Consider the following 61,192-nt stretch of genomic DNA (forward strand, 5'->3'; position numbering starts at 1 on the left):
GTAACAAAAAGATGTTTGTATTCTTACTGTAGACCAGGGGTGGTCAATCTTACTGTATCTGCAAAGGGCCGGTGTGTGTGCAGGTTTTTGGGATAACCTCTAGGTCAGCTGTTCAAACCCAGGTGTGAGGACTCTTCAGCCAATCAGTCCTCTAATTAGTAATCTAATTAGGGAGTTGCAGTGAAAACCCACATACACACCGGCCCTTTGCAGATAAGATTGGCCACCCCTGCTGTAGACTCACTGTAAAACAAAATGTTGCTGGTTCATGTTTGAGATTGGGGTTATGCTGTTGTACTCCAGGGAAATGTATACAAGTGGGTGGAGGAGTCACTTTGAGTGAAAGACTCAATTAAAAAAATGCATCTTGTAAGCCAATCAGTTTTGCTCCAGCTTTGGTTTAATGGAAAAAAGGGAAATAAGTTTATCCATCCATCCATCTTCCAGTCTCTTATCCAATACAGGATTGCAGGCAGAAATAAATTCATACACTAAAAATTTAGTGTGTTAAACCTGGAAGACAGAATACAGTAAAGTCCGAGGAGCATCTCAGAAATCTGCAGTCAGAATGGCTGTAAAAAGATGGGTAGCAGGACAATCAAATGGAGAAAAAAGAAATGCAATTCAAAATGGAGACTGATTAACATCTGCAGCCTGTATGATCTTCTCTACAGTCATTATGGATCGTCATAAGAAGGCACTGACTTTACACCTCGACAGAAGGACACCAGTCCCCCTAAGTTCTAGGCTGGCCTGTATTGTGTAAGATAATAGTAGCATTCACAGTGGAGACAGGAATAAGGTGGAATTATAGCTGTTCGCTATATGAATTGATAAGTGGTTTTAGGGTCAGGGAGGATGTTATTAAGGTAAGTCAGGGTTACACTCATTTGATGTCCCCTAAATTACCTGCAGTACTTTAGAACTGGTCTTTTGTTTCAAAGGAGTCCAAAAAGGTGATTCTTTAACAGGCGTCATATGGCTATATTTTCCGTTTTTAATCATCGTCCCGTCACACATGAAATAATTTAAGCACTAATCCTGATGACATTAAGCTTTATCCTTCAAATGAAGAAAATGAGATTTATGGTGTCATTGACACAAAGTTTATAGATCATTAGGAAATAAATAAAGATATCTAAAAATATATCCAATATTTTTTTTCAGGTGGAGTAGAAACCAAAGAGGATCAGGGTATTCTTTTGTTTAACGAAAAAAAGTAAATTGATTTTTATCTTTGTGATATAAACCAGCATTGCATTGACAGTACCCTAGGGTAAGCACAGTATTTATTGCATACAGTATCTATATAATAATTAGTACAACCTGGAAAAGTAAATCCAGATATGGATGATAAGAGGAATATATGTGATAAAATGCTTATTGTTTATACAGAATTAAAATTTGAGATGTTGAGTCTGCAAGCAATTATGTCAGTTAAGCGCTGAAATAGCAGGCAATACTGTAAATAATTAGCACCTGTTGCCCAATAAACAGGGATTTTGGGGGAAATTAAACAATAAAAATATAAGTTGCTTAGTTTCTTTGTTTTATTCACATATTTAAAAGATAAAATGTACTGCATTCAATACATTTATAGTGATTAATATTAACATCATAATGAATGTGAGCCTTTTGATTTATATGGCTTCACTTAGTATTTGAAATTGCAATAAATATTCTACATTTTTCTATCATAGCATGGGGTTAAAGGAGGAAATAAACATCTCACCTGTTGAATAATTTACATTTGATTCATTTAAAGGGTTGCTACCAACAGACTAGCAAGGCAAAGACGATAATTTGAAATGAAAATGGGAGATAACAAAAGTTGGGGGAGGGGCTCTCCTTTTGACCTTGATTTCTCACTGCATTCTCCCTGGGAATCACTTGGCAGATGGTTACAGAGCGAAAAGGCAAAAAGGGGAAAAACAGGGAAACAGAAGAGGCACGAAAATCAGAGTTTAAAGTGGATGTACATTGCAGGTCACATGGCTTGTGCATTTTTACGTAACAGTTCATCTCTGAGCAATTGTGAGGAGAATCCAGGCAAACAACGGACAGTCATAATCTGATACTTGTATCTGGGGTTGGGGAATTGGGGGGGGGATGCATGGGTTGAGTCATAGCATGCACTGATGCGTCCAGTCCTTTATATGGCAAAACATTCATCTTGCCGGGGCATTTATCACCGGGCCAAGAAGATGTTTAGGTGGCGGCTTTGGTGAAACGGTGAACGATTAAAATTGTTTCCCCAAACATTCCTCCTAGGCAATGTAATAGTAAAAATTGAGACATAAATAAGGAAACAATGGAAATGTTAGCATGTACTCTAAGTGAGCTTTGCACCAGCAGGGGGCGAACACCTTCTGATCCCAAAGCCCCATGGTGTCATAAAAGCAAACATTACAGGGGCCTTGAACCCCTGCTGCAAAAGGCTGCCGCCTGCCATTATGTCTCTGCCGCTCTTTACCGCCACTTAAAGACAATGTCCCCTTGCTCTTGTTTCGGGAACATACTTGAAGGACTCCCCATATCCTTCTTACCCCAAGGGTCTAAAAACAACATATCCAGAGCTCACACCGGGCAGCTCATCTCTGCACGTGACAAAGTAGGTGACATTAAGATTCCACACCAGCCCTGACACCCCAAGCGTACCTCATGAGCATTTACAAAGGGTCTGAGTGTCACCCTTCAAGTGCCCCCTATGTCACCAGAAAAGCTCTCTTCTCTGTACAGGTAGAACTTTCGAAGATAAGGACCCCTCATCCAGTGACGACTCAGCAGTTGCTTTGTTTACGGACTGACCGGTTGTTGACATGATGGGCCCTTAGGTGGCCATCGTGCTGCCTGACAATACCTCTCAGGCGTGTGTCTTTATTGCTTTTGTCTATAGTAATTATGTTAAGGTTTTGATGTGTGTATATCGATGTGCCATCCGTCATGTCGATGGTATCCCACTATTCATTTAAGCGCCCACAATGTTGGTTTCAGTCCAGTAAGACGTGGATCTTTCAGTCCTGTCTGTTGTTTAAGTCCCTTTGATCATAGAGCGCTTCGTATCTGAACCCAACTATATTATATTATGAAATAAATCATTTAAATTAAGTCTCAAGAGTCTTTCATGATTTTTCCGAAAAATATATTTGCAGATGATTTACCTGTTTTAAACGCAGTGCATGGTACTGCAGTGAATATTTTCAATGGTAATAACAATCTTAAATGAACACCTGCACATTTAAAGAATTTTAATTTAATAAGGGAATTTGGTTAAATGTCCTATCATTTGTATGACTTCTCTTTTATTCCACAATAGATGCTAATTCAGCATTAACACAAAGTCCAAACTATATATAGAATCCTCTGCAGTTTCATGCATTTTTTTTGTGCCAATTTTAATAAAACTGGACACTTTTGAGCACCAATACCAGTGATTTCTTCAGAAATTCAGCCAACACCTGCAAGCATTAATTATAACGATAGAAGCAATTTTCAAATGAGTCCGGCTGCTCATCTGGCCGGGCGAGTGGTTTTATTGATAATCTCGCTCAATCATTTGAAAGGTCCTTGACTTCTCCAATGACTTCTGACTTCATTTCTCTCGCCCCGTGTCTCTGGGCTCGCATTCCCTTCCTCCCAAACGTATTCCCCTCTCTCCCCTCCGTCATAAATTAAGCCGCTGAGGTGACCAGAGCAGCAGCCAATATAATTAACTGTGTCTTTACACATTTCATAGGCTGCCCCTCTTTGTTCAGATGCACTCTTTGTGATGTAGAAACATCCGAATGCAAATCAGCTGCATTTTAATCATACATGCACAAGCACAAAGGCCACGCAATCCAAGAGTGGATCAGCTCCTCGGACTGCGTTGAAGATAAAGTCTAACGCTTCTACTGACCCAACGGGGGAAGACTCCATCTGCAAAAATTACAGGCACCCAATGTGTTGCACAGTCAAGGAGCTCTTTCAAGTAATAAGAGGAGTCAGAGATACTTCGCTTCATCCGTGCAAGGGGTGATCCTTGTGGTGACTTGACATGGTAATTTTGCCACCGAAATACCAGCCTGCCAAAACGCAATCCAAAACACACTCATATCGTAATACTATTTTATTCAGTGAAACTGTTTGTCAGCATTGAATATTCTCGTTTATAATGCCATGAATCCATGTACAGTACATAAAAACACAAGAACAAAAAACATTAACATTACTATATCTTCATAATATAAATATATTCAGTAAAGAAATATACACAGAAAAGAAAGAAAGGAAGAAAGAAAGAAAACAGATTTATACTATAGATGTGTGGACTAGTTAAAACAATGACAATTTTATTTCTTACAGCTGACATTATTAATAAAACCATCATGCATACAGCTCACTTTCTATTCATTACACATCAGGGCTGAGCCCCCTGTTTAAGAGCAAAAACATACAGGCAGGAGCAGCATAATTTTATGGTCTTCCTGTGCCTCCTATTGGTGTTGTCTCCTCCTGTCGCACAGCATCCGCGACTGACCGCAGAGGCTTCCGCCGCCATTCAGGGGAACGGCGACCTTGCAGACATTGACCATTGGTTTCCTGCATAAATCTGCACATTAGCCACCTTAAACGAGGCCCTCTCAGGCATTTTGTAAAAGGACGGGAAAGCGATGTCTCATATGACCGTTTGTGGCTCACAGCTCCAGTGTACAGTCCAGAGGTGCACAAAAAAACAGTGCATGTATAAAAGAAAAGGACAGACATATCTGTTTGCAGAATTTGGACAGAATTTAAAACAGCACCTCTGTTTCTATTTATTGAAACATTTCTGTATGGTATTTCAGAGTGTGTGATTCTGAAATATATTACAAAAATACATGAAGGCTGTATTTTAATACTACTGAAAAATAGTGTTGACTATTTAATCCTGTTGTTGCAGATGAGGTCACGTCAGTGGGGTCAATGGCAATGAAATTTAACAAAATGTTTAAGAAATTTCAATAATTGAGAAGAGTTAATAATTACAATGTGACACAGAGGCAATGTGTGAAAATATAGCTCTATTGATTATAATGTTATGCATGTTTTATCTGTTATGCTCATTCAAAGATAGACAAACAGATACATTTATAAACACTGTATATTTGTGTCCCTGTACCATTTTTTTCTGAATAATTGGTGTAATCTGTACTTCCACATATTTTTTTGCATAATAATATATAGATACTTACAGCACTAAAAAAAAACAAGAAATCATTATTTAGCATTTTTCAATATGGGTAATCAAAAATAAAAACCTGCAAAACTAAGACCCAGATATTTCAATGTCCTTCAATAAAATGTTTTCGATTAGTCTTAAGCACATAAGCAAAAAGTACCCTGAATACTGTAGTCATTTAATGACCATAAATATACATTTAAAAACCGAGATATTTACACTGCAGAAAAAAGAAAAACCAAAGAAAAAGGTATTTTGTCTAAATGTTATTCAACACCAGCAAAAACAACCGCTACAATGAATACTGTAAATATTGTGGGGATTACTTAACTAACAATTTTATAACTTTATGAAATGAAACATAAAACAACAGGATTCTCAATAATTATTCTCATTTTGTCCCTTTTTCTCAACTGCTTAACTTAAGAGGGAACATCAAAGATGTAGCTGATGGCTTTGAAGAGCATTACGGAAAAATGAACCCTGAATGGTCCTTTTTTTTTTTTTTTACAAAAGCTTGACTCTGGGATCACACTGAGCTCCAAAGCAAATGACCCGACCATTAGAGGCCGCACAATAAGGGTCAGCAACCATTTCGCCTTTACAATATAGCCAACTTTGAAATTCTTCCACAACCTACGGAACATTCATTCGTAATGAGTGTGGTATTTGTTACTTTGTACTTTTGCTGTTTAATTGAGATTCTTTATTCAAGGCCAGTCCATTTAACTCGCGCTTCCCAACCAGAGCTTAAGTCTCTCATAAATGGTGCCCTTTTCTAACATTAATTCCACTTTTGTTGAAACTTAAAAAGAAGGTAGGCGCCAGAGAGGCGAAAAAATGAAAGCAAAACAGAAGGATAAAGGGAAGTGTAGGCAGGCCTAGCAGTCAGCAAAAATCCCAAAGTCATGTGCTGTTGTCCTCTTAAACTTCTGCCATAAATTTGGTGCCGTGTTGACCTGCCTTCAGTTGCCCTTTCGGATCACCAAGCTCTGGTCTACATGGCAACCTCATGTCTGCATCTAACTGTACTTTGTGTCTGATCAACTTATGCGTATTGGACTTGAAACAGTTAGTCAATTGTTTTTGGCCCCAAGTTGCCAGTATATGGTAATGTTTGTATCAATACGAACAAAAGCCAAAAGCTGTGCAAAGGTACATCAAGGAGATAAATGACATGGCTGCCTGTTGTCAGTTCTGCCTACAATAAAGAAAGGATTTAAGGCCAGGCCTAAGGATCATTAAGAAGCAGCAGAATGAATGGACTGCAGGAATGGTGGGGTTGATGTCCTACCGAAGTGGTACAGGGACTAGCTAATGGCTAAGGTTGCACCACGGCAATAAGATATATAACCCGGACACATGTGGGCACGCGAAAGGTCACGAAAGGGTAAAACGGAAGAGGACAGATAATAGTGCCCTGTCATAAAAGCGTGCCAGCGAGAGAATAAGTGACAGCTCCTATACGGCGTTAGATAAAACATTTATGATTAAACACCCATCTTTCCCCATTAGCTCAAGGGTCAAAAAATGCTGTCCAATCAATACACAATTTAGATTGTTAAATCAAAATTAACCAAATGCCTCGATTCTAGAGCATGATGGAAGCCATAGACTGGCTGTGCTGTTGCCTCACTATTGTAGCAAAAGGATTGGCATTTTCAGTATTAATACTATTAATATTCTTAATTTCAAATTTATACATATTTTGGTAACTTTTCATTTTCTTTCTTCCTACAATTTATTTTTCTTGGTTTTTGCAAAGAGAGGGAATTTAGCAGATATAATTTAAATAATTTGAAGGAAATATTTAAACCAATTTGTCTTAGTAATTGAGGCCTGATATTGTGACATTAAATATTAATTGTCTTGCTTAAGATGTCACTCGTTTTGCAACTTTGATTTATAATTTCTCCAGCTCTGTTTTGTGCAGAATTGTGAATAAACGGGACGACATCGTTTCCAGTCACGGAGAAGCATATAAATGAAAGAGGCTAGGAAGCCAGTCTAACTTCAAGACACACTCTCGATGCAAGATGTGAGCATGTCAGAAACAATAAGGGAAAACATCGTGTCATATGCTAAATTGCTTGTTGAAAAGAAATGTTCTCTGCATGTTCCCGATTTGAATCCAACTTGAGAGATTGTTGCAGCTACAAGAACTAATCTCACATTAGTGTGTGAAATAAAGAAAGAATTCTTTGAACACAGGTTCAGCTCTCTTAGCAAAGTGATTTTGTTCCTTACAGTTGCAAAAAAAAAGACATATTATAAAATAAGCATAGATTTGAAATTTAAAAAAATAAGTTGAGATATAAATTATCACTAATATATAATAGTACTATAATTATTATTAAGTAATTGTAAATATACATACAATAAACTTTAAACATACAAAAAATAATTACACATAATTGTTAATTATATTCAATTCAACATTTTAGTTTATTGTGCAATATTTGTATAGCTTTTTGTAAATAAGAAAGTTATTTGTTCTGAGATTTAACTTAAATGCATTTTTTTATTTTATCTCATTTTTACAGTAGATCAGTAGATATCATTAATTCATGTGTCAAGATGATTATTACAAAATGAGTGTTCCTGTATAAAAACAAAAGAAATTTTACATTAAAGGTTAATAATTAGAAACAATAACATAATACTTCTATTGTCAACTTAAAATGCATTGAAATGAATGGACTTATAACCAAACACATTTCAGTGCTTAGAAATGTTTCCATTATTTTGTAATATTCTGTTGGGGGGGAAATATATTAAACGGCACTTATCCTGATTTCTGTTTCGTTTAATTTTGAGAAAATAAGAATCATGCCTAAAAGGAAAATATCATCCAAAAGAGCAGTGGATCCATATTTCTTGAAATTTCGAGGACTTTTGAGCACAAGCTGTCATCATCGCTTGAGTCACTGTTCATTTATTTCCTGACCAGTATATAAAATTCATAGTTGCAAAAGTGACACCAGCAAAGCCTTGGACAGCCATGGAAAGGCATGGTTCCTGATACTGTAACCATGGTAACCCCCGGCTGATTGCCAGCAGGCTTTGACACTGAGGGGATATGTCTGAGGTCCCGGCTTTGTTTGTGGAGATTGATGTATTTACATGTAAACTCATGGGATCTGAATGTTTCTCATTGATTTGAAGCAATAATCGTCTAAATGAGCATTCCTGAATGAACATATCAAATGTGTGGCATTGGGAATCTCATCAAAGTCATATTTTTGTCCTCCCTTCTAAATCTAAGGGAGGACATTGTGGAAAATAAAGCCACATACTGTAATGTGTCAGAACATGAAAATGAATGCATCTGCTGCAATATCCTTATAAAAAGAATTCTGTTGGATATTTAAAGTGTTTAAATAACCAAGCTAAGTATAGTAGATAAATTAGCTTAGTCCAGAACCAATGTAATATTAAACAAAATATGAACATATATGAAATATATATATATATATATATATATATATATATATATATGGATGTTTATCCAGAACCATATTTCTATATTGATTTTTTGTTAATTGCATTTTTAAAATAATTTGTATTATGAAATTGTATTGCGACAAACATTACATTTGAAAATTAACTCATGGTGTTCATAATGCAATTAATCCCACCAGTTAAATATCTGGAATTTGAAGGAAAGAATTTTATTTTGTCAATTGTGAAAGTCAATCCTTTGTATCCCCGACTATCTTTGTAAATTAACAGAAATCCATCTATCCATTTATCCCTTCCATCCAAGAGAATAGTTTATACAATTATAATTACACCAGATATTTGTGATTTTACAACATTGTTACCAAGGGTATTGTTTAACGCTTATGGCTTATGTTAAAATTCACTGTTAATTACTTAGGCGACATAAAATCCTAAGGTAAGTGTATTACGCAAGTGCCTCAGTATGATGAATGAAATGAATTAAATCTATGTGCTTCTTATTTTGTTTAATTTTTACAGCCTGTGTGTTTCATTTCATTCTTGCTGCAATGAAATTCAAATGCTTTTACACATGCCTGCCTTAAATATTCACTTAAAAAAAAACTCACATGTGATCAACTTGCAGCCTGATTTGATTAAAAAAAAGGCACTGTGAGAAAATAAACATCGCTTAAACAGTGCCAACAAAATGTCCTCTCACATGTGGCACATCCATGGACAACCATGTTGCTTTTTATTAATACCATAATTCAAACAGAAATTCATTTAACTCCCATGGTACTCGTATCACCACTGAAAGTTGCAAATTCTAGGTGGCAGATCCTAGACAGTAATTTCAAATTTTAATAACAATTCCTCTCCTGCAGCCACTGCTATATTGAATGAGAGCATAAATTGCTATAGCTGACCACTAGTACTTATAAAAGCAATTTGGCTTCCCCCCTCTCATCTCGGCATCTCAGTTGTGTCCCACAGCAGTATTAACGATGCCAGGAAAGGTCACATGATAAATGAGTGACAAACTAATCAAAACATATTAGCTTATAGCTTTGTTATCAGTATATGCCAGAGATGACAGAAAATTGTATTTTCCCCAGAATAATTCCATGTTATATTTTGCTGGCTAGGCAGGCTAATTTAAGGGGGGAAAAATAAAATAAAATCAGGCTCCCACTGTTTGTCTCTTCTCCTGACACAGTCAGAGTAATAATGCACATTAATAAAGAAGACTGTGCGGGACAGTATTGGGGAAAGTCAAAAGCAGTCAATCTGTTTCCTTTCCCTAAAGTGCTGCGGAGCTTAGATAGGTGTCTGTCTGCCCTCTACCCTCACCCACATTTCCACCTTCCCCCCTACCTTCAGTAAAAGCAAGATAAACCCTTGGACTTCTCATCCCTTTCTCCCAAGTATGGGCAACAATAGGCCCAAGAGCACTCCTTGTGGTAACTATTGGATATGCAGCTACAAACGGCCCGGTAAGCAAATTTGGAAAAGACAATTAAAAGCCTAACAGGGATGGGAACTAGGGGTGCATTAGTCTCAGAACTTATGGATGTGAGGTGATGCCGTCCTGACTTTCCAAGTGCAAGTCATCGTCAAGCCATGGAAATCAATCATTTCTTTCCAAGATGAGTAAGATAATATGAAAACAAGAGCAGTTACAGCTGCCCATGCTGGAAACAAATGCTTTGTGCTGAAAATGGATTGGAAGAGTCTCGGGCCAGTTTCCGGTGTTCTGTCATGTGTATCTGGTTCTTTACATTCAGCAGACACGTCCATTCATACAAAACCCAAGTTTGAAAAAGGGAAAGAGTGAAAAGACCAAAAGGACAACAGAAATAAATAATAGCTCTGCTGTGCTCAGGTGTCCCTAGTCTACCATAATGGAAAATCAGACTGTGAGAAACCTAAACCCTTATATTTTTAAAAAAGAGAACAATCAAGAAAACATATTTCCTATGATATTGGTTCGCACTTAATAAATCCTAGTTGAAGAACAAGAAGGACTGAAACATGGAATCTTGTCATTAGTCATTCATAATATATAAAATTTTGAGTGTCCTTATTGGCTGCATCCCCAAGTGCGAGCACCAACCCGGATGCACGCATAGTATCACCTGACATGTTTCTTGCCAGGTGGAAAAGGAAATGCTAATTGTCTTGCATGTTTTTGAACTCTTAGGATTTAATGGACAAAGGACAGGGCTGCACACTCTCCTGATGTGGCCCATGACCTCAGCAAATTCCAACCCCCCCCATGGGTGAAGCTAACTCGCCGGTGTCAAGAGAGAAATCTATTACAGCGTCTCACCTCGGTGGCCAGGCTTAGGTCCCCCTCCGCCCCCCCACAAATCCTCTGGAGCTGACGTGTGTAGGGAAGCGCGGTTACAGCGGGACAGAAGCTGCTCTGGGTCCTACTTCCCAAAAACAAGCTTTCATTACATGAGCGGCGGTCCGCTGAGGCCAGTGATTCAGCAAGGGGGTTAGCTCTCTGTACTAAACTGCAATGGGTCAGGGCTGTTCCTGTCATAGTCAATAAAGCTGAGGCCCTTAGCACGGATGAATGGGGGGGGGGGGCAAACCCCATTCTTGACTTTTGTGTCATTACGCCCCACTTCCTGTTTTTACAGGAAGTCCCCGGCTCTGGCAACTCCATTGGATAGCCATGCTGAATAGAAATGATCACAGATACTTCTTGTGATGTGTATCCTGTCGCCAGGAAGGGCAGGGGGTCCCGAAGCAGGGATACTAACTGGGCCACTTGTACAGAGCGTTTACTACACAAAATAACAAACTTCACAATCCCTGTGATGAATCACTCAGCTTAAATGACAATCTGGTTTACACACTGCAACAACGTCCTTAAAAACACACGTCGGCTTTGCCCGGAGTCTTATAGCCCAAAAGAAAGGATACAAAGCTGCACCAGGAGGACAAAATAAAGCTTTTTTAACTGAAATAACTGACCAGTACTTAACACTGACTTGGTACAGCTTAACGGTTATGTTATGTTAACTATTAAATTAAATACAAAAAATATATATATCCCTGCATCAGATATCCCTTGTCAACTAGTATTATTAGATAGATAATTGTCACAATTATATTTTATATATATTTTTATGTGTGTGTTGTGTTTTTAGTCCAATGATGAAAATCTGGCAGAATGAGAGAACGGATCCAGAAGGCAGCATTTTGGCCTGCTGTTGGGTAGGGAGAATTAGAAAATATCAGACTGTCATTGGGATTTGATACTGGGATGAAAAATGTCAGAAGCGAAGATGACAAATCTGCCCAGTGAGGAGACGTGACTCCCAGACAGAAGATGTCATTTGTCATGATTGCCATTTGACTGCACTCTCCCCGTTCCCTGCCTCAGATGAATATTACCTTGATAGCCATTAATTCCAAATTATCCAAATCTGCCAAACTGCGTTGGAATAAAATTTATTTACTCCTTTTCCCCCTACTTTTGATACCATTTCTGATGAATGGAAAATTAGCTTGCGACACCACACCGTACGAACGGATACGGAATCAAACCTCAAGCCTGGTGACATTTAAAAATGTGGATTCGACGTCTTTGGTCCTTCATCGTGAGTGAATAATCTAGCTAGTTGGCTTGAAAAAGCTCTAACTAGCCCCTCTCCCCAGAAAAAAAAACCTCCCCACACCCGACATGGATCCAGATCCTTCCCAATACCCTCAAGCCCAACCTTTAGGCAGCGGACAGATTTTCATTGGACAAAACACAGCTGATCACTGCCCCCGCAGCCTCTGAATATTACTGGAGGTAATTAAGCCACAGCATCAAAGTTGCACGGACACAAGACAATTCAGTCTAATGAAGTATCGATCGAGCACAGCCAAGGCAAAACAAGCTGACATTCATTTAGGGGCAATGTTGCGAATATACCACATTGCTGCTAAAGCTACATAAAAGACATGGCAGAAATCCGAATCATAAACACCAGCGAATATATTACTATTTAGTGCATTTAACAATTTGAGCATGCAATAGGCTTTACCGAAATGCATATGCATCAAGCAGAAATTAAAAGTTGCTCTAAATGAATAAATGCATCCATGAGATATAATGGATATATAATGTTAATAAATGATTAGATCAGTAAAAGGTGTTTTATATTTACGGTTCAATACACATCATGAAAGGTAGAATGCTACCTTCTGAGAAGAAACACTCAAGATGTAATATTTGTATTTGGACGCATATTAATTTCAGCTAACAAGGCATGAGACGTCTTTAGCGTCGCATAGTAAATATGTCATTGCTAGGATTCATAATATCCCATTTATTACCTGATGTTAGACGGTGGCAGTGATACCACGTCCTTCAGTCAATGACCAGCTGATATATATGACATTAACGTGTCAGATTACCCACAAAACCATGTCATTATATCTTGATTGGAACAGCACCATTTACATGAAGAATAGGGCACCGAGAAGTCTTTCACCTCATAAATTTCACATAAAGTCCCTGTTTCCATTTTCATATGTATATCTTTGCGTGGGTTGGGGGTGGGGGTGCTGGTTTATGTTTATAAGCTTCCATCAAAACCTCTTTTATTTTCATTATGGGAACATTGAATTCATCATGCTGAGGATAACAAAATGTTCTGTACATGAACTCTATGCTATTCACATTACTGGCGATATTTCAACACAAAAGAAAACGTGGAGTAACTTCTACACTCAGATTTCAAGAGCAGTAAACACAAGAATGAAACTGGTTCGGTTTCCTGTATATAAAAGTGCGTATTTGAGAGCAAGCAGAAGCAATGGCACAGGACTGGTGTGGGTGGGCTTTTCAGCCTTTTCATGGTGATCGATCATGAATCACAGAAATACAGGTAACCTAGTTAATGAAGCCCATTCAGTCCTGTTTGGACTAACTGCTTCATTAGTGTGTTTATAGGGTTAGTTGGGTGTAAAGGGTGCCTGAAGTGGCGCGGGTGGTTTTGAAGGAATTTGAGTTAATTTTTCCTTTGTTTCAGTTTACTTTATTCAATGGAGGCTTGTCACTTTGATCTACTAAAGTTCTGCTGTCTGAGTAATCTGTCGCGTCCAGCACCTTTGCCCTGCCTTGTGGTGGACCTACAGCCTGAAACCTGCCACGGATTAAATTTAAAAGTGAGACGTGCGGCAGGCCATTGGCGGCTCTCTCTCCTGGAAGACGCAATGTGACTTGCAATGTATCACGTATCTAGCGGTTGACAGGACCGTCACTGCCTGCGTGACGATTCCTGACACATTGTAGCGCGTGCTGGAGACAACCGACCGCAGATGATTAGAAACAACTGGGAAAATTTGAGATGGAGAAATTGAAAATGTACCGGATAGCCATATGTAGCTTTTATGTAATACCAATGCAATAAATAACCATGGTATTATTTCATATTTAATTGTTATATTAACAGTTTAATTATATTTACCTAATAAGAGTAGCTTAATAAGACTTTTATTATACTATTTCCTGAAACTGAAAGAACCATGTTTTAGTCAATGTCTGTGTCTTTTTGTGTTTTTAATACAGTATGTATGCCACCTATTTTTTTAAACCAACTACATGTTTTGTGGTTTTTTCCAGTGGTTTCTTCTCATAAGGCAAGTTTACTTGCCTTAATTTAAGACTTGGTCCATTGAATTTGAATCGGTTGTGTTTTTGCTTCATTTCAAAGACTAGTATTGGGTCAGATATATTTACATTTGAATTTAAGAAGCAAATAGATACTTTTCAAGGTTCACTCCGCTGTGTTTTAGCTGATTGTATGCGAAAGTTAAGGGTGCTGACAGGAAATGGTCTTGTAAGAGCAAATGTTTTTTTTTTGTCTTATTCCAACAGATTAAACAACACATTTTAGATGAAAAAAATAGCATTTGAAAGACACAAAGTCAGTTGAATGGAAGATGTTATAATTTTCTCAAGAAACATGCCATTTTGGGGTTTCAAAGTTATAAACTGCACAGGACAGAGGTGTGGATGTAACATCCAGCCATCATGTCCCATCGCTGCTTCAGAGCACTAGGCTGTATTTTCATAGGAAGGCTGCCTGTTTCCCAGTTGCTTGTGTGCAGGAGTTAAGTGTTGTACCATCGTCATGTACATTTTCACTCCAGGGCGAATGGTAACTCGAAAATAGTTGGGCATATAAAGTTGGTTGAATCTGTTTCTCTGTCAGTCGGTACATCAGACCGTGGTTGTGTTATTTCCCATCTGGGTTCGCGATTTGAAAACTTATTATGAATATACTTTGGGGAAGACTGAGAGATTTAACCCCTTACTATATAGCAACAAGAATACCGTACTCAACTTTTCCCTCAAAAAGAAGGCCGTTACATGTAATATATGTCAATGCAGATATCAATTATTGGGGGGCGGATTTAAATAGGTTGGTTATCCTGCTTGAAATTTTCACAGCAATTTGTGAACTACACCCAAAGACAGTGAAGATGTACCTAGTAGGATGTCTGATTATTTAAATATCATTACAAAGAAAACTGAAAAAATCAACCTGTTTGTGAGTTAAGACAGAAAACCAAGACTTTTGGCCAAAAGTTACACGGTTATTGGTGGTTCCTGGTAAAAAGATGTCAGCCACCACTAGAAGCCTGAAAAATACCCTTTTCTTTGTATCGGAACTACCTGCAATGGAAATCAAACTTTTTTCAGCTAATGTTTTTCATTTCCAGATAATAATTTTAAAAATCTTTAATTCTGAACTGATCACAAGACATAATAATTTGCCAGTATGATTCAGGCCTGTTTTGAACAGCTTGCAGTAACCTGGGTCACTGACACGCGATTCTCACACAAAAGGCGTCACATCCACTTTTGGCTATAGATGTGAAATGCAATATACATTCAAGCGTGAAGAAATATGCAGTCGATTTAAATGACCTTAGATGTTTGCTATTGGTAGTCGCACTGCGAGGTCTAGTACTGGGGCGGCACTCCGATAAGCAGTGATTAACCACGGAGACCCGTTCAATGGAGCGACTTTTCCATGTGAGTCGCTAAAGGAGAGACAGGGAGAACGGGTCCCGTCTGAAACAGCGTCTTTTGAAATTGAGGTGCATCGGTGCACTGCTTCACAAATAATGGGAAAGCCAACGCGTCGGTATTAAAGGAAAGCGTTTTCCGTGATTATCGGCTCGCCGGGCAGAAATGCGGAGCATTTGCACCGACAGACAGCGTGTGGACCGCGAAGAAAGCAAGAGTCACTTCGGGACCATGAAAGTGATTCTCAATTTCCCCAAGACTCAGCTTTCGAAGAAGCCAGACGTCCTCACAAAAAAAACAAAACAATAAAATGTGACATCATTTCCCCAAGATAAAAAATTAAAAAATGCGAAACATCTATGCATAAACATCTACTTTTACATTTACTTTTATTTATTTAGCAAACGCTGCTGTCCAAAGCGATGTACAATTGAGGCAAATAGCACATCACAAACATATAAGCTTTTATGTTCATTGTACCAAGCTATGAAAAAAGGTCTTGTAAAAGTGACCTTTTATTTAATTATTGACATCTGGTTACAGGAAATCTTAAATGAAATATTTAAATGTTAAATATGACATTTAAACACTTGGTCTTATAATGAAAAGAATGGACTGCACTGTTCATTTCAGTGAGGTAATTAACCTTAATTACTTCAGTATATCCAGCTGAATAAATGGGCAAAGGTTAAAACTGTAAGCTTTGTAACATATGCTAGATCAAGCTGTCGGGTGACACATGAAAAATGTGGCCTGTCTTTGATTTTCTTAAGTATATGGCTGTACTTTCAGATATTGACTGTTCAGAATACACCTGCTGAACACTAATACACCATCACCTGTCATCCATATACTCAACGGTAAGCCTTGACAAACTACACACGAAGAAAGCAAGAGTCATTGGAAGGTTTATTTTTTATTAAGTTTTTGTCCATTTTTATTTATATGATTTACAGGTCCCTTCTTCCTGGTATTTGAGGAAATTTGAAGAGATCTATTTTCATAAATGGCCCTTGTCACCTTATTTGACCTTTCACCTTTGGCCTGGCTGTTGCATACGGAGATTGTATTTCTGTATGCATGCACATATCAGTAATGCATAAGTGGAGCAAGCTGCAGGGTTTTCTTTGTTTGTCCCAAAGATCTCCACCCAATCCAGTACTCGTCTCTCCGTTAGACCCTCCCCCACCCGACTACAGGAGTGACACGTGCTCCCTTTGCGACCCTGAGGCGATCACGCTGTCTTTCCGTGTAGCGAATTGCTGGCAACCACACAGAGGAATCAAGTGCCACATGGATGAGCAGCAGGGACCTTGCTGCTCGCTCCTGGGGACCCCTAGACCCCAGCTAGGTTAGGAACCCCTAATCCAGGGGTAGGCAACACTGATCCTGGAGTGCCGGTCTCCAGCAGGTTTTCTGTTTTCTATCCTACCTAATGAGGTACTATCTGCCTGAGATCAGGCGTGGTTCATGGATACCGACATTGCAGGATCATGGTTACCTACCCCTGCCCTGATCAATCAAAGCTCAGACAGTAGGAGATCCAGCAATGACGATTGGGTACTTAAAACCTCTTTGGAGTGGATTAAACCTCTTAGTAGCTTGTTGGCTATGACTACTACATGTGATTTATACGTCGAAGTGTGCCTGCTTTTCTAAAATAAACTGCCCGATTACAGTATCCCCTCTATTCGGACTTGAAATTGAATAGTTTGCCCGGTCGTTCAAATGTCTTGTCTTTCCTATACGCCCTAAGCACGTGGCGCTGGTAGAAGGCTGACCATTAATGTGATGGATCCTTAGAGGCTAGCCAGTTCACTTTGTACCTGTTACATCCAGTTACCTATCTTCAGACGGGAGGTGTAAGTGAACCAAATAGTCCTTCTGCTGTTGCTGACCACATAGTAGAGAAGACCGATGACCTTTAGATCTGCTGATTGGAAATGTTTGCATCTCAACAGAAGATTGACCTTTCCGGTGTCTCGTGATTGTAGGTGTAAGATTACCGGTTCTTAAGCTGCTTCTCCACATGCACTCAACCGGCATGTCTGAAGCACGGAGCTCAACAGGAACTTCAATAACGAACCAGTGAGCAGCATAATTGTGGAGATTTTGAAAATAACAGTTTCATTGTCTTGCTTTTTAATGAACTTTACTTATCACACTACTACTAAACTTTAATAGACTTTTATTATCTATATCCCATGAATTGTTTTGTAATGCAAGTCATTTTAATTGGGTCCATTCCTCATTTAAGCTTTTTTTTTAATTGTGCATTTTATAATTAATTTCCTAAGTAATTTCATTATGTGTAAATTCAATTAAAGATTCCAGCAATCTTGGTGTTTTTGTATTTGACGGGAACGAGTAATATCGCAAGCTTTTTTATATCCACTGCTCATTTAATCTCATTAACACAACAAGCGTACCATTAGAGAAAGCGCCTCTCATTCTGGGTAAACAGGCTCTTTAACCTTTTCCATGTGAGAAAACCCTTTTTTAAAGAAGGAATTAACTATGGCATCCATAAGTTACTACTTTGCTAATACTACTTTTCACAAAAACACAAATGCATGTGTTAAATGCAGCTAACATATTAACAAATACTACAAAGCATTTTCAATTTCGATTAATTTGGTTTTTAGATAAGGTTTTAGTTCTTATTACTTTAATATTGCCACTAGTTGCTGTCTATTAAGTAGTCCTGGATTCCTCTTAAATGATCATCCAGTATGGGACCTATCCTTTACCTAAATTAAAATCTAATGTAACCTGGGTAGGTGGCAGCTTTCCAAATAAATTAGTTTGTCAAATCCATTTACATCAGAAACAGATACAGTGCTATGAACAATGAGGGAATATATTAAACCAACCAAACCGCATCATATCAAGTTTACTTTTGAGAAAGTTTAGCATACACTGCAGTATTCCGGCGATAACATGATTTATTATTCATGTAGTAGTGAAGTGTTCAGTCAAGGCTTCCTTGGCAGACAGACAGGACCTGCCTGCCACAGGGTTACTGACGGGCAGTTTCCCCAAAATCGCAACCGAGTTTCTTTAGGCCTTCTTGAAATAGTTCAAAAGAGTCTCTTAAAACGATTAAACAAAATGACGTGCTGTGAAATTAACAAAAAAAAGGGGAGAATTGCATTTATGGCATGAGATGAAATGAAAATGAAAACAAATGTAACCACATCTTCGGCACGTTTCTCAAGGAGTGTAAGTCCAAGTCTGAGCCAATTCCCAGCAGAGAAATAGCTGTTTGCATGGTGATGTATTTTCACAAATGGTTTGAAGTTAATGAATAACATCATTAGTTCTATATATTATGGAGTAAAGCACAAGGGTAAAGAAACAAGGTAAATTACAACCCTGGGATCAGTGACTCAGCTACAGAACATCTTGGCTTGTAGTAGCACTGGATGGAAGCTGACATTAATAAAATGTAGCCATTGTTATGAGGTGTTTCTGGAACATGGAAATGGAAATAACAGGCCTTCCTGTGCCTTGCTCAATTTATTTGTATTCAAGTTGATAGATTAGTTACATAACATTTCACATTTTTACAGTTGCTACAGTTTTTTTACATGCTACAATATTATGGACATACTATTCATATTAGATACAAAATTGTTCAAATTAACTTGCTTTATTGCATATAAATATTACATAATTTTACCAGAGCTGCCCTGCATGCTGATCCACAATCAGATTGATGTACTTTGAGAGGATTTCTCAAAAACAGTCATTTATATGTTTATGGGGTTCAAAATTCAACATGCTAACACTGGCTTGTTTATTGCTGAAATCCTGTAAAAACACAGATGGTTGAATCTGGTCCATAAAAAAGGAATTCTTCTGCGTAAGTGTCAATACAGAGGCATACATGTTTAGTTCAACACATAGTAGAACATCGACCTTATGCAACATTAATTACGCCAAGAACTTGTGAATGTAACATGCATACTTTTAAATGTATACATATATATATATTGTATATGTATTCAGTAAATCCCTTAGTAAACATGTATAAAATCAGAAATTACCTATACTAAACAATTTCAGTCAGCAAATCAGTATCATTAATCAGTAAGTAGCCATTAAGTCCAACGAGGGACTTCTGTATGTCATGAATTTATTGTTCATCATAAGGACAGTGAAAACTTTTTTTTTTTTTTTTATCAGCCAAGTTCTGTGATACATCATAAATCACATAAATTATACAACACAGTTTGTTTTGACACATGGGGAAGAAAAGTGCTGTCCACTTTTTAAAAAGCAGTCAACATAAATAAAAAATGCCCTCCAGAGCAATCATAAATATGGAAAAGCGAGGTGTGAAATTATTATTTACTCTCTATAAACTGTGGTAGCAAACAGAAACTACCGTACAGGGAAGATGTCTACCTGTCTTGGTGCTATATCAGGGGTCTTACCTGTCACAGAATCAGAAGAAAGCTTCCACTGAAGTCCTTCTATGCCTTACACCACCACAGAATCTGCAGTCTAAATGAGAAAGTGCGATTCTGTATAAATAGTCAATTTTATATGTCACAGGCTACACAAACTACCTATCCAACAACTAAAATAGAACCCCATAAAAAGTTCTTGTATTCAACCCTTTGGCAATACTGTAATGTGATTTTATTAACTTAATATTGGAATATGTCCCAAATTCTTTAGATGTTGTTCAGAGTCTCCACCACTTTTAAAAGATTCATGAACAGTTATTTGGCAAAACATACTGTCTGATTATGTTCCCTACAAGCAAGAAGTGTCACAATGTCATTAAAATATTTTTAAATCATCCCTGAAACTGAAAACTATATATCATTCAATAAACCTAAGCACTCAGAACAAAACCTTGATCTGCTGTACTTATTTCTTTTGAAAACAGCAAAAATGTCTTTAAATTATTTCATCCATTGAATGGAATGTATTGACGTTAACTTTTGTTTATAGCTCGAATGCTTAAGTTACATTCAGCTCCAATAGTTAAATTCTTTATAGCACTTTACCGAACTAACGGCGATGTCAATATACAGTGTGTGAAAATGTAGGCCAGTAACTATTAGAGTAATCCTCACCACAACCCCAATCTAGGAGATCTGAATAGTGTGTGATTAATTCTTTGGCATTAATCATGTAATTCTTTCATATAAAATAAAGCTTCAGCTTAATTTGCTAAGATATTTGACCTTGTCAAAGAGGTAAGACATTACAGCTTGGATTTAAAATGCATCTAAAGATTAAAAATGATGGTTCATTCTTAGCAAGGATTATAAACTAAAGAAATTGCTTTTTTGTTTTGAAACAAAACTGATTTGAGAGAAAATAAGGAGCAGGTGGTGAATTATATATTTTTTGATCAAAAATAAGGTTAGATTGAAGGCGTGTCATGTTGTGGTATCATACAGCCACGCACACGGCCCTTTGAACATAAAAATTAAAATAATACCTTGTATGAGCAACAAGATTTGTTCCAAATTTATGCCTCAGAGCTCCAGGCTATGTGGTGACTCAGAAATGTGATAAGCGTTTGATCCTCGCACATTTTAGTGCAAAATAAATAAAAATTCTCCATAACTATCAAGCACGTTTCACTTTTTGAGTGCCTGCGTTTTACCCATGTTACTGAGGTGTGTGTGTGGCATGTCTATGAATGAAAATTAGTCTGTAGAATTCATAAACTTGTTTGCTATTTTCTCTCCTCTCTCTCCCTGCCCCCCCCTCTCCCCACAAACACACACACACACACACACACACACACACACACACACAGGTTTATAATTATATCTTTCTGGGGACTCTACATTCATTTCTATGGGGAAAACTCTAATCCCAACATGACGACCTTAACCCCATACAAGACTTGGTCCCCACAACGTCAAAATAAGAGGTTTTTATAACATTTGGTCCCCCACAATGTAATATAAACATAATCCACACACACAAACTCGTCCAGGGGCGTTGCTCGAGATTTTGGGTTCCATGCAAGCATATCATATTGGACCCCCCAGTCCAAACCAATTCAGTTATTTTCCAAATTTTTTAGAGCTCCTGTCACTCAGGTGGCCTGGGAATTGTCCTAATGCCCCCCCCCCCCCCTTTATGGCACCCCTGACCCTGTCTATTTGTTCATACCACTTTGCTCTTCCTATTTCCAGAATAAACATACCACTATGAGAACAAACTGTATCTTAAAAAGATTTTTTCTTCTTAAACTCCAATAATTCATCTCTACCGAATGCTGCTCAGTATCACAAATGTTCATGTTCATTAACATTAGAGTGTCATGCAGCATATAAACTGACATATTCTTCCAGAATAAAGTAATGGATCAGCTTTGTAATGGTTTTGTGTTCCAGACATGTACCTCACAGCACAATATCATCAGCATTACAGAATCAGTTGTCAATTGCAGTTTATCAGCTAACTTTTGTCTCAGAAAACGTCTCCTTTTCAGGCTCAAATCACAATTTTTCTGTACTTAGGGACATTATGATTTTGTAATGGTGCTATTTGGGCTCTCAAATACTCCATTCAAATTTTCTCTGTACACTTTTAATTGCACAGTTGTAACTTTGTAATGCTATTATGACCTTAATCAGTAAATAAATATAACGGGGAGATCAACCTCCCGATGTTTTCACAAATATTATTCTCTTCGGGCTAAACTCAGCATGTCCATATACTACTACAACTAGAGCAGGGGTGTCAAGCTCCAGTCCTGGGGGGCCGGAGCCCTGTGCAGCTTATTTCTTGCCCTGTTCCACCACAAATGATTCAGCTCAAGAGCCGTGGGGTAATTAGCACAAGGAGTTGATCAGGTGTGTTAAATGAAGGTAAACCAAAACCTGTGCAGGGCTCTGGCCTACAGGACTGGAGTTTGATACCTCTGAACTATAGGATAAACTGGATACTCAAATAATGGTCCCAGCGATAATTGCATAGTAAGATCAAACAGACAAATAAATAAGTATGCATCCAAAAAATCACCAGAAAATGAAACGTGTCTGACTTACTTTCAACATTGTTGATATTGATGTCTATACCTAGATGGCATAAAACGATCATCACCAAGCTATGAGCTACTATGAGCCGTAACTCCCTGTCTTGGTAAGGGACGGGCACCCGTGTCATTTACCCCAAAAGAGGGGCTGTCTTGGGAGGACAGATACCTGTGTACATCCACACAAACTATTCGGGTATCTGGGCAAAGAAGGGGATGACAGTGTTGAGGAGGAAGCCTGATCAAAGGAGACTGCTGTTAGCCAGCTAAACATCAACCTGCGCCTCACCTTCTCCTCTCCACCTTTCCAGTGATGCCTGGTTGACTGAGATTATGTCCCAGTAAGAAATGAGGCAGAATCATTTTGTTTTGTTTTACAGGAAATGCCCCATGATTATAAACTGTTAGATGGATGGATGGATAGATGGATGAATACTCAATAGCAGTATAACAAATGCCAGTAAAAGTTCAGGTAAGTTGTCAGTGGCCAGTCCCTCAAGATTTAGTTTTTTACAACAGTATTTTACAACGGTAAAACTTGTTACATACAGAATATGCAAAGCAGCCCTGCTAAATAGTTCATACCTTTAAGAGAGAAAGCTGTCATTTTATTAAATTTTTACACCCTTCTTCTTTTGAGGGGAGGTGTAGAAGCGGTGGTTATAATCCTTTTTTTCTTTTGTAATAGAGATTTCTTTTGCCGGTGTGGGCAAACAACAAATATTGACCTTGGTCCTCAAGCCAAAAGACCCTAAAGGGTTATGCAGAGTAATGCAGACACCTCAAAAGCAGGCCTGGCTTTTGATGTTACGGGTAATTTTCAAGGGTACAAAGGATACCCATAGGCTCAAATTCTTTCAAGTGCTTTGATTTACTTACTTCACAGTGTTTATAATTACAAACAAGCCGTCATCATGATTAAAACATTGCGCAGAAACAGCAGCTGGGGCTCTCTGAAGACAGCCAGGGAAAGACGCGCTGCGTCATGCCGGCAGGTGCAGGGAAATTACGCACTAACGTTACCCGTGCCTAAGCGTCCTTATGCATAATGAAGCAGAATCATTCATTTGCATCATCAACTTAAGCAGTAACAGATTTGAAATTGTGTTGTTGAACACTTGTAAGCGTACTGGGAAAACATGGAAAACAAAACACACTGCAGTAATGAAAGTGAAAGGAAAAATGATCCCAATGTGAATGTGTATACATGTAATAATAATAATAATAATAAAAACCTGCCAGGTTGATCAGATATTTTATCCCAAAGCCATGTTTTATACAGAAGTGGCCTGGTGTGTCACGTGGTCAAAGGTTGTCATGTGATTAATGAATGACGTCACTTTACCAGGGTGGGTTGGTGCCACGCTTCATCTAGAAACAAGGAGCAAGGAACTGGCACATTTACTCTGAACATAGAACCATAGCATGAGGAGCCTTTGCTGTTTGTTTTAGACATTACTTAAGCCATTAACAGTCAGGCTGTCTGGTGCTTTATGACATTGGGACGGCTAAATCACAACATACATGTAGCACGTTAGTAAGGCGTGTAAATGTTGTGGTACAGGTATGTAACTGGGTTTCACCGACATTATACTACATTCATAATTCAAGCTTCTGCAACTGGCCAAGCAATGTGGGATTTCTCTGGTTTTGCTGACTACGGCTTGTTTTTTTTTTGGTAAACTATTTTGAAAGAGGTTCATAGACATTTCTTAAAACAACATTTTCAAAATTTGAAATTTCTACTTTACATTAACATTATTTCATAAATGTTACATTCCTAAATGCATCATCTTAAGTATTTAAGTAGAAGAATGACTTTAAAGTTGGGTTATACTGTACAATGCAAGTGCTATTTCTGCATTTTAACAAACAGACAAGAATAACTGCCCATGTTAATTGCCCATCCATCCATCCCATTTTCTGAAACTTATCCTTTTCAGAGTTGGGGGGGTTGGAACCTATGGGAGCAAGGCAGGGAACAACCCAGGAAGGGGCACTGACCCATTGCAGAGCACACACACACATTGCAGGGCACACACACACACACCATTCACTTGCACACCTACAGGCAAGTTGGTAACTCCAAAAAGCCCTAGCATGTTTTTGGCCTGGGGGGGGGGAGAACTGGAGTACCTGGAGGAAACTCCATTACGACAGGAGAGGACAGGAGAACATGCAGACTCCACACATGTGGAGCCCAGGCAGAAACTCGAACCCAGGTCCCAGAGGTGTGAGGCATCAGTGCTAGCCACTGCACCACCATGCCGCCCCCTGTTAATTGTCCATGTCATCATTTTACAAAATTCATTTGCATTCAGAGCTTTATTTTACAAGCAGCCTATAAGCCATAATCTAAGAAACACAAAAACATAAAACACAAGTAGTATATGTACATTATGAGTATGTAATAGATACCAACCTTTTAAAACATTTCCTTATGATTAATTATTTTAGGAACACTTAAGGCCAATGTTGTTAGTAATTTATAAACACATTCAGAATGCATTATAATGTATTCATAAAGCATTATAAACATGCCTATAAATATATAGAAAAAGGCATAACACATTATAGACATAATTATTAGGCATTATGAATATAGATACCTGTATAATGCAGTACAAAGCAACCTTAATGCTTAAACTGACAATTATAATGCACTATAAAGGTATCTATAGTTCATTATAGATGAGAGCTTCATAAAGCACCCATAATGCAAAATACACATGGCTATGCCTTTTGATAAATATTTATAGCAATATTTATAATGCTTTATGGATGTATTATTTGTCATGAATGTGCTTAGAAATTACTAAAGACATGTTATTTTAATTGTTATTTGTTCACAAGACTATAAACTCAAATAAAGATTGTGTGGTGTCATCATACATATTCTGTACAAAATACGCTACAGTGTGACATTCTATTGTGCTCCAGTCAACAACAAACATTAATAGACCATGAGAAACAATGATCTCTAATGCATCTGGCTACAAATTTCTGCCATTTATCTTAGTAAGATCAGTGTCACAATCCAACTGCCAGTCCAAATGGTAACAGCCTGTTCAGACAGGGCTTTAATTGCAGTCTTTAATTTGGGGCCGTCACAACGATGAGGCTTCAGAAGGGATCAGATGGAAAATTGCCCCTGTCCCATTGCGAAGCCTGTCACTTTATGTATGTCCCTCACACACAAAACAACAGGACACAATGGGCACTAGAGACTGTTGGATTAATGGGAGAGTGGAGTATCTGTGAGGCTTATATGTAAGATCAGCTAAATAACGTAACTGTTCTCTAAAAAGCTTAATCAAACTCTAATTAGCACAGGCATAATTGCCGTGCCTTGTGGCATCGTGCAGTTGACATCAGACTGATGTTAATTATTGTAATTGTGACAGTATAAATACTTCAAAGTTATGCAAATGATGAATCGATAATCCACCAAGACAGTTTATTGAATGTGTTTGATTTACCCATCATCTGAGTCTTTTTTGTCTGTGCAATTTAGTTCCATATGTTACTTTGTACAGCTGCTGAAGCTTTCAGTCACATCATGCTGGAAATCTCAATAACACTAGAGAGCTTCAAAGGTATACATACTAACATTGCAGTTAATAGAATAATATAATTAGTATGAATACAAAGAAACATAAACGGTACCATTGTACAGTGCATTGGCTGGGAGCCAAGTGCATAAAATTAAAAAAAAAAAATCATGTTGAGCAAAATTATACTGTAACAAGTTGCTTGACAGCTAATCAATCATTAACAATCAACCAATGCCAATACACATACAGTTTACACATTGAAAACTTAGTACACATTATAACAAAAAATACATTATTTTTTAAATGTTTGTTTATGCAGATCCTTTTTATGTTTGCTTCCTTGTTTGTTCTGTTGCTGCTGTTTTCCAAAATCTTGTCAATTTCCGTCTCATAATGTGTATATATATATTTTTTAATTCCCTTGCCTTAAGATTTAACTGAACTAATCAGCCAATTGAATAGCAAGAGAGCAGCGCACATCTGCGGCAAGCATTTTATGCAAGACAAAGCAATTGATTTTCAAGCATCACTTTAATACATCAGCAGGCCCCGGCACAGCTTCTCCCCACAGGGCCCCCAGCGTTGAGTAGGGCCACGGTATGTCTTTAGCAATAATGCAAAATCAATGAGCAGAAACTGAGCCATCATCTCACCAAATCCATCCGGCTCCTTCACTGATTATTCATTAAACCGACACAGCTGAATCTAAATAAAATCACTTTCCTCTTCTACAGACCATAAAAAAATCTTTAAAAATCAAGAATAAAAAATATTTTATAACTAATTGAGAACCTTAGATACACGTCATCATTTTACTGTTCATTCTTTCCCGCTCGCCGTGACTGTTCCGTAATCTAAACTTTTAACGGCCTTTTACGTGGAAAACCATTCTTGTCATAATGGAATTGTTTCTATTATTTACATGAATTCCTGACATCCTGACCACAGTGCTCCCAAACTTCCTGGGACAGGCCCCAAGCTCACTGTACAGGACAGGCAGTTACGGAAAAGGGATGGATGGACCAACAACTTAAAAAAGACTTGTAACACTTTCTATGAATGCCATGTCTATAAAAATCTATGGGCACATTCATAATGCATTATAATGCATTCATAAAGCATTATAAACATGTGTTATAAATATTTATCAAAAGGCATAACTTATTATAGCCGTGTTTATTATACATTATGAATGCTTTATGTTTATCTATAATGCACTGAAGATAACTTTATAATGCAGTACAAAGTATCCTTAATTATTATACTGATCATTATAACGTATTATGAAGGTACCTATAGTGCATTATAAATGACAGCTTTGTTGGAGCTTATGAAGTATTATAATCAACAGTATAATGCCTTATGACTGTCAATATAAGATGCTGTAATGCTTTATTAACTCTCACATCGACCATTATAATGCATCAAGAGGGTATCAATTATGCATTATAAAATGAGAACTTTATTGTAACTTATGAAGTATTATAATCAACACGATAATGCCTTATGACTGTCAATAGAAGGTGCTATAATGCTTTATTAATTCTTATATTGAGCATTATGTAGTATGAAGGTATCAGTAATGTGTTATATATGCATTACATATTGCATTCATAAAGAATTATAAACACTGCTATATTATTTGCCATGAATGTGTTTATAAATGACTAAAAACATGGCCTTAAGTAAAGTGTTACCGATGACAGCTCTAAGTGTTGACAAAATATTTGAAAGCTTTACTATTTAGTGCCATTAGGCTTTCAGAGTTTTTAGAATAAATGACAAGGATCCCACACTAGTGCTTTAAATGAAACATTTACTGCTAAATCACTGTTACTTCCTATGATAGCTTCTGTTTGATATTCTGTAGGACCAACAATAACAACAATAATAATATGTGACAAGAAACAACAAAAACAATGTTTTGCTTATGCAGGAAAGAACTAGAACAGGGATGTATGAAAATTATTAGAACTTCACTCTACATTGTTTATAATAGTTAATTGCTTGATTATTTGTTAATTCCATTTCATTGAACTCAATATATTCCCTTCTCATACACTGATTTTAGCAATACCAATGTTCATAAATATTTTAACATTTATTGTTTTTTAATAATGTACTATATATACATACATATATATATTTGTATCCAGTTTTTTTCATGCAAAGTTTGTATGTGATTTCAAACAAACTTGATACCTTTCCTGTTTCTTTATATTAATTTCGTATTGCATTCATTATGTTTTGCATATACTGTTTAAACAACTGCTCAAATTTGTTCTGTGTTAATTTAATACAAACACACTCAGTGGCCGCTTTATTAGGGACGTCTAGCTTATACTGGGTAAGGCCCACTATTGCCTCCAGAACTGCTTCAAGGGTAGATGAATTGTGTGTTCAGAGACACCATTCTGCACACCACTGTTGTACTGAGCTATTATTTTTGCACTTGTGGCCTTCCTGTTAGCTTTGACGAGTCGGGCCATTCTCCTCTAACCTCTCTCATTAACAAGGTGTTTTCGCCCACAGAAATGCCATTGACTGGATGTTTTTTGTTCATTATACCATTGCCTGTAAACTCTAGACACTAGTGCGTGAAAATCCCAGGAGGGTGGCTATTTCTGAAATGCCGGAACCACCACTTATAGCGTCCACAATCACACCGTGTTTAAAATGGCTTAGATCCAGCATCTTACCCATTTTAATGTTTAGTGGAACAGAAACTGAACCTTTTGACCCAATCTGCGTGCATAAATTCAGTTTCAGCTAAATTATTTGCAGTTTGGAGGAGAGGAATGGTTGCTTTAACAAGCAGGTGCACTGTGGACTGAGTGTGTGTGCTATTTAAGACTTACAAATCCATTTAATTGTAAATTCCAGAGTCTGGAATTTTGTCGAAATTTAAATAAGTGGAAGAAAGAGGTGTCAAGAGCAGGGATAGTTGTCCAGCTATGCTTTTGGTTAATTTAGCACTACACTGAACCTTCAGGGAGGATTGATGGTCAAAGGAGAAGGGGACAAATCCCCCAAGGTAGCAACTACAACTTCCAACACTTTATTACTGGTCAATTTGGAGTCTTCTTTCACTTGGGTGACACGGCATCGGGGATGTCACAGATCGGCCAATCAATAGCTGAAGCTTAGCCGCTGAAGTGTCTGCCACCAGAAGCGGTAAGGGTCACGGCTGAACTCATCGCTGACCTGTTTATCGGATCGTAATCACCTCACGGGTTAGTGGATGTGGCTCAAACTGACGCAGGGACGTTCACGCAAGGCGCCCACGTAATCCCGTATGAATGACCTAAGTCCCAGAGGTGCAAAAGTAAAGTCTGCTATGTTTCGCATGTGCCGAAAGGGGAAACATCGCCACAAAGCTCGGTATATGTGCTGATACAACCACTATGCGCTGCAGCCACAGCTGGAGTAATCAGTACTTATGTTTGTTTAGTTGTTTTTAGTGTTTAGACAAAACTAGGGTTTCAGTTTACAAATACTCTGTCAGACACAGTAATAATCACCCATAGCAATATCTTAGATCCATGACTACAATCGCTCTAGAAAGCCTTAGATATCTCCAGGACATTTAAATGATTTTTTTTTCTTTGCACAAGTTTTATTTATATTAGTGTGTTACTGAGATGAATCGTTAAGTATATTTTAACTGCTGCCTTTCCCATTTCTGTTTCATTCCCAGTACAGCTTTTGCTAGACCCCTTACACCACCTAAGCCAACCAATTTTTACAGTCAACCGCTGATAATGAATTGGACTGAGAATAACAGTCAGTCAGTTACCTAAATCTGTGAGAATAAAAGCATGCCTTGTGCGTTATTCAATCACACAATTAGCAGAAGGTACGTGGCAAAAAAAGAAATTGAGACACAAGCCTTTCCCCCCATTATGGGTAAAGGCCGTTGACAATGGTCACCTCACATCTCGCTGATCGAAAATAGAAGCACAAAACAGCTACTACAAGCTAGGCTGCGACTGCCAGTGGCTCAATGCACTTGACTCGTGATATAACACGCAGCTCAGCATGTAAGCAATCCCAATAGCAGTTAGCCTACAAACATATTGATCCTATAGATTTCCTCCGAAAGTTACGATACTGATATGTCATTGCGAAATTTGCCTGAACAAACAGGCAGGAAGAAGCCAAATTGTGAAACCCCAGTGGAGTTTTCTGATGCCTCAGCTGAGCTTCAAAGGTGTTTAACAATGTTTTATGAGGAAGCCTGACATTATTAATTGCTTAGTGCTCCAGATCTCCACTTAGAGGTGTACATACAGTCCTGAAACTAGACCATTTTGCATCTTTTTTCCTCTTAATGCAATCAAATAGCAGTTAATAGCAGCAAATGTATCATTCATAGCCCAGTACACTTTGGAAATACAACTTGCAACATGAAACAATTTGACCCAATAGCAGTAAAGAATCATGTGTTGAATAAAACATTGTTTTAATCTGCATAGATTATATAGTTCTGAAAGGTAATCTGTATTTTGATATTCACAGACCGATTATTTCTGCGGTATTTCTGGGGAGGCTACAAAAACCAGTGTCACTTGTAGAATGATTAATAAGATTCCCTGCTGGGGAGGGTACCTGTGACTTATTTTTACAGAGGCATCTTCTGTCCAGAAAATAGGGGTGGCGTAAATGCCTTCTCCCTTTCCTCCCCATTTTGACATGCATCCGCTCTGCATGAGTGCTTATTGTAATAATTTTGGCGAGATGCTTCATCCCCGTCTCCCGTCGCGAAGCTGCTCAGGTAGATTATTGACCCCGTTTTCTGCTCATCTGCCGCTTCCCGCTGTGTCCCTGCAGAACGGAGCCTCGGAAGCACCGGCAGGGCGAGAGAGAGACCCCAGTAAGCCGGCAGCAAGGACAGAAATAACGCACTCCATCTTTTTTTTTTTTTTTTCCTCGCCCGTCCATGTAGTTTGCGAACCACAAGGGTGAAGGAAAGATGCGGGGAGAAAAGGAAAAAAAACCTGAGGCATAAATTGCACCTTATAGGTGCATGGGGCTAGATGAAATTTCCCCAATACAAATGCAGCACCGAAATGCTACGGTGCACCAAGGTACAGGCAGAGTGGCTGAAGGCCAAAGGCATCATTACTATATCCTGTAACACAGAGATTTAACTGATAGGCCTCATTTTTCCTGGCTATCCTGTTTAAATACAGCCATTTATGAAGGTCATTACTACATCATAATGAAGGGCATAACATTACCAAAAACATCCTCATGTTGTCACCTATATAAACACAGCCATATTTTAAGCTTCTTAGAGTGCCAAAGTATCAGACTTCAGAACAAACCTCACAATAATAACTTGCATTAATTCATAATTTTTTTCCCTCACTTTTTTGTCTGATTAAAATGCATTAACTATTGTGACCCATCTGCAATCTTTTGACATCAAGGGGAATGTTCCCTTTAATCTCTGCCATATTTTAATAACTTGGTGATTTTAACATTGCAAGGGGAACATCTTCTGTTCCAGTTTCCAAATCATGCTTAAAAAAACAACAAACTAATTGTACATGCTTGCCACATGTGTCTTTAGTTTAACAACAAAAGGTATTATTTAAATAAACACTAAAATTACTTTGTAACTCATTATATCAAAGTGTTGGTCAATAGCCAACTATAAATAAAGATAACTAGACGTTAGTAATGAAAATCCCTTAATGTAAAGAACACATTCTAAATAATGGATTTTACAGTCATTCTACTTGGATTTTACAGCAGTTCTACCATACTATTCTAAATACACAAAAATTGTAAGAACCCTCTTGCCTTTTCATACAGTGTTATATATCTTTTTCTTGACATTTTAAACAGGGCAAAGAAATAAAGGCTACAGATGCTGCATTACTGGCTATCTATTTGGAGTTATGAGTTTGACACATTGCGTAAGAACATTTGTGATTCTGCTGGTTTCACCCCGAGGAGACTGTGGTCTGCTTTTCCACCCTTTAAAAACCCACTGCAGGCCAGTGCACTGTTTTTTTTTTTATCTGCTAAGTTCACAGTCAAATTAAGATAACAACACATCTTCTCAGACAAAATGGCCACAGCATGATTTTACAGCTGACGGTCTACAAATGGGAGAAGTTACAGCATTTTCCGGCTCTTACTTTGTTTGGGCATTTAAATACATAGGGACCTCCCGCTCTCCATGATGCATGTAGTAATTCATCACTTTAACAGATTGTCAGAGCAAAAGCAAAGCACTGAACTTGTAAACAAAAGGGAGTGGGTTGCAGTTTGTACAGAGACAATGTTTTTTTTTTTTGAAGATGGCAACATTTCATTGCCATTATCAAATGAGTGTTCAAAGTTACATTAACCGACAAGTGTGTTTGCTTCAAGCTGTTTCTTGGAAAACACTAACATTTCCCTTCACATCGTGATTCCTTGTGCACAGGAAACAGAGTTTTCACAACCATTTCAACACAAGTAAAGCTACATACATGAATTTAAATGAATATAAATACAAATAAGCAAAATCCAAATGATTATTTCAAGCTTTAGTCAGAATGAGCTCATAAGTTTAGTTTAGTTTGATTTCTTGGTTTTGTGCTTCCACACACAAGCTGCCAAGGCCTCCACTTGCCACAAAAGGCCTGCAGGTGTTTGATTGGAGAACGTCTAAAATGTGACAGTAATACTGATTCTATTTAAAACAGCAATAGGAGCGAATTGATTCTATCAGTATTCAAAGCGGTGCGTTTGTAGTTTAATTGTGGGATTAATAAAGTTTTCACACAAAGATTTTATTTAAATTATTCTGGTGTGTAAGAAACAAAACTAGTTGGAATAATTAAAAATGTTATAAGGCAAAATGTTCCTAAATGAAATTGAAACACTTTAGGTAAAACATCATTTACTACAGGCTACAATAATCAGTGTCATCTGTGCTTTTTGACATTGCCGTTTCCATATTTTTGTAGTATTTCAGCTTTAACAAATTAAAGTACTATAGCTAATGAATCTAACTGCACCCACAATATATAAAAAAATATTCACCTTGATTTAGCATTTTCACTTTCTTTAAAAAAATATGTGTTTGATGATAATTCTTGATTTCTGTTATTATTTATGTTACTGTTTTAGATGTGTTTGCAGAATAAAAACAATATACTTTTAATACACGATTAGAGACAGAAATAGATTCCTTTGTGTTTTCATCATAGCTGCCTTAAAAAAATGTAAATTACACCAACACCACACATTTCCACTTCATATTTCCAGTGACCTTAAAACACGGTGGCTTTGTCAATCAAGAAGCTATCAGACTTTCTAGGTCAGGTCAGAATTCTGTCATGTCGATTAGCTAGAGGTGTTAATGTTGGGGATACTGCTGAATCCAGTTCACTTCCTATCTGATCAATGTCAGACTGGGCTTTGGTAGAAACAGGCCACAGAAGGGTTTCATAAATATATTGACAAGTTCCATGGCTGGAAAAAAGGAAATAGGAAACTACAAAAAGACTCAGGCTTCTTAACTGTTTTCAGTCATTGCTGACCTTTAAAAGAACAAAGGAACCCAACAATCAAAGGCATAATAAATAAAAGCTAAATATATTTACCAAAGGTAAGGCAATATTACCCATTTGATTCTGCGAACCTGTTGGCATTAATATTAACAGAGCAGGTATATTGAAAGCAGAGGATGTGAAATGAAGGTCCAGCCACAATGTGCATCTGTCACTCAGTCTTTTGCCATCATTTTATGCTTCAGACACTTCATTTAAAAAAAAAAGAAAGAAAACAAGCTAGTATAAAGAATGCTTGTAGCAGTATATATTGGATGAAATCATTTGATAATTTCTTAAAGGCTACAAAAATATGATTTTCATTAAATGCACTAATGTTGTAATAAAGGCAAGATTCAGCTAAAAAAGAACCTTTTATGCCAAGCAATTTTTGAATGAAAAAGGCATCTCAACAGAGACACTTGATGTCTCCATTCAGCATGTAACGTAAATAATTACGGTGTATTAGCATTTCATTAATTACGCTGATTCAAAAAGGAATTCTCCTGGCACATTCTGAACTGCAGGAAAACAAAACATTTCTGCTGTTGACAATTGGCCATCTGTCACCAAATCCTTTGTAAAGGACAAGCTTTTGGAGCCAATTTTCTGCTAATATGACATGTTGAAACATTAATCACCCCCTAAGGCCAACATAATTGCATAACCGTGTTAATTACCTAACAATTAGCAGCCATAATTTCCAAGGGGCTATCAATGAATTAGCTTGAGATTTTCCCACATATGAAATGCTTCTCTACAAAATGCACCATGCTCACATTAAACCTACAATTCAGAATTACACTTCTATGCATAAAATAATAATTCATTTGCACTTCTACAGATAAACTGCAGTATTGCTTGGTGTTACATTAAAGCCATTCCCACATCAAGTCTTTGTAGAAATTTGGTGTAACAGGACAATTTTACACAAAATATTGCCTTCTTTTCGCTATTTGTTCTGCTGTTTTGTTATGTTGTATGATTTGCTATGTTGTAGTGTATGTGTTTGAGTATCACTCTTTATAAATAAGTCACAAACCTGATGGTTGGTATATAATCCCATCGGAACAAAAAAATCAAATGGCTACAAATATTAGCTACAAATATTTACGAAGAAAAATATACTTTTACAGGACTGTAGATTGTACAATGCAAGCAATACCTTACAATCATGTTTTTGATAATTTACCTTATTGGTGATATATATGTAGTTTTTAATGAAGACACCTTAATTAACCCTTAAACTTATTTCAGTGGATCACTATTGTCATTTGTTTGGCTTTGTAAATGTTTGAAAGAGCAAGGGAAATAAGGGAAAAAACGATTCTTGGTTGTTTTATTTAATGTTTTATTTCATTTAGTAAATTAGTACGAATAATCCTAAAATGTCTTAGGCTTTTCAGCCCCCATGTAATCGCATATTGGCTTTATTTTACTCCATATTACAAAATATAATTTAATCATACAACCTACTAATCCTTGTTATAGAAATGCTTATTTTATCATTACTCTTAATATTGCGACAGATATTATTGCTGTACAGCTGGCTTTCGTTCCTTTATTACCAAATTCTGAGGCAGGCAAAAAACAATGTGCCATTTATTAAATTTCAATGGAGAAACATACAACCAGGATATATATCATGTATGATGAATTATTTTTTTGCTTACAGTGAGCAATATCCCAGTATCAGTGAAAATATATTGCTTTAATTCACCTGAATAAATAAGAATGTTCTTTCTGAGATGCAGTCAGTGGTCTTAACCAGGCCAGGGCTCTAATTTAAATGTCAACCCCAACATCACCAAAAACCGTAGCGGTGGCAATCACAAGAAGGTTTAATAGGTTTCCTGTCTTGTTCTTAATTTGCTGAAATTACAAAATCAATAGCCGTAGTTGTAGTCGTAGCTACTTGTTTTACTGCTTTAAGATAAAGTCTGCAAGAAAGCAATCTTCAGTTCCAATTTGCTATGTACGACATCAAGGTACTTCTTATCAGTTTACTTAAAGAAACGCAGTGCCAGGCATGTCTAGTATTACCTCTATCAGCATAATAGCCCTATTGACCTTATTTGCCTGATTCCTCAGAAGCGGGAGGGCTGAAGTACATTTTGACTTCACTTTTGTAACTAACTAGCAGCACTGCTAATAGGAGGACAACAACTTCACAAACATAACATGGCGTGTTTGCATTCACCGTGAAAGAATACGTTCTGTATGTGCAAGCAGGTCCACTCCCTCTCTCTCTCTCCCCCCTCTCTCATATATAGTGATTGTTTTATATTTATGTGTGTTTATATATAGAATATGTATGTATGTATGCATGTGTGTGTAATATATATATATATATATACACACACACACACACATATATATAGAATAAGACTTCTAAATCTGAAACTTACTGACTCTAATTCCCAGAAGGTTACAGCTGAGTTACAATTCAGAGAGGTTGTTTATTTCTTTAGTAAAACACATGTATATCTGTATACAGAAAAACTATTAGATAAATAATAATATTATTTAAAATGATCCTTTTAAAAACAACCATGTGTTTGTACGCACGTGTTCCTATGTGAAACATTTTGTTAAATGAGCTTTCATTTTTTTATGCTGTGATTGCTTGTGTTAAGCGCACGTCAGTGAGGTCTGTTACAAAGATAGTTACAAACACACAGTTAAAAACACAGTTGCAAACACAATTACAAACACACCCGGAGAGGCCTGCAAAAACACCTCTTCTGATCCTAGAACAAGCTGTCTGCTTTCAAAATAAGATAACCCAGAATCACAGGTTCTGCTCTTGAAACAAGCAAAAAACAGAAAAATAAATGAGACTGGAGGATTGACATTTTTTTCTTCAACCTTCCTAAAAACTGTACCTAGAGCAATATGGCCATTCCAGGAGTCTAAGTAACTGCATTCATCATCCATACATTGTAATATATTTTATTATGCAAATGGTGACGCGCGTATTTGTATTAATACACTGCCTGTTGAGGACCTTTCAAATCTTTTGTCCCAGCATGTTCACTTTAAATCCATTCTAATATGGCCTGCGTTTAATCTCCCAGCTTCAGTAAGTGCTATGACCATATAAAGGGACCCATTTCTTGCATTTCACTCCCTAATTGCATGTCGATCATAAAAGCGGGGCATCTGTGTGGCTCAGGATTCAGAAACTAAACAGTGATCAGCCTTGAATCAGGACATATCACTTGATTGCAAAAAATAATTTCACATGTCGCAGAACAGATTAAAGAATTTTTAATCTGGATATTAAGAATATTATATATCAAAGTAAGGGGTCAGTCTTGTTACAGCCAAAACTCATAAAATTAGGAATGGATTTCATAGTGCAGAGTGTGTGCTGAATGATTGTAATCAAATGTTATCTTTCTGAGTATTTTTTTTCTTGGAAAATTGTAATTATTTTGCGGCTTCTTGATATTTGGCTGATATAATGCAATAAGCAGATTGGGCGCAGAAATGAACATTTTCTGACTGCCTTGCTTTCATTCTTAGCCCTTACTGTGGAGAGAGGTGACTGAATTTGGTGGACGTTCAGTATAATGAATATTTATGCTATGAAGTCAGAAATGCATTCGACAATAATGCACATTTTTTAAGCAGCACGTCAGGTTGTCACTTTAATGCTCTCTGTAAATGCACCTAAAACATCCTGCCTACAATATGCTCTTTGATAATAATATTCCTGGATTGTACATAATAATTCCAATGCTCATCCTAACTAATTTCTTGGGAAGCATATATGCGGAATGACCTGTATGATAAAGGAAACACTGACACCTATTGGAGGTATGAAGAAATAAGTCAATCAACCTTACGCTTCATAAGCATCAGAGTAAACTGTATGCATTTCAAGCATCTATCCATCTTCCAACCACTTATCCTAGACAGAGAGAGTCACCAGGGAAGCTGGAGTCTATCCCAGGTAGCAGAAGGTATAAATGTACCTCTACCTTGAGCCCTATACTGAACGCATTATTACACATTTGGTCCTCCCTGCATATGTAGAAATTACACAGTATTGACCAAGTATTTGCATAATTTTTTTTATAAATCCACATATAATATCTATGCTATAAAATTATGGAATTAAAAAAGTACTATAGCAAAAAACCAAAAAGCTTTATGTTTATGACCATAAACAGTGGCTGACAATGGAGAGAGAGAGCGCTACAATAGCCACCTAATGAACCTATGGGGTTTCTGCCTTGATGTAATGGAATAATATATAAAAAGCACACTGCTGTCACATTTTCTTATATTAAGACGTAATGTGATTTCATGATGCATTTCAGTCACGATTCAATAGAAATGAAAGGGTTAGCTACTGAAAAAAAAATATCGTAAAGTGTAGAAGTGTCTTGGAATGAAAATAACATTCAAAGCCGTGTTAGAGAAGGCCCCGGAAACATTTGTGGGGATCACAGGAGGGTTTTCAATAATCAGCGGTCATCTAGAGCATTTTCGGCATTTAACTCCGCATGGCTACGTTCCCGTTTTGAGTTTCCACATTCGCACATGGGGGGACCCCAGGGCTGAGTGTAAACTGAGTATAGGGGGTGTGTGCAAGACACGGGTGTGTGTGTGTGTGTGTGTGTGTGTGTGTGGTGGGGGGGTGGCAGCCAAAACGTACACCATGCTGTTATTAAAGTGTACGAAAGTGCACACCGAAGTCCCACACCCTGGTTTCATTAGCTTCGCGTCAGCTGCCCGCAGAAAAAGAAACGTGTTTTTTATTTCTTCTTCTACCTTTGCGTTTTAAATTACAGTGTACAGCTGGTGACCAAACACGAGTTACGTTAAAAAAAATGAAATACTGACAATTTTCCTAGCAGGGGAAAAAAAAACAATAGAAATCATTGACCTTAGAAACCAATTTCAAAGTATACTAGAACATACCATTCATGTTAATTTCATTACAGATTTTTTTAGTAAGTGAATTTAGTACGGATTCCTTTCTGAATCATGTATGTTTTTGTTTACATATACACATGAACAAATGTCTTTACATGCTTCACATATGTAGCCCATAATGTAATTTCAGAGCAAAGACATAGTTTTGCCAAATTTGATATGCGCAGTTGTCCACAATTAACTGTTAAGTTGGATTTTTATATTTTTCTGACATCTGTTTTCAGTTAAAATATTTCCAAATGGGCTTCAAAAAGGATAAAAAAAGACACCTCGTATGGTTGTGTCCTATCAAAAACAAAAGCAGATGTTATTACGGCAGATGTGGAGTCAGGAAAATATTTACATATTTGAAAGGTTTGTATAATTTTGCCTTGTGGGCTCCGCAAAAAAGGAACCATGGTCATATAACTTTACCTATTTGACTTTGTCATGCAAAATATTGGATATTTTTTCACCCCTATATGAACAGCCTGCGTATACATAAAATTAATTCAGTGTAATACCGACACCCACTTCAAGCCCTGGAAAGACACTGGCAGACGGAAGTACACTATTTTCCGTTGTTAAAATGCCTTCAACATCTCCAGCAGAAACAATTTTAGGAAATGAAAGTATTTCTCAAGAGCTATCAAAATAAAACAATGGAAACACATTTCAGAAATCCCACGTGCTGATTTCAGTCAAATAATTGTGCACTGACAATACACAGTTTTTTTTTTTACGGAGAACACTGAATAGCAATTCCAGATATCATTCCCCTTTCTCATACAATATTCATGACAATCCTTTGTATCATTCAGCATGCACATAGCATTAGAATCTCCACCATTGTGCAAAAGGAAAACAGTCGTATGTGAATCATTTTTCTCTTTTAGCTATTTGAATTATATTAGCACGATAAAATACGTCTTCAAAAACCAAAAATCTTAGACCAAGGGAAATGCAGAAAATGTGTGTATGACTGAAAAGTGACTAAGGTCATTAAAGACAGGACAGCCATTAAGAGACAAGCTGAGAATGACAATAACTGGGGAAAAAAAAATCATTCTTTTTCTACCACGTTCCTGTTCCCCATATTTGCAGGCTACATCGCTTGATGAACATTTCCTCTGCGTCACTCATATTATGTAAATCTCTTTCCCTCCAATAGGAGGCGTTGATAGGGAAATTCCCTTTGCATGATTAAAGATGATGGACGACCCGAGCAGAAGAAACCTGAGGTTGCGACTATTAAGTCTGCACTCCCTGAATGTCAAAATGCCCCCCCCCCCCTCCCCGAACATGTTAACTGCTCAAAAAAGGGAGAATTAGCCAGCCCGGATTAGCCTGAGGTGTATAACAAGGCATCTTTACAGGGTAATCATCCCCTTTGTGATAAAACAGGCCAAGCATGACATTACAAAAATTCACCTTAACCGGTAAAAACCAGTTTAAAACACAAAGAACATCCCTGATAACTGACTGCACCCCTGCCAAGATGGCTTTTGTGATGGCTGAGAAAAAATGATGGATGTTTTGATGACGAAACGAGAAAAACAAAGATGTGGCATGCATCTCGCGACAGAGCATAATCAGAGACGTGACAGGACATTAAAGAGGAAACACAGCAAAGGCTTGGATATATTTACCAGAGAGAATCCTTCCTTTCAACCGCCTTATTCACTGTGTGTGTGTGTGTGTGTGTGTCTGTGTCTGCGTGTGTGTGTCTGTGTGTGTGTGTGTGTGTTTGCGTGTGCATGTGTGTGAGTGTGTGCGTGAGCGTGTGCGTGTGCATCCTTTCGGACTCGGACAGGCAAGCCGGAAAGGAGATATTACAGTATGGTACACGCGCGGGCGTCGCCTTGAGACGCATGACCCAAAATGATGCTCAGAGGCCGCCTGATGACCTCCCGCCTGCCAAGCCCCCTGTGATTAATTCAACGTGCCCTTGAAACGATCTCCCAGATATCCTTGCGATTTGGTGGCGACTCCCAAGCTTCTAGAACCTTACCTCGGATCACAGAGGAGAGTCTGGGAGTCATTACCTTTCTGCATAAAAAAATGGAAAGAAAATTTGCAGAATTGCACTTTATCAGTGGGGATGAAAAAAATGAAATGATAGAGAGTGAGAGCAATTCAGCCATTGCAGACATTACAATATATTTTCCTGCTGCCCTGACCAAGGCATCTCCAATGAATGCACGACCCTGGCACAGCAATTTTTAATTTTTGACAGGCCGAATTACCATTCATCCACCTTCTTTTCTGATTATGTGCTGGACAGTGAAATTTGGACTGCAAAATGCAATTTTTTTTCTCTCTCTCTTTTTTTTTTTCCCTCGCCCAACACCATGACAACAATCCCGGCAGCCACAAGGACAGAATGAAGAGAGCAATCTAACATCCAGGGATATGAATTCCTGATCAGCTGCCGGCAGGCAGGCTGCGGAGGCTTACGCTAATCCCATTGGACAGCTCGCCGCGAAGAAGCCTGGGAGTCGCCCCCACAATGCGGGGAGCCCCTGCCATTGCAAGCGTCCGCCCATAATTTAAACCCAAACGAGGAGGGGACTGCGCCCGGCGCCACAACAAGCTGTAATTTAACTGGCGGAACAGTTATGCAAATCATTTTAACCTGCATCAACCTTTAACCTATTCCCTTTGTGCTGCCTTTTGTCCCCCTGAAATTACCATTCTGTTGAAACCGACCAGCAGTCAAGCTGAAATGTTGCTCAACAAATATTTCTACATGTTCCTCTAAGCGAAAATGTCTTAATGAAGTTGTATCCCCCTAACCCAATGTTTAAACATTATAAACATAAACTTCCAAAGGAAGTGAGCTAATGGGGACAGGGCTAAGCGCTGTTCATTTGATTTTTGTTTATTTTCTTTTTTCTTTATCATTTTCAGATTCCCTGTACCTGCCATTAATTTCTTCTTAACTGCCGCATTACCCAGAAACGCTGCAGTTCCATACGGATGCCGCGGTGACATACGTCGTGTAATTATCTACCCGGCCCAATAAAGCCCTGTCACAGACACTGGCCACTCTCACTACGTATTTTAATTTGAGATCCTCGGCTGGAAACTCGAAGCCTCCCGTCTAAGGAGAGATTTTAAACAGCTGGGGGACCCTTTGAGTACACATCAGAGCAACAGAATTGACCAAGGCTATCAGAGTCTGTTAGCCCAAGACTGACAGTGCGTATTCTTATAAAGGTCAAAAGAGTGCGTACTGTAGCTTCGTGACCAAATGAACTTTGCAAATGTTATTGTACAATATGGCTGGTCCGTGAATAGAGCGCTACTGCAAAACACAGCATCACTGTTGGAGATTTAAAAAATGCCATCAGCAATTTTATCTCAAGTCAGACCTCATCACAAATGGCTGTTGCGGTGCATGATTTTGTCAAGTCTAAGTTTTTTTTTTTTTTTTTGTATAACGGAATCCAAGTTTTATTACATTTATAATTCTGCTGAGTGTATAGTTTACAGACATTGAAAACCATGAAAGGAGACACCGTCGTACTGACGTGAAGAGACAAGACACTTCTCTGAATACTTCATAAAACTTTTTGCCAAGTCTGTGAGACAAATCAACAATATGAACAATATGGCAACATGCAGTGCAGGGTGTCCCAGTGCCTGCTGGGGAAGGCTCAGACCTGACTGGATAAGCCATATGTAAAACAGATGGATGGATGGATGGATGGATGATATTCAAATAATAATAGAGTGTACTATCAAAATTAAATTCAGTAACAATTACTATGCTCAAACTGTTCACTATAACAAAATGGACAGAAAAATGTGTTGTGCCCTAAATGAAAAGTGAATAATGCATCTTCAAAACTAGGTAATGTGCATTCTTATTACTTCAGAGCATAGAATTCCTTCACTTGTCCTTAAAAGTACCAAAGGCCTGAGTGGCTTCCATCAGACATCTTTCACATATTTAGGGTTTGTAGTGAAAGCATTCCCTGATAATTAATCGCACATCTCAGAGGTATTGTTCATTATTCACAAACTAGCTGTGGAATTAATTTATACCAGCAACCCTATATTCAGAGACTTGGGGTGTGTCTTGACTAGGAAAACAGTAAACAGTTAAAAATGTTCATAGTTGACAAATACGATATAGCATCTGTGCATCCAATTGTTTAAACTGTCATAATTTGAGAATATTTAAAATGGCCATTAGCACAAATACTGTACAAATCTGAATAATATTAATATCTATCAGCTAAGCCCACTGCAATGTTTCTACTGGAGATGCCAAACAAACATACCATGATCTAGATATACACAGTTCAAGAGAAACGCCAGTTAAATTGAACAGTTGAATGCTAGCTGTATAAAACATTGCTGCTGTTGGGTTGCCAGATGTTGTGTGCAAAAGGCTCACTGGACAACAATGTGTACATTTAACATCTTGAATTACTATGCATTATCAAAAATAATTAAAGTTGCTTGCAACCAGTTTCATATCCTGCAAGGCAAGTGAAGCTAAGTATTCCTCCCATGAGGACAACTAGGCTCCTTCAAGGACTAGAACGTGAAACCTTCTGGTCATAAGCTCAATGTCTCTACTCATATCACACCTGCATCACTAATAGCCAGTGAGACCCTACCTTGGAAGATTTTATGGAATATATCAGCTGGAAAAGGAAAAAAAATCATTTGGTGGTATCCAAATACAGATTATGGAGTCACAGAGAAGACTTCACAGAGAATCCATCTGGTATCAACAACAGCACTGGCTGGTATTAAAGATTCAACGATCCCGGCTGTACTGAGGCATGTGAAAGGAACCACATTCAAAGCAGAAAATCAGCATTAATAGTTTATGCTGATGAGGGGAGGTAATTCACAGTTTGAGAGAAGACAATGCCATACGTGCATATTTTTGAAGGCAAGATATCGGCATGGGTGTTCATGGAGGCCACTTAACTGGATGGTGCCCATCAAAGGTGCACAGAAACGAAATTGAAAGAAGCGTTGTGGAGAAGTTTCACAGCACAATGGGCGACGGATCAGTCGAGTTTACTTGAGTGACTTAATTCACCTGAGTGGAAGATTGTGGAGAAGTTCTGAATATTAACAAGGCTCTTATTGTAATTGCATGATTAAAGTATTCTTTTACTGAAAATAAAACCATTAATTTTGCATTGTACCTTGCAATTTAATCAAGCCAGTGAGAGACATACATGTTTATATAACACAAAAACCCTTTAGTGAGGCAAGATGTTCCACTACTTTTCTGATGAGTGTTCGTACCTCACCTGTCCGTACACGCAAGACAGGCCGAGACGTCCAACTGGACAAAGGGCGTTGATCTCAAACTCCCTTGTCATGTCTTAAAAAGGGGGGGTGGAGCAGGGCATCTGAAAGGCAAGAGCAGAAGATTTACAATATTAAAAAGATCATTGCGACAGGGCCACCAAGAAGCAACCATTATTAAAAACGATTAAGGAAATGAAATTATGTAAGAGAGCGAAAGCCACGCGAGATTAAAAGCAGGGGGGGACAGGGGTGCATTAGGCTGATGAAAGCGAAGATGCTGATCAGAGTTCTGGGGTGAACACTTATAAAAAAAATAAATAAAATAAATGTATAAAGCCACGAGTGGCTGGAGTATAACGAAAGCGCTTTCCTTGCACTCGAGATTGCGTGGAGGTGACTAAGCTGAACAACTGGACGACAATGGCCATGCGGCCTTATGTCATTCCGAGCTTGCTAACGCGTTGAACCGCCCCTTTCAATCTTCGGTGAGTGGGGGCGGGGTGTTACAGGAAGTTAATGCTGGCGTATCGAGAACTTTTCAAAAGTGCCCGGAGAGAAGATGCAGACGTGCCGCCGCATTTCCAGTCGTCTGCAGCAATTTCGCAGATGAAACATATATGATGTAATCTGCTGTAATTTACCATCATGATTTTTCTTATTCTCTGATAAACAAATGTAAGGAATATTATCATTGCCTGCGCTGTATCATTTCGATTGACTATTTTCAGGTGTTTTAATTGGTTTTCTGGCTGCGGTTTCTAAACTCGCCATGATTAAAATATCATTAAAATTTGACTTTGGTAATGAAGTTTCGGCTCATGGTGTCAACAGTTTGACTGGACACTGTGGAAATTTCCTCAAACTAGTGGAACCTGGATCTCACCCCAAAGCTCAGGCAAAGAGGGGAAGTAGAAAATGGATGGATCTACAGAAAAGATGGATGGTGTGGCTGTAAAGAATACAGAAGAACAGATTCCTCTGCTAGATAAACCAGTCCAACGAACATTTAAACATTTATATATTTCTACCAGCTTTCATCTGGAGTGTAAGAAGATTATTCCAGACATAAAAACACAGATGACAAGGGAAGTTTGTAGTACTTCTAGAAGAACAGCTTAGCAGAACATCAGAACATGGAGCCCCAGATTTAACCCAAGAGGAAGAGTCTGGAATAAACTGGTGAGCTCAATTATGTCATGGAATTATGGAGCTGAATAATACTTCAAACGATGAGAAGATGTACAATGGCACCAGATTTCTTTGGGAAATTAGCAGATAGTTTCTTCATCCAAACAGAGACTAAGGTCAGTTTGCTATCAAAACCAAGGGCCGCATGCATCACGGCCATTTCTTTTACGTTTTCTTCCGTGCATAAGCTAACATAGTGCACAACACCTTGGTATATCTGGAATCATTTGCATCACAAAGCATCACATTTGTCACATTTTTTCTCTTTTGAGCACATATTCAAATAAATGCACTTGGACTTTATTTACCTTTTGCCCAAAATATAATTATTTCATACATAAATTAGAGGAGCATTTCTTGCATGCATAAGGGAGGCACTGTACACTGTTATACATTCTAAGTTCCTATTTGTGTGTATTTCATAATTATTGTTCAACTTTCTACATAAAGAAACATGTCCTCTGAAGGAGAATGATTTTAGAACTTTGACTTCCTGTTATAATCAAGGTCTTTTTAACTTGATATCTCAAGGTTATGCCTCAGTGAATAATTCAGTAGGTTACTGAGACTGTGGCAGCATAGAAAACACGAATCTTATATTGAAGCTGTAAAGGATATTAGGGAACAATTGCAAAAAGTGACACATTTAGTAGAGAAAGATTACTGTGCACTGAATCAATTTAATTTGAACTGAGCACATTTCACAAACGTTTTCACAACATTACGGGGAAAGTTTGTGCTGCCTCTGAGGACCACCTGAGGACCACCTAAGGACCACCTGAGGACCACTTTGAGCAGCACACTCAGCTTTGGTCTGGTGCATGATCAAGGGAAAAAGTCTCAAGTGTGTTGCGTACAAGAAATAGCTGAAATTGTTGGTCAGTTTCTTATTTGTTTGTTTGTTTATTTGTTTTTCTCTCATCCTAAAATCTTGCTTGATGTGAGGCCATAAAGTAATGGGTGGAAGTGGAAGTTAATCTAGGCTTGAATAGCATCTGGAATAGGCGTCTATATAAGAGAAAAAAAGTGAAACTGATCTGCTGTGCAGATTGGGGAATTATGGGTAAATGCATGTGTGAAATTTTACGGGGAACAATCTTTGTCCTTAAGCTCCTTACTAAATGGTGAATTGGTTCATGGCCTGACATAATGACATTAAGCATAAACTGCACTTACACTGCTAGCATGTGATTTCCCAAATCGAAATAAAGAGAAAAAATGTGGCCTTTTTTGCAAACAAAACTTGTATGAATCCTACATAAAGCCTTAGGCTGGGGGATTTATGGCGGTTATGTCTCCGTGTATTCAAGGACAAGAAGTTCAAAATTAATTGTTGAGTTTTAAGTTAGGCCACATGTAAGATATAATAAATAATTCTGTTGCTTTTGTGTTTACGGTTCTACATCTAAAATCCTTCTAACTATTCAATGAAACTTTAATATTGACAAAAAACCTCTCCGCATCTAAGAGAAACTGTGAACGGTCATGGGATATCTTAAAGAACATTTAAAAATTCATATTTATGGAGGTAGGAAAGCCTTCGGTACATAAAATAGGATGGTACAGAGAACAAATGCACATAAGTGGACGCAGCAGGAAGTATTCCGAGGTTTGTTTTCAAATCTTGTTCTAATGGGATCATAGCAAAAAAAAAAAAAACTCACGTATCACAGGATTTTGGTGACCTCTACTGGTTAGTTCTAGCTCTCAGTCTTGAGTAGTGCTGGGGGTGACAACAGGAGACCACTGAAGCAGATATCTGCGCGACAAGCCACTATGGAAACACAAACCATGGATGGATGGATGGATGGAAAATAAAAATCAACTCATTGCATTGTGAGATGTCACTATTCTGGATCATGTGCAATGCCCAGGCAAAGAAGCCAGGATGAACAAAAAGCTACAGAACTGGGCAAAATAGACAATGCCCCCTAACTGCTACCCAATCGCTGCAGATTACTCCAGAAGCAGGACGCTTTAAGCACTCTCACCATCATTGGCATTCTGGGCAGTGGTGTCCTTTCTTCCAGCACAAAGGGAAAAAAAGGAAACAATTATTCTTCCCACCCTACCGAGCACAGTGTCAGCCTGTCAGTGCTTAATACTGGCCTGTCACATGAAGCTGAGTGCTGGAAATAAGGTGTGTACCTGGAATGTTAAAGTGATAGTTTATACACAAATAAGCATCAGACCGCGATACAAACCTGTTCATTAAGCACCCCTTGAATGCACCACCAGCCCCACATCACGCATTTCGAGTTGAACCTGGTTTAAGCAGCTACTTTATTATTGCGCCTATGGGGGGGGGGGGGGTGTGAAAAATACACCCCACGCTGCGCTGAATCCACGCTCACTGCAAGTCCAGACAAATCCTTCTCATAGACTTACATAATCCAAGGCTCTGCTTCATCTCGCATTCTCTCTTCCCATTCAGAAACACGCCTTCTTCGACATAACCTCTCGAAACAAGTCGCTGGTATGTTTGTTCTGGGTGCTGTGCTGATTGTGTCAAAAGAATGTGTTCTAAGCAATGAAAATGTCAGATCCCAATTCCCAACAAAGCATCTCCCAGTCCACTTAACTGTTTATGTTCTGAGCTGAACTAATGACATTCCATGTAAAGGAAGTTCAGTATTACTCACACTCATTGCCTTGTCATCAGCACTTGCAGGATGTCTTTACGATTATCTTGATTGACTATGGAAACAAAACAGGATAAAGCTTCATGCAAATAGCATAATATACATGAGATACCACTGATGTGTGAAGGTAATTGTCTTAGTTATAGCTTTGTAGTTTGTCAGATTGACATGTCATCCATCTCCTTATGCAGTGCTGGCTGACTGGATACAAATCAGCAGTGGAGGCCTTTGCAGCAAACTATTTCCTTCCTAAATTATTGAGTTTGCTATTGTTCAAACTTCAGAGAAGCGTTTACAGAACGCAACATGGACTGCTGTAACTCTCAAAGCAATGTTCATGGAAAGATCATGTTTCGAAAAAGATCCACACATATTAAGGCTGAGTCCTAAACTTGTATTGTCCGTTTTGGCATTTCAAGTTAATAACATTGTCGTGGCATGGGGGGGGGGGGGTTATCAAACCTGCATAAAATATATAGAAACAAACAAATCCTGACTGACTCGGAGCACCCAAACAAAGACTATACATTTGAATAAAACACAGAATTTATAAACCTTCTTTTCAGCATTAATACAGGTGTGAGTGTCTCATTCAGAACCTTTTGTGGTGCATGTCTCTTTCAAAAAGAAGATTTTCAGAAAAATTAGTTAACCATGATTTCATAATCTAATTATATTACTATTCATGTATTCAGAGTGTACTGTTCAGAATACACCAACCAAATGGTTTTTTTAATTCATGCAAGTGTGGCCGTTTTTGTTAAATTACACAAAAGCCGCATTAAAGAAATCTATTACTGAAAGAACAAAAGGAAAATGTATTTGCCTATTGTGGATAGAGAATGGGTGAATTAAACAGAGCTAAATGCGGTGGAGATACATTGCCCCGTTCAACAAAAAGATATTACATACTTGGAATGTATTAACTGCAGCAATTGAAACTGTGTTTGCAGCAATTGATTTTTGGTATAAAAAAGGTCTCTATAGAGCAAACAAAAAAGAACAAAATGCTTTGTTTTGACCTACGGCAAACTCTACTTAAGATTATTTTCCATTCTCTCTTTTTATATAAATAATATAATACAACAGAATGCAATCGATTTTCCTGGAATGTACTTACTGATAACAAAACAGATCCCCAAGAGCTCAAAATAACTTCACCTTCCCCACTTAACTTGCTTAATGTGATCGTTTACACAGCTGCAGTATTTCACTCTGATTTTTTTTCTGAGGTAGTTCCAGAGATCACCCTACAAAATTATGGGAATAAAAGTGCCTCGTTAACCTAAATGATAGACTACTGAATATTTCCAACATCTTGGTTTTAATTAACGGTTTGTATAACAACCTGAAGTTCATTTGATCCTACATAAAAACAAACAAGTTATCACACTGCATTGAGTGTCTGATTGTAATTAAAGGACCAAAATAAAAATTTTAGGGAGGTATACTTGTACATAATACCTGAAATATTTTGTATACTATAATATAAGCTGAACTTCAGGTTGGATTGAATTTGTGAATGTTTAAAAGAAAGCCATTTAACGTATTGTTGTGACCCAGGTCATATACAGAAGGGTAGTATTGATGTTCGGCTCATAGATATAGCTGCTGTTTGTCTTTAGGTTTGTCCCTGGTGATAAAATACAGGCATTTTGAACTTCCTGTTAGAACACAGTGAACAATCTTGTGCTGTTATTTAGATATAAGAGTTATACTAAGGTCCAGCAGTATGACTTGCATATAATGCATCTCATTACCTGCATATAAATTTGATTTCCATTGAAGAAAAAAAAAGTCCTGGAGGCTGTGGTCCTGAACCAATGACCTATTCAGATGGTTACTTAAAGCTCTGGAAAAAATGAAGAGAGCACTCTATATATACTTTTTTAGTTTGCATTTTTAAATCCTGGTTTAATCCTGGTTCTGCTGGCAGAAGGCTACGCTGAGCAGCAGGTTGCTTCCCGGCTCAAAATTTCTAACACAGCAGGACACGAGAATAAGGTGAAGCAGGAGACACTGGGAATGACCAGGAACCAGCCAGGTAAAGGGCGGAATGCCAGAGATGACCGTTAACTTATCCGTCAGTTTCTCATGAATCGTAGGATGATGTCAAGTGACCTTCAGAAGGAACAGGAAACATTAAGTGCAGGTGTGAAGTGCACTGCTAGGACAGTCTGTAACAGGCTTCTACAAGCAGGACGGAAGTCCCATAAAGCCTTACCATTAATTAATTATCATTAATCTTCATTAATGAGAAATATAGAAGAACCAGGCTGCAGTTTATCTATACACACATACATATATGTATATAGATGGCGTTTTACATCACAGATGATGTGATGGTATGGCAGGTTAAAACCTGAACTCAGATTTTTTTGACATAGCTATCTGAAGAAGCTGACATTTCTGGTCCAGAAAGTAAAAATCCAGACCAAGATTTTGTTTCAACCAATCAGTTCAGTATGAAGAGTCACAGTCACAAAAGACATAAGTAGTTGGTTAAAGCAAAATCTTGGTCTGGATTTTTACTTTCTGGACCTGAAATGTCCACCTCAGGCTATTTGTCATGAATGGAAGCAATATACTGGTATATTTCATATTGCAAAAAAAGTACTTGCATTTTTCAAAACAAAATATATTAAAACTATAAATGGCAAATAATTTTCATTTTAAACATTTTAAATGATTTGGTAGAACTGATCAAATTGAGTGCATGTAAGATAATAAATTCAAAGTCAAGTCAAAGTATCTTTAATGTCGTGATTAATGGACCATACAATGAGATGAAATATTGTTCCTCTTTGGTCATAGAGCAAAAAAGTAATAAATAAAAAATACATATGTATGACACATAAACAAAAGACATACTAAGACATAAGATGGTAAATATGGGGTAGATATAAAGACATAAGATATAAATAAAAAAATATACAGTCATGCACTGCATAACAACATTTTGGTCACCAACGGACCACATATACAATGGTGGCCCCACAAGATTATAATGGAACTGAAAAATTCCTGTCGCCTAGCGACATCGTAGCACTGCACATTACTGTATCAGCTACATACCTGATTTAGTGGTAAGGTTGTGCAAATGGGCAATGTGCGAATTATTCAGTATCTTCTTTGTTGAATGGAAAAGCTGCCAAAGAAGGGGCAGGACATGAGGACACTACTGATACCCTTTGGATCTCCAAGAATATCATGGACCACATGGTAAACAAACATTGATTCTTAAACAATTCAAACCGGAATTTTCATGCAGTAAAGACCAAATTTACGCATGGGCATTTTATAAGACCCGCAATCATGGCAACAACGTACATGTCATCGGGACCCAGGCAGAACGCCAGCCTTGTGGTCACCGGCAGTCAAACCCGACTTGATGACCCGTAACGATACTGAGATCTGGTCCATAGTAAAATAGCTATAAATAACTTTCCAAGCACTAAATGCTTGGAAAAGTTGAAGTAAAACAGGAAGGGGTTGACCAGCAACAAGGTTGATGCACTCATTCATCACAATGATGGATATGCCATCGGGAAGGCGTTAGTGTAGACCAAGGCAGAAGATCAGATTTTACCAAGAACCTGACGTTGACTTGATGGCTTCAAATTATAATGTCCATATTTGATTCATATACCCATTAATATTTAATTGGTAAATATTTTTGCAGTGTTCAGTTAAACGGGCTACACGCATGAAGTTCTCAGTGCTACCATTGTATGTACATCATTAAGGTGACCATTAGTTGAAACACACACACAGAGACATCCTAATCTGTGATCAGTCAATGTTCATCTGGTGCTGCCCTTTGAATGACAGCCAAGGTTAACAGCCGGGGTCCCATGAATTATCACGTCACTAATATTAAATTGAATGAATCAGAATAACTGCAAATAAACCACCACCCTGCATGTTGACACTCCGTTACAGCCTCACCAAAGAATCTGCAAATTCAGGTTAGCTTGATGTGTGGCAAACAGCACATCGTTCAGATCTACAAACGACCTACTGCCTGCTGTAGATGGTTCGGCAGAAATAAACGATTTTAAATGGATTCGCAAGGTTTGCCTGCTCCAGCAATCTGCTCAGAGGACGGACGACAAAAATGCTGTAGTGTATACACTACGAAAACTTAAAATCAAACATGCACAACACCCCCCCCCCCCAAATACACACGCGACATAACACATTTCATGTAATATCTGTAAAAATAAAGAATACAAATTAATCCATGATGGGGAAATGACATACAGGTAGAAGGATAATGGCAATAATGGAATTATGCATTTCTGTGAAAACTGAGATTATGTTTAATTATGTTGTAAAGAATGTCGGACAATGTGCATGAACTGCAATTAAGCGCATATAAATTCAACAGGCTATTGATTGTTTAAAATTTATAAATGGGAAGACAACAATGTAAACTCTAACATTCAAGATCAAAAATGTTTAGAAGCCTTATATTTTTCACTATGGCACTTATTATTTAACAAAAAAGTTATCTGATTCTTAATACCTTTGAATTTGCATCTTTAATAGCAACTGGATAATGATATGACAGTTCAATCAAAAATATTACGCTTAACATGATGTTAATCACGCGATTAATTCAATCAACAGCTCAATGACGCTTAATGAAGAAAACGGGTACAAGCAGTTAAAATTCCTGTCGTGACGTTAGGGGCGTGACGTGACGTTATGTCACCCATGTAGCAGGATTGGCATCACGGTACGTGGAAACTGACCCAGAAGTCGTTGTTAAAAATAAGACTAGAAGCACCCAAAAATACATGGACACTCCATAAAATTGCCAGGCTCCTTCACTGCCATCTCCTCCATAAGAGGGAAAGAGTTTGATAAAATGCTGCTGTGTAGCCATCTCCTGAATGATAGCCTAGGGGCCTAGATAGGTGCAGCAACGGCCACAGCAGAGGTGAGCTGTTGTACCAGTCCTGAGTGCAGCTACTCTACAGCTAACTCCTCCCAGGCTTGCACTATGTGGGTCCAAGAAGCCTAACAGTCATCTAACGGTCCATGGAGAACTATCCCAAAGCAGCACAGATTACATGAATAATGAACTGCAGAAGGAGTTTGGAGTTTTGCATTAACATGGTCACCCGCTCATCCTCTAGGTGTTAAAGTATAATGTCCCCCCTACCATCTGAACTAGCTGGCACACCACTGCGATCAAGATAATCAAGATCATGTCAGACCTGCTCTCATTTCTATGGACATATATTAAGGAGCAGCTGGAGCAGAATTAAGCACCAGTTTGGGATTTTTTTTTTTCCTCAAAGCATATCTGTTGCGCATCTGCCTTGACAAAATAAAAATCGATTGATATAAATATGGTTTTTGATGAGACTGACCTACATTGGGATGCTAATCTTACAGTGATGCTATGTCACTTCATGCACTTACTGGAGAACATATCCCACCGTTTGAAAAAGATGTCTTGGGAAATAACAATACTGTAGAATGTGTTGAACAAATGTTTACCCGGAAGGAAATTTTCACAATTTCGAGAGATTATTTATATTTTAAAAAGTACCAGGTTAGTGTTACACAACTAATGAGTGTGTGTGAGCAAATGGCAGACGAATGACTACAAGAAAACTTAAACTGTCCGAATTTCGCAGCATAAATGAGATTTTCTTACTAGTTGCCCATCGCGCATGAGACACGGAAATGGTATCCGTAGGAGAGGGATGGAAATCAGAGAGAAGGCATTCATTATCTCACAGGCCCTTATCTCCTCGACGCTCTCCAAATAAACCACTGCGGGAGACAAGCGGCTGATGAGAAATTTTAATGACATGGCAGACGAATGCTTATGCAAATCAACACACATTAAACACTTTGAGTTTTACCAATCGCAGCCCTCATTAAAATAATTTCGGCGAGAGTTATATCATTTACGACTTTGTCAGACATTAAAATAAAAAATACAACTTGCACTTCGCGACATCAAAGCGCTATCTGGAACATTGATTTGCGCTTAGTAAATGCAAATATTTCCGAATTAGGCTTCCACGTTTTATGTGTTGTAGCTGGGAGGGGAGAGGGGATGGGAAAGTCCACTGCACGAGCTGCCACGTCACTTTCATTTCGGAATTGCTTCTGAATGCCTACCTCGCGCCATCAACCTTGCAGCAAGCGCTGATGCGGTTTGCTGACCTACTTATCGAAGGAGTTGCATATTAACATTTGATCATGGGGACCAACTCCTAGGCGCACACGTACCTCTGTTAGAAAGTTAAATGCAATCTTTTTGCAATACTTGGCTAAATAAGGTGACAAATTCGTATCTGGCATTCAAAGTACCACCTGAGACATCACAATACACAAAGTGCCTTGACATTCTCATATCTATCAGTGTCAAAAAATCGCCCGAACTAAAGCACAGTATTCCGGCAAGAGGTCAGTTTAACTTTGCAAATATAATTTTTTTCATGACACATCTATTATATTAAACTGAAAATTAGTATTCAACTGTCAGAAAAAACAAAATGATTAAACATTATATATAAATAACCATTCTGAATGTGTGATAAATAAAATGACCACTAGATGTCATATTCTGCCTAAGGAAACATACACACTAAGCCATTTAATGACGTCAACTACAGGGATTAAAAAAACAACAAAAGCCATAAAAAAACAACCGGTTTTCCCTCATATCAGTGTTCTTCAACCCAGTCCTCAGGGACCCACAGATAGTTAAAAACGCCACCTTACATAAACAATTCAGACTATGCACATAAACTGTTCCTTTCCAGAAAAATCAGTGTATCGAAGCAACTGAGTGCCGTCAAGCCCAGCAACACTTCATTCTCATTTTCAAAATCAGCAGAGTGGCCAATGTAGTAGAAGCGGAACAAGTGGTACGGGAGGAAGCAGAGTATCACGACCAGCAGGAAGCACACGTTCTTTTTCTGCGCCCCGAACTCCTGCCGAGCGTGTGTGTCAGCTCCGTATTGCCGGAAGATGCGGCACAAAATCAGCCCCTGGCAGCAGGTGAGAGTGAACACGGTGCCGATGGAGACCGCGCTGCATAGATAATTCAGTACTGCTGCCGCAGCGCTCGCCTGCAACTCCTTGCCGAAATTGAAGCACTTTCTTTCCGTGGAGTTCCTGTTTGACCCGTACATGAGATCGATCACGGGGAAGCCTATGAGTAAACCCAAGGCCCAGACAATGAGACTGGCCAGCACCACGTGCAGTTTCCTGTAGAACTGCACCTCGTCCCCCACTGAGCAGAAGGTATGGTAGCGGATTCCCAGGATGATCGTGTAGAAAAGGAAGGCGATGTACATATGGCCGTGAATCATACCGCTGACCATCTTGCAGAAACCCAGACCCAAGTTCCAGGTGTCGGTCACATAATAATAGATTCTGAACGGCACCGTCAAGAGGAAAATCGAATGCACCACTAATAGGTTGGCGACCGCTATGGTGGTAATGGTTCGCAAGTTGGATTTTAGTACGCCGATCATGAGACAGATTCCCACACTGCCTCCTACAAGCACAATGGTGTATATAGTCACTAAAGCAATCCTGTAAGGCTCCTCAGATAATGGTCTGCTTGAATTGTTAGTTGAATTCATTATTCTGCCTTCCAAAGACATCTTCAATCCAGGGCACCTACAAAGAAGAACCAACATCAAATAAGTGCCTCATTCCAAAGTTTATTTGAAGCAGTAATGTTATTACATAAGTTACGTTTCCCTTTACTCCAGTCAAGGCCTCAGTTCATGATCACATCCCCTCTGCCTTTTTTTCCCAGCCATAAACAAAACATTAAATAAATTACTAATAAATATTTATTTTTCCTTTGCACTATGACTTCACTCCCACAGTACTCTGACATCCAAAGCTAAGTAAAATACTCTGAGCTACCTACAGTATCAGACTGAAAATCTGTTATCATCCACCACAATAAAAACATCACTCAATAAAAATATCTGTCCTCCAACCAAAAGTTGATGCAAGGAGTTTTGAGTTTGCAACTAAACAGCAGCAGAAGTCACCCAAAGATGATAAAATGATTTGCCTTTCAATTTGACTATGGGCACGGCTATGGATTATCGGCCCACCAAATAGTTCACTAGCCCCCCACTCCTGGTCAACAACTTTTACCATTGCCACCTCACCCTCAGCCATCAGATTATTTTTGATATCTCAATGTCCTGACATTGGCACAAGGGCACAAGGCAAGGAACAGCCCAGGATGGGGCACTGACCCATTGCAGGGTACATTCACACACCATTCACTGAGAAACTCACACCCTCAGGTAATTCCAATTACCCTCCAATTGGCTTGTGAGGGGGAAACTGCAGTGCCTGGAGGAAACCCCACAATGACATTGCGAGAACATGCAAAGTCCACACACATGGGACCCTGGCAGACATTTGAACCCATATCCCAGAGGTGGAAGGCAACAGTACTATCCACTACACCACCATGCCACCAGTATATTATTTTTGATAAGATTATATATCATCATTATAATAGCAGCATGTCATGTCATAAAGGGTCTGGAAACGAGGTACTGAGAAGCTTGGCCGACCGAGGCATTATAGCAGCAACGGTGATGGACGACCGGAGACGGTTTTTCATGAAGTTGCTCTTCATATGCAGCTCTTAAACGAGCCCCGCGATAAGCAGCAATACACAGAGGGAAAGACGGCAAGCAAACGCGAAGAGGTAACGCAATAAACAATAAGGTTCACACACGGCAGGGTAATAACACAATGGCTAAGACACGCGAGAATCAGGTATGGACGGAGTACATACACAAGTAAGGGTACACAGAGCAAGTATCAACATTTACAGCAATTACATACAGGGGCTATTTACAAGTGCTCCCGGCACGCTCAGCGCACTTACTGGGCTCTGCTGCTCGGATCCATCTCGCCGGCGCTACTATATATATTACTAAATTTCTACAAAGACATGCTCACATTTAGTTCCTTTTCAAGACTACGTGATTTTGTAACGGACGCTAAAGCGTACTTCGAAATTCTCTCTATTTTCTATACTTCAAAGTGATCTCAAAACGCTGATAAGTTTTTTTCAGTGGTGAACTTCATTATATCAGATATCAATCAACTGCACACTGGCCAGTTTAAAAAACTGGTGGAGGTTGATGTTGTAATTTAAACTTGATTTTAAATGTCATCCGAATAAAAAAATCACTCATAAGCTACCATTTCAGCATCCCCCATTGTCATAGTCTATAAGTTTACCAAACTAAATAAATAAAAACTTTAAACTCATAATTTTATGCAGGCCAACAGGCGTTTATCTAAAATGTGCTCTGTCATTTAAGCAAAATCATACATATTTGGATACAAAAAAGTCACAAAAGTTACATCGCTATAACGTCATTGACGATGAAATATAGCAACATACCTTTTTCCCAGATTGTGCCTATTCCCACCGCAGCCTATTCCGTGTTTAAGGTAGGCTATTGCATTTCGTCATACCGGTACAGTACATCTACCACTTTGCTTGCAACTTTCTCATCAAGCAAATGCACAGAAACCACGCATCGGTCTGAGAATTTCGAGACGAAACTGAAAGTCTAATTTTATGAGGTGCATACAATAGGCTAAATGTTTCGGACAAAGACGAGATTAAACGAAGGCGGAAAATACACTAACAGGGCGAAAAGTAACTATCTGCCTCGGCGTCATCTTTTTGTGAGCTATTTCGCAAGTGTTTTTTTCCTTTTCCCTTTAAATTTATTCATTAACAGATTTACTCAGTCTAGGGTGTACTTTACCAGTGGTGGAGGAAGTACTGAAGCTTAGTACTTAAGTAAAAGTACAAATATCCTGCAAAATATGTACTCAAGTAGAAGTAGAAGTGCTACATCAACAATCTTACTTAAGTGGAAGTATTAAGTACTTACTTTTAAATTGACTTTAAAGTATTTTTTTAAGTAAAAGTACTCACACAATGGTTTGTCTCAACGTCTGGGGTGTGCCATTTTGTAAAAGAATAGTAGATATTTTGACTTACGCCTCTACTGATGTCATTGCTCATAATAATTACAAGGAACTATACAGTATATGTGTATTGGAAAGTTTGGTGTGCTTATTGTGCGTGCACTCTGCAATACTGTGTGTACCCTAACTTACAATTATGTGGATGACAAGTTATCTACTAGGTATTACCTACTAATATACCATTAAGATAAACCATGTTGAATGGGTCCATGTTGAATGTCTCGTCTTCTTGAAATCAAGCCAGTCTACCAGCTCGTGCTGCTAATTGACGCGCGCTCTGCCATCATTGTAGCTAATAAAGCCACCTGATTGGTAGGAAATGGCAAACGACGCCAGAACGCAATAGGCTAACTATTTTTTCATGCAAGATTTTGAGGAAATTGTGTTCATAAAATGTAACGACTAATGGCCTAAATTTTAGATATGTAGTGGAGTAGAAAGTACAGATAATTGCCGCAAAATGTAATGGAGTAAAATAAAAAGTATGCATTATTATTTTTACTTAAGTAAAGTACAGATACGTAAAAATGTACTTAAGTACAGTTACATTCCACCACTGTACTTTACCCTGCAGCACAACCAGTTAAGAGGCATTTCTGGTTTTTCGGATGAACATGTATACCGCCATCAATATAGGGTGAACTAAGAAAACGTGGGACACTATATGGTAGATAATTTATTAAAATCTCATGTAAGTAATGTTTTTTTTTTCTGTTAGCTGCATGTCAGTTGTGGGTGGACATTTTAAAAATCTATGAAATATTTAAGAATTAAAATGGATAAAGCATGGAGAGGCACCTCTAATTTCTTGACCTTTTTCGGGTAAAGTGGGACAGCTCTTCTGCAGCAGTGGAACAGTGTTTTTATATAGAGACATCATGTACTTCAACTGCACAAAATATTTTACTGACCAAGAAAACAAACCATAAATAAAACATTTTGTTCACATCCAACTACTTCAAATAAGTAATTGTTTTCTTTTTCACATTATGCATGTTGGGTGGTATGGTGGTGCAGTGGTTAGCACTGTTGCCTCCCAGGCAAGAAGGTCCTGGGTTTGATTTCTGGGTCACCCAGGGTGCTTTTCTGTGTGGAGTTTGCAAGTTCTCCCCGTGCATGTGTGGGTTTGCTCTGGTTCCCTCCCACAGTCCAAAGACATGCAGATTAGGTCAACTGGCTACTCTAAATTGCCCGTAGGTGTGAGTGCGTTGGCCTTGCGGTGGACTGGCGGCCTGCCCAGGGTGTACCCGGCCTCTTGCCCAAAGATGCTGGGATTGGCTCCAACTTCCCTGCGACCCAGATGGATTAAGTGGTATAGATGATGGATGGATGTCTTTAAATATTCCTTGGTATGTTTTGCCGATCGAGTTGGACACCCCCATCTACATTATTTATATGTAAAGTTTTGATTTGTCACATTTTACCTGAAAAGTACTGTCCCACTTTTACCAACACCTTCAGCAAACATGAGACAACACTAAAGACAAAAACAAACAAAAAACTAATATATTCTATCTTTTGAAAGTGTTATTTCATTTCTTGGTCTGTTTGCCATGCATTTTCGCTACGCAGCGTTTCTTGAAATTCTGGAAACACCGAGCACAAACATGTCACCCCACTGAATACAGCTGGTGAAGACTATGCCCTGTTGTAGCATTATTTTACCACCGTTCATTTTCATTGGTTGTTCATTTGTTTTTAGGTCAAAGCTTAAATGTCCCACTTTACTCAGCGTCCCACTTTTGCTTTAGTTACTCTACATAAAAGGTGCATATTTATGCATTTTTAAAAATGTTTGTTACTTATGTGAATATTGCTTTACCTCAAGCAGGTGCCAAAAAGGTTTAAAGAACATGTGATGTAGATATGGTAGGAATAAGCATCTTAAGCTATTTATGCATAAACAAACTTTACGTGAAATTTGTTTAAATGAAAACACGTGACACTGGCAGCAAATGAGTTTTTAACATGCAAAATATTTATGTGGACCGTGAGGGGTCAAAAGCAGATGGGGGAATACAAGAACTTACTACAAAAATATCCAAAGAGTAACAGAGGGTGCAGAACTAGGGAAAAAGGGGGGAAGGAAGAAGAGAAGAAGGAGAAAAAAAACAGAACAGTGCAGCATAGAGTAATATCTAACATTCTAACATACATACACAATGACCAACCAGGAAAATGATCTAAGGCAAGAACAGGTAACGAGAACTAACCAATGGAAAGTGTGAATCATGAAGCAAAGCAACCAATCAGAGACAACAGGTAGAACAATTAACAAGTACTGGCAACAGGTGAAACTAATAACAGACTATCACTGAACTAAGAAGCTTAAACTAGGAAACAATCTGACACTAGTAAAGTAGTAATAAGAAAATAATAACTATCTGCTGCTTCCTGTCTGTGTCCAAGTGAGGTCATCCGAGATGTGCACACCCTATCTCCCTCCTCATCTACATGCAAAGGGCAGGGTGCTCTGTGCACTTGATTTCCTGAGGATTTCCTGTTTTGTAGTATTTAAGTCCGAGTTACTGTGGCTGCACCATTCTGCTAGACACTGAACCTCCTCCCTGTAGGCTCATTATTGTCCAATATTAGCCCTACTATGGTGGCTCCATCAACAAATCTGACTATAGTGTTGGTAGCATGGATGGGGAAGCAGTCATGAGTAAAAAGGTAGTAGAAGAGGGGGCTGAGGATACATTCCTGGGGTGTACCAGTGTTCAAGATGAGAGTGGATGATGTGACATCTCCCATCCTGACATTCTGGGGTCTGTTACTCAGGAGGTCCAGTAACCATGTGCACAGTGTACTGCCTAAGCCCAGATTACTCAGATTTTGAACCAGGTTGTGGGGGATGACTGTATTAAAAGCTGAGCTAAAATCCACAAACAGCATTCTTACTGTACATAGGTGTGTCCCTGGTCCAAGTGTGTGAGAGCTGTGTGGAGAGTTGTGATAACTGCATCTTCTATCGATCTCGTTGCACAACATGCAAACTGCTATTGAGTCAGCAGGGATAGCAGACTTAATATGAGAGAGGATAAGTCTCTTGAAACTTTTGGTGATAATGGGAGAGCAACTGGGCAGTAGATATTGAAGCAGTTCCCAGTACTTTTCCTTTGGTTCTAGGATGATCGTGGCTAATTTAAGGCAGGTAGGTACTGCAGACTGTAGTAGCAGGGGATCCAAAGCCGATTGGCACAAGGATGGGGTACCAACCCATCACACACACACACACACACACACGCCAGTCACTGGCACATGCACACCTACGGGTAATTTGGTAACTCCAATTAGCTTCTGCATTGTTTTGGACTTTCGG

The 61,192-nt window shown here is 38.3% G+C and overlaps 1 protein-coding gene across 10 annotated transcripts; it reads right to left on the bottom strand.

Annotated features, from left to right (window-relative positions):
• Positions 1 to 19,067: 19,067 nt before the first annotated feature.
• Positions 19,068 to 57,636, bottom strand: LOC111837164 (probable G-protein coupled receptor 141). 10 transcript variants are annotated; one of them, XR_011982796.1, is made up of 7 exons: positions 57,272 to 57,636; positions 47,845 to 47,899; positions 47,194 to 47,225; positions 46,867 to 46,925; positions 44,009 to 44,115; positions 20,126 to 20,195; positions 19,068 to 19,499 (listed from the first exon to the last, which is right to left on the bottom strand). XR_011982796.1 is itself a non-coding variant. In XM_023799010.2 (2 exons), exon 2 carries the CDS (start codon positions 55,482 to 55,484, stop codon positions 54,609 to 54,611), a length of 876 nt encoding a protein of 291 aa, XP_023654778.2. In that variant the 5' UTR covers positions 55,485 to 55,500; positions 57,272 to 57,636; the 3' UTR covers positions 50,583 to 54,608. The 10 variants fall into 10 exon arrangements, 1 of the variants encoding a protein (XP_023654778.2); XR_011982795.1 differs by having other exon boundaries at positions 46,867 to 46,976; XR_011982791.1 differs by having other exon boundaries at positions 46,867 to 46,976; positions 47,194 to 47,701.
• Positions 57,637 to 61,192: the final 3,556 nt, after the last annotated feature.

This window comes from Paramormyrops kingsleyae, chromosome 15 (genome assembly GCF_048594095.1).
Source record: "Paramormyrops kingsleyae isolate MSU_618 chromosome 15, PKINGS_0.4, whole genome shotgun sequence".
NCBI lineage: Eukaryota > Metazoa > Chordata > Actinopteri > Osteoglossiformes > Mormyridae > Paramormyrops > Paramormyrops kingsleyae.

Coding starts and splice junctions, on each gene's coding strand:
- LOC111837164 (XM_023799010.2), bottom strand. CDS start 55,484: ATGTCTTTGGAAGGCAGAATAATGAATTCAACTAACAATTCAAGCAGA.